Below are 70,095 nucleotides of genomic sequence, written 5' to 3'. Positions count from 1 at the left end.
AAGCCCGGGGTCACAATTTCATCAAAAATCTGTCTTTCGGCAATTGACTCAAAAATGGTGCCAAACGGTTGCAAATGCTCCCCTGAGATGTTTGGCGGTCGAAACAGAAGGCTTTTTATCACAGGACAGAAAATCCTTAACCGGCAGAAAAAGATTTTTTTGAAAAAATCCCTAAGGCCCGGTTTCACAATTTCATCAAAAATCTGACTTTCGGCAAATGACTCAAAAATGGTGCCAAACGCTTGCAAATGCTCCCCGCAAAGTTTGGCGTTCGAAACAGAAGGCTTTTTATCACAGGAAAAGAAACCAGCCCTCGACAACTTAACCGGCAGAAAAACATTTTTTTGAAAAAATCCCTAAGCCCCGGGGTCACAATTTCATCAAAAATCTGACATTCGGCAAATGACTCAAAAATGGTGCCAAACGGTTGCAAACGCTCCCCTGAGATATTTGGAAATCGAAAAAGAAGGCTTTTTATCACAGGAAAAGAAATCAGCCCTTGACAACTTAACTGGCAGAAAAACATTTTTTTGAAAAAATCCCTAAGCACGGGGTCACAATTTCATCAAAAATCTGTCTTTCGGCAATTGACTCAAAAATGGTGCCAAACGGTTGCAAATGCTCCCCTGAGATGTTTGGCGGTCGAAACAGAAGGCTTTTTATCACAGGACAGAAAATCCTTAACCGGCAGAAAAAGATTTTTTTGAAAAAATCCCTAAGGCCCGAGGTCACAATTTCATCAAAAATCTGACTTTCGGCAAATGACTCAAAAATGGTGCCAAACGGTTGCAAATGCTCCCCCGCAAAGTTTGGCGTTCGAAACAGAAGGCTTTTTATCACAGGAAAAGAAACCAGCCCTCGACAACTTAACCGGCAGAAAAACATTTTTTTGAAAAAATCCCTAAGCCCCGGGGTCACAATTTCATCAAAAATCTGACATTCGGCAAATGACTCAAAAATGGTGCCAAACGGTTGCAAACGCTCCCCTGAGATATTTGGCAGTCGAAAAAGAAGGCTTTTTATCACAGGAAAAGAAATCAGCCCTTGACAACTTAACCGGCAGAAAAACATTCTTTTGAAAAAATCCCTAAGCCCCGGGGTCACAATTTCTTCAAAAATCTGACTTTCGGCAAATGACTCAAAAATGGTGCCAAACGGTTGCAAATGCTCCCCCGCAAAGTTTGGCGTTCAAAACAGAAGGCTTTTTATCACAGGAAAAGAAACCAGCCCTCGACAACTTAACCGGCAGAAAAACATTTATTTGAAAAAATCCCTAAGCCCCGGGGTCACAATTTCATCAAAAATCTGACATTCGGCAAATGACTCAAAAATGGTGCGAAACGGTTGCAAATGCTCCCATGAGATGTTTGGTGGTCAAAACAGAAGGCTTTTTATCACAGCAAAAGAAATCCGCCCTCGACCACGTAACTGTCAGAAAAAGATTGTTTTGAATAAAATCCCTAAGCCCCGAGGTCACAATTTCATCAAAAATCTGACTTTCGGCAATTCACTCAAAAATGGTGCCAAACGGTTGCAAATGCTGCCCTGAAAAGTATGGCGGTCGAAACAGAAGGCTTTTTATCACAGGACAGAAAATCCTTAACCGGCAGAAAAAGATTTTTTTGAAAAAAATCCCTAAGCCCCGGGGTCACAATTTCATCAAAAATCTGACTTTCGGCAAATGACTCAAAAATGGTGCCAAACGGTTGCAAATGCTCCCCCGCAAAGTTTGGCGTTCGAAACAGAAGGCTTTTTATCACAGGAAAAGAAACCAGCCCTCGACAACTTAACCGGCAGAAAAACATTTTTTTGAAAAAATCCCTAAGCCCCGGGGTCACAATTTCATCAAAAATCTGACATTCGGCAAATGACTCAAAAATGGTGCCAAACGGTTGCAAACGCTCCCCTGAGATATTTGGCAGTCGAAAAAGAAGGCTTTTTATCACAGGAAAAGAAATCAGCCCTTGACAACTTAACCGGCAGAAAAACATTCTTTTGAAAAAATCCCTAAGCCCCGGGGTCACAATTTCATCAAAAATCGGACTTTCGGCAAATGACTCAAAAATGGTGCCAAACGGTTGCAAATGCTCCCCTGAGATGTTTGGCGGTCGAAACAGAAGGCTTTTTATCACAGGACAGAAAATCCTTAACCGGCAGAAAAAGATTTTTTTGAAAAAATCCCTAAGCCCCGGGATCACAATTTCATCAAAAATCTGACTTTCGGCAATGGACTCAAAAATGGTGCCAAACGGTTGCAAATGCTTCCCTGAGATGTTAGGCGCTCGAAAAAGAAGGCTTTTTAATCACAGGAAAAGAAATCAGCCCTCGACAACTTAACCGGCAGAAAAAATTTTTTTTGAAAAAATCCCTAAGCCCCGGGGTCACAATTTCATCAAAAATCTGACATTCGGCAAATGACTCAAAAATGGTGCCAAACGGTTGCAAACGCTCCCCTGAGATATTTGGCAGTCGAAAAAGAAGGCTTTTTATCACAGGAAAAGAAATCAGCCCTTGACAACCTAACCGGCAGAAAAACATTCTTTTGAAAAAATCCCTAAGCCCCAGGGTCACAATTTCATCAAAAATCTGACATTCGGCAAATGACTCAAAAATGGTGCCAAACGGTTGCAAACGCTCCCCTGAGATATTTGGCAGTCGAAAAAGAAGGCTTTTTATCACAGGAAAAGAAATCAGCCCTTGACAACCTAACCGGCAGAAAAACATTCTTTTGAAAAAATCCCTAAGCCCCGGGGTCACAATTTCATCAAAAATCTGACTTTCGGCAAATGACTCAAAAATGGTGCCAAACGGTTGCAAATGCTCCCCTGAGATGTTTGGCGGTCGAAACAGAAGGCTTTTTATCACAGGAAAGGAATTCAGCCCTCGACAACTTAACCGGTAGAAAAACATTTTTTTGAAAAAATCCCTAAGCCCCGGGGTCACAATTTCAGCAAAAATCTGACTTTCGTCAATTGACTGAAAAATGGTGCCAAACGGTTGCAATCGCTCCCCTGAGATGTTTGTCGGTCGAAACAGAAGGCTTTTTATCACAGGAAAGGAAATCAGCCCTCGACAACTTAACCGGCAGAAAAACATTTTTTTGAAAAAATCCCTAATCCCCGGGGTCACAATTTGTCCAAGATGGTTGGATTCAGTTCAGACCGGTTTGAACCGGTTTAGGCCAGTTTGAACCTGTCCAATCCGGCTGGATACGGTTCAGACTGGTTTGAACTGGTTTAGGCCAGTTTGAACCGGTGCAAGCCAGTTGGAACCGGTTCAGACCAGTTTGAACCTTTTTAGGCCAGTTTCAATCGGTCCATGCTGGTTTGAACCGGTCCAAGCCGGTTTGAACCGGTTCAGACCGGTTTGAAGCGGTTTAGGCCAGTTTGAAGCGGTCCAAGCCGGTTGGAACCAGTCCAAGCCGGTTGGAACCAGTACCAGGTGGAGCTAGTAGACAACCACCCTGGACACAGAATTGACTTGTGCCTCCATGGACAGCTGTGATCCGGTTCAGACCGGTTTGAAGCGGTTTAGGCCAGTTTGTAGTGGTTTAGGACAGTGTGAATCAGTCCTAGCTGGTTGAAACCAGTTCAGACCGGTTTGAACTAGTTTAGGCCAGTTGAAACTGGTCCAAGCCAGTTGAAACTGGTTCAGACCAGTTTTATCCGGTTTAGGCCAGTTTCAACCGGTCCAAGCGGTTCGATCCGGTTCAGACCAGTTTGAACCGGTTTAGGCCAGTTTGAACCAGTCCAAGCCAGTTGGAACCGGTTCAGACCGGTTTGAACCGGTTTAGGCCAGTTTGAACCGGTCCAAGCTTGTTTGAACCGGTCCAAGCTGGTTTGAACCGGTTCAAACCGGTTTGAACCGGTTTAGGCAAGTTTGAAGCAGTTTAGGAAAGTTTGAATCGGTCCTAGCTGGTTGAAACCAGTTCAGACCGGTTTGAACCTGTTTAGCCCAGTTTAAACTGGTCCAAGCCAGTTGGAACCGGTTCAGACCGGTTTGAATCGGTTTAGGCTAGTTTGAAGCGGTTTAATCCAGTTTCAACCTCTCAAAGCCGGTTGGAACCAGTTCAGACCGGTTTGAACCAGTTTAGGCCACCTTGAACCGGTTTAAGCCAGTTTGAACCCGTCCAAGCCGGTTTGAACCGGTCCAAGCCCGTTGGAACTGGTTCAGCCCGTTTTGAACCGGCTCAGGCCGGTTTGAACCAGTCAAAGCTGGTTGGAACAGGTCCAGACCACTTTGCACTTGTCCAAGCTGGTTGGAACTGGTCCAGAACTCTTGGAACTGGTCTAAGCCAGTTGGAACCAGTGAAATTCAGTTGGAACCGGTTCAGACTGGTTTGAACTGGGTTAGGCCAGTTTGATTGCGGTTTAGGACAGTTTGAATTGGTCCTAGCCAGTTGAAACCAGTTCTGACCGGTTCAAACCGTTTTGAACCGGTTTAGGCCAGTTTGAACCACTCAAAAATGGTTGGAACCTGTTCAGACCGGTTTGAACTGGTTTAGGCCACTTTGAAACCAGAGGCCTTCCTGCTGGGCATTGTCGACCAGAAGGTGCTAAGGAAGGATCGAACCCTCTTTATGTATGCAACAACAGCAGCAAGGATACTTGTAGCCAAGCATTGGAAAACTCAAGATCTACCCACACTGGAATAATGGCAGATGCAACTGATAGACTACATGGAACTGGCGGAGATGACTGGCAGAATCCGAGACCTGGGAGAGGAGACGATAGAAGAAGACTGGAAGAAATTCAAGATCTATTTACAAAAATATTGTAAACTGTATGAATGTTAAGAAGGATGCTAGAGTATAAACAACTGGGCACCTTTAAGCTAGAGGAAGTGAATTATGAAGATAAGCTAAACTTTAAGAAAATATTAATATTTGGAAGCTCTAAGTTATATTCAATGTGTTAAGATTTGAGCCAAACGATATTTAAAACTAGAGATATAACATTGGAAAATTAGATAATAAGAATAGAAACAAGGGGATAAATTTGCTGGACAAAGTTTCATAGACAAGAACGCAGGAGCGGGAGGTGTGAGGGAGTCCAAAGGAGTTAAGAAAATTAAGTTAAGAGATGTGATATTGTGATATTGTTCTGTTTTTTTTTTTGGCATTGTAATTAAAGAAAACCGCTAATAAATATATTTTTTTAAAAAAATGAACTGGTTTAGGCCACTTTGAACCGGTTTAAGCCAGTTTGAACCAGACCAAGCCAGTTTCAACCGGTTGGAACCGGTTCAGACCGGTTTGAACCAGTTAAGGCTAGTTTGAACTGGTTTAAGCCAGTTTAAGCCAGTTTGAACCGGCCCAAGCCGGTTGGATTTGGTTCAGACCAGTTTTATCTGGTTTAGGCCAGTTTGAACCAGTCCAAGCCGGTTCGATCCTGTTCAGACCGGTTTGAACCAGTTTAGGCTAGTTTGAATCGTCCCAGCTGGTTGAAACCAGTTCAGACCAGTTTGAACTGGTTTAGCCCAGTTGAAACCGGTGCAAGCCAGTTGAAACCGGTTCAGACTGGTTTGAACTGGTTTAGGCTAGTTTGAACTACTCAAAGCCGGTTGGAACCAGTACCAGGTGGAGCTGGTAGACAACCCCCCAGGACACAGAATTGACTTGTGCCTCCATGGACAGCTGTGAGTCCAAAATTACTCCCAGGCTGCACACCTTGTCCTTCAGGGGCACAGTTACCCCATTCAGGACCAGGGAATCCCCCATACCCGCCCGCCCCCTGTCCCCCCAAAACAGTACTTCTGTCTTGTCAGGATTCAACCTCAATCTGTTAGCCACCATCCATCCTCCAACCGCCTCCAGGCACTCACACAGGACCTTCACCGCCTTCACTGGTTCTGCTTTGAAAGAGAGGTAGAGGTGGGTGTCATCTGCATACTGATGGTGGGAAAGGCCCTCGAGGGTGATCACAACGGGCACGACAAATACAAAAAAATACTAATAATCAAACAATTTAGTAAAATAGAGCTTGCAAAATTTCAAAGCGGCAGTATTTCCACGACACCTTTAAAAGGAAGGACCTGAACCCCAAAGACATTCTTTCCCTTGCCTAAAATCAAACTCGAAGGCAGAAATGTAAAACAATCAAACAAACTAAAACACCAAAAAATATGCAAGAGGTCAACCCATCATTTTGGCTCCCGCTAAGTTTTATGGAGCAAAGTTAATAGGCTGCAATGTTAAATTTACTTAAGGGCTGACAAAGCTTGTTCCTTTCACACTGGGACTTGGTCAAGAAATGATCTTACTTTGTCCATCACTTGTTATGGGGCACCTACAAGATGTATATAAAACATGCTGCTCTTGTGTCTTCACTGTCCCACTTTAGGATCTCTCCCCCCCCCCCCGAGTTTAAAATATCTGGCTTTTATTTTCACCCTGTTGGAATAGCTGTGCAATTTCCCAGGTGAACTACTGTTGCTCTGCTCTTCTGGTTGTGCCAACCATGTCCTTTGCTATGGTCTGTCTTTCCATTCGGATCAAATTCAAACCATTTCCTTTACAAATAGCATTGCCTTTATTTCTGTAGTGTTTTTTTTTCTTCCCCTGTGAAATATACTCACACTCCTGTTTAAACCAGTTTGAACCAGTCCAAGCCGGTTTGAACCGGTCCAAGCTGGTTGGATTCGGTTCAGAGCAGTTTGAACCGGTATAGGCCAGTTTGAACCACTCAAAGCCGGTTGGAACCGGTTCAGACCAGTTTAAATCGGTTAAGGCCACTTTGAACCACTTTATGTCAGTTTGAACCGGTCCAAGCCAGTTGGATTAGGTTCAGACCCGTTTGAACCGGTTTAGGCCAGTTTGAACCACTCAAAGTTGGTTGGAACAGGTCCAGACCAGTTTGCACTTGTCCAAGCTGGTTGGAACCGGTCCAGAACTCTTGGAACTGGTCTAAGCCAGTTGGAACCGGTCAAATTCGGTTGGAACCGGTTCAGACCGGTTTGAACCGGTTTAGGCCAGTTTAACCCAGTCCAAGCCATTTGGAACCGGTTCAGACCAGTTGGTTTAAGCCAGTTTGAACCGTTCAAAGCTGGTTCGAAACGGTTCAGACCGGTTTTAACAGGTTTAGGCCAGTTAGAAACGGTTTAGGCCAGTTCGAACCGTTCCAAGACAGTTGGATAAGGTTCAGACCAATTTGAAGCCGGTTGGAACCAGTCAAAGCTGGTTGGAACAGGTCCAAGCAGGTTGGATCTGGTTCAGAGCACTTTGAACCGGTATAGGCCAGTTTGAACCACTCAAAGCTGGTTGGAACCAGTTCAGACTGGTTTGAACCGGTTTAGGCCAGTTTGAACCGGTTCCAATCCGGTTGCATCCGTTTCAGAACACTTTAAACCGGTTTAGGCCAGTTTGAACGGGTCCAAGCCGGATTGAACCGGTCCAAGCCAGTTGGAACCGGTTCAGACTGGTTTGAACCGGTTTAGGCTAGTTGAAGCAGTTTAGGACAGTTTGAATTGTTCCTAGCTGGTTGAAACCAGTTCAGACCGGTTCGAACCAGTTTAGGCCAGTTGAAACCGGTCCAAGCCAGTTGAAACTGATTTGAACCGGTTTGAACAGGTTTAGGCCAGTTTGGACCACTCAAATCTGGTTGGAACCAGTTCAGACCAGTTTGAACCGGTTAAGGCCACTGTGAACCGGTTTAAGCCAGTTTGAACCGGTCCAAAGAGGTTGGAACCGGTCCAAGCTGGTTGGAACCTGTTCAGACCGGTTGGAACCGGTCCAAGCTGGTTGGAACCGGTTCAGACCGGTTGGAACCGGTTTAGGGTGGTTTGAAGCGGTTTAGGACAGTTTGAATCGGTCCTAGTTGGTTGAAGCCAGTTCAAACCGGTTTGAACTCGTTTAGGCCAGTTTGGACCCGTCAAGGCTGGTTGGAACCGGTTTAAGCCAGTTTGATCTGGTTTAGGCCAGTTTGAACCGATCCAAGCCTGTTGGATCCGGTTCAGACCGATTTGAAGCCGGTTGGAACCAGTCAAAGCTGGTTGGAACAGGTCCAAGCTGGTTGGATCTGGTTCAGAGCATGTTTGAACCGGTATAGGCCAGTTTGAACCACTCAAAGCTGGTTGGAACCAGTTCAGACTGGTTTGAACCGGTTTAGGCCAGTTTGAACCGGTTCCAATCCGGTTGCATCTGGTTCAGAACGCTTTAAACCGGTTTAGGCCAGTTTGAACGGGTCCAAGCCGGATTGAACCGGTCCAAGCCAGTTGAAACCGGTTCGAACCGGTTTGAACCGGTTTAGGCCAGTTGTTCCACTCAAATCTGGTTGGAACCAGTTCAGACCGGTTGGAACCGGTTAAGGCCACCTTCAACCAGTTTAAGCCAGTTTAAACCAGTCCAAGCCGGTTTGAACCGGTCCAAGCTGGTTGGAACCGGTTCAGACCGGTTGGAACCGGTTTAGGCAAGTTTGAAGCAGTTTAGGACTGTTTGAATCGGTCCTAGTTGGTTGAAACCAGTTCAGACCGGTTTGAACAGGTTAAGGCCACTTTGAACTGGTTTAAGCCGGTTGGATCCGGTTCAGACCAGACTGAACCGGTTTAGGCCAGTTTGAACCACTCAAAGACAGTTGGAACCAGTTCAGACCGGTTTGAACTGGTTTCAGCCACTTTGAACCAGTTTAAGCCAGTTTGAAACTGTCAAGGCTGGTTGGAACCGGTCCAGAACTCTTGGAACAGGTTTAGGCCAGTTAGAAACGGTTTAGGCCAGTTTGAACCGTTCGAAGACAGTTGGATAAGGTTCAGACCGGATTGAACCGGTTTAGGCCAGTTTGAACCACTCAAAGACGAGTGGAACCAGTTCAGACCAGTTTGAACCGATTTAGGCAACTTTGAACCGGTTTAAGCCAGTTTGAACCAGTCGAAGCCAGTTTGAAGCGGTACAAGCCCGTTGGAACCGGTTCAGACTGGTTTGAACCGGTTTAGGCTAGTTTGAAGCGGTTTAGGCCAGTTTGAACCCGTCAAGGCTGGTTGGATCCGGTTCAGACCGATTTGAACCGGTTTGGGCAAGTTTGAACTGGTCCAAACCAGTTGGAACCGGTTCAGAGCGGTTTGAACTGGTTTAGGCCAGTTAGAACCTGCCAAGGTTTGAAACAGACCAGGCAGGTTTGAACCAGTCCAAACTGGTTGGAACCGGTTCAGACCGGTTTGAACCGGTTTTGGCTAGTTTGAACAGGTTTAAGCCAGTTTGAACCAGTCGAAGCCAGTTTGAAGCGGTACAAGCCCGTTGGAACCGGTTCAGACTGGTTTGAACCGGTTTAGGCTAGTTTGAAGCGGTTTGGGCCAGTTTGAACCCGTCAAGGCTGGTTGGATCCAGTTCAGACCGATTTGAACCGGTTTGGGCAAGTTTGAACTGGTCCAAACCAGTTGGAACCGGTTCAGAGCGGTTTGAACTGGTTTAGGCCAGTTAGAACCTGCCAAGGTTTGAAACAGACCAGGCAGGTTTGAACCAGTCCAAACTGGTTGGAACCGGTTCAGACCGGTTTGAACCGGTTTTGGCTAGTTTGAACAGGTTTAAGCCAGTTTGAACCAGTCGAAGCCAGTTTGAAGCGGTACAAGCCCGTTGGAACCGGTTCAGACTGGTTTGAACCGTTTAGGCTAGTTTGAAGCGGTTTGGGCCAGTTTGAACCCGTCAAGGCTGGTTGGATCCGGTTCAGACCGATTTGAACCGGTTTGGGCAAGTTTGAACTGGTCCAAACCAGTTGGAACCGGTTCAGAGCGGTTTGAACTGGTTTAGGCCAGTTAGAACCTGCCAAGGCTGGTTGGAACCGGTTCAGACCGGTTTGAACCGGTTTAGGCCACTTTGAACCACTCAAAGCTGGTTGGAACCAGTTCAGACCGGATTGAACCAGTTAAGGCCACTTTGAACTGGTTTAGGCCAGTTTGAACCACTCAAAGACGGTTGGAACCAGTTCAGACCGGATTGAACCGGTTAAGGCCACTTTGAACCGGTTTAGGCCAGTTTGAACTGGTCCAAACCAGTTGGAACCGGTTCAGACCGGTTTGAACTGGTTTAGGCCAGTTTCTGTTTTTTATAAGATATTTATTAAAGTTTTCAATATGAATACAATAAAAAGAAAAATATAACAAAAATACAAAACATAAAATACTTAAAAACACACAGAATTTTAATAACTTATTTTTCATTAACTTATTTCCCAGACCTCCTCGTACCTCCCTTTTTTGTATTCCAATTCAATTGTTATCAATCCTTATCAATATTTTCTTATCAATCCTTATCAATATTTTTTTACCTACTTCTAAACCTTTTGGACCACCTAATCCGGTCCAAGCTGGTTGGATCCGGTTCAGAGCAGTTTGAACCGGTATAGGTCAGTTTGAACCGGTCCAAGCTGGTGTGAACCGGTCCAAGCTGGTTTGAACCGGTTCAGACCGGTTTGAACCGGTTCAGACCGGTTTGAACCAGTTTAGGCTAGTTTGAAGCGGTTTAGGCCAGTTTGAACCACTCAAAGCCGGTTAGAACCAGTTCAGACTCGGTTTGAAGCGGTTTAGGTCACTTTGAACCTGTTTAAGCCAGTTTAAACCAGTCCAAGCCGGTTTGAACCGGTCCAAACGGGTTGGATCTGGTTCAGAGCAGTTTGAACCAGTATAGGCCAGTTCGAACCACTCAAAGCCGGTTGGAACCAGTTCAGACCGGTTTTAACCGGTTTAGGCCAGTTTGAAGCGGTGTAGGACAGTTTGAAACAGACCAGGCCGGTTTGAACCGGTCCAAGCTGGTTGGATCCAGTTCAGAGCAGTTTGAACCGGTATAGGCCAGTTTCAACCACTCAAAGGTGGTTGGAACCAGTTCAGACCGGTTTGAACCGGTTAAAGCCTCTTTGAACTGCTTTAGGCCAGTTTGAACTGGACCAAGCCGCTTTGGACCCGTCCAATCTGGTTGGAACCGGTTCAGACCGGCTGGAAGTGGTTCAGACCGGTTTGAACCGGTTTAGGCCAATTTGAACAGGTCAAAGCCGGTTCGATCTGGTTCAGACCGGTTTGAACCGGTTTAGGCCAATTTGAACCTGTCCAAGCCATTTGGAATCGGTTCAGACCGGTTGGAACCGGTTCAGACCGGTTTGAACCGGTTTAGGCCAGTTTGAACCGGTCCAAGCTGGTTTGAACCGGTCCAAGCCAGTTTGAATCGGTTCAGACCAGTTTGAACCGATTTAGGCTCGTTTGAACCAGTTTAAGCCAGTTTAAACCGCTCCAAGACGGTTGGATTCAGTTCAGACCGGTTTGAACTGGTCCAAGCTGGTTGGATCCGGTTCAGAGCAGTTTGAACCGGTATAGGCCAGTTTCAACCACTCAAAGCTGGTTGGAACCAGTTCAGACCGGTTTGAACCGGTTAAAGCCTCTTTGAACCGCTTTAGGCCAGTTTGAACTGGTCCAAGCCGCTTTGGACCCGTCCAATCTGGTTGGAACCGGTTCAGACCGGTTGGAACCGGTTTAGGCTAGTTTGAACCTGCCAAGGTTTGAAACAGACCAGGCAGGTTTGAACCAGTCCAAACTGGTTGGAACCGGTTCAGACCGGTTTGAACCGGTTTTGGCTAGTTTGAACAGGTTTAAGCCAGTTTGAACCAGTCGAAGCCAGTTTGAAGCGGTACAAGCCCGTTGGAACCGGTTCAGACTGGTTTGAACCGGTTTAGGCTAGTTTGAAGCGGTTTGGGCCAGTTTGAACCCGTCAAGGCTGGTTGGATCCGGTTCAGACCGATTTGAACCGGTTTGGGCAAGTTTGAACTGGTCCAAACCAGTTGGAACCGGTTCAGAGCGGTTTGAACTGGTTTAGGCCAGTTAGAACAGGTTTAAGCCAGTTTGAACCAGTCGAAGCCAGTTTGAAGCGGTACAAGCCCGTTGGAACCGGTTCAGACTGGTTTGAACCGGTTTAGGCTAGTTTGAAGCGGTTTGGGCCAGTTTGAACCCGTCAAGGCTGGTTGGATCCGGTTCAGACCGATTTGAACCGGTTTGGGCAAGTTTGAACTGGTCCAAACCAGTTGGATCCGGTTCAGAGCAGTTTGAACCGGTATAGGCCAGTTTCAACCACTCAAAGCTGGTTGGAACCAGTTCAGACCGGTTTGAACCGGTTAAAGCCTCTTTGAACCGCTTTAGGCCAGTTTGAACTGGTCCAAGCCGCTTTGGACCCGTCCAATCTGGTTGGAACCGGTTCAGACCGGTTGGAACCGGTTTAGGCTAGTTTGAACCGATTTAGGCCAGTTTGAACCGGTCCAAGCCGGTTGGAACCGGTTCAGACCGGTTTGAACCGGTTTAGGCTAGTTTTAAGTGGTTTAAGCCAGTTTAAACCGGTCCAAGACAGTTGGATTCAGTTCAGACCGGTTTGAACCGGTTTAGGGCAGTCTGAACCAGTCCAAGTCGGTTGGATCCGCTTCAGACCGGTTTGAACCGGTTTAGGCTAGTTTGAAGCGGCTTAGGAAAGTTTGAATCGGTCCTAGCTGGTTGAAACCAGTTCAGACCGGTTTGAACCAGTTTAGGCCACCTTGAACCGGTTTAAGCCGGTTTGAACCGGTCCAAGCTCGTTGGAACTGTTTCAGACCGTTTTGAACCGGTTTAGGCCGGTTTGAACCAGTGAAAGCTGGTTGGAACAGGTCTAAACCACTTTGCACTTGTCCAAGCTGGTTGGAACTGGTCCAGAACTCTTGGAACTGGTCTAAGCCAGTTGGAACCAGTGAAATTCAGTTGGAACCTGTTCAGACCGGTTTGAACTGGTTTAGGCCACTTTGAACTGGTTTAAGCTAGTTTGAACCGGTCCAAGCTGGTTGGATTCGGTTCAGACCAGTTTTATCTGGTTTAGGCCAGTTTGAACCAGTCCAAGCCGGTTCGATCCGGTTCAGACCGGTTTGAACTGGTTTAGGCCAGTTTAAACCGGTCCAAGCCGGTTCGATCCGGTTCAGGCCGGTTGGAACCAGTTCAGACCGGTTGGAACCGGTTAAGGCCACCTTCAACCAGTTTAAGCCAGTTTAAACCAGTCCAAGCCGGTTTGAACCGGTCCAAGCTGGTTGGAACCGGTTCAGACCGGTTGGAACCGGTTTAGGCAAGTTTGAAGCAGTTTAGGACTGTTTGAATCGGTCCTAGTTGGTTGAAACCAGTTCAGACCGGTTTGAACAGGTTAAGGCCACTTTGAACTGGTTTAAGCCGGTTGGATCCGGTTCAGACCAGACTGAACCGGTTTAGGCCAGTTTGAACCACTCAAAGACAGTTGGAACCAGTTCAGACCGGTTTGAACTGGTTTCAGCCACTTTGAACCAGTTTAAGCCAGTTTGAAACTGTCAAGGCTGGTTGGAACCGGTCCAGAACTCTTGGAACAGGTTTAGGCCAGTTAGAAACGGTTTAGGCCAGTTTGAACCGTTCGAAGACAGTTGGATAAGGTTCAGACCGGATTGAACCGGTTTAGGCCAGTTTGAACCACTCAAAGACGAGTGGAACCAGTTCAGACCAGTTTGAACCGATTTAGGCAACTTTGAACCGGTTTAAGCCAGTTTGAACCAGTCGAAGCAGGTTTGAAGCGGTACAAGCCCGTTGGAACCGGTTCAGACTGGTTTGAACCGGTTTAGGCTAGTTTGAAGCGGTTTAGGCCAGTTTGAACCCGTCAAGGCTGGTTGGATCCGGTTCAGACCGATTTAGACCGGTTTGGGCAAGTTTGAACTGGTCCAAACCAGTTGGAACCGGTTCAGAGCAGTTTGAACTGGTTTAGGCCAGTTAGAACCTGCCAAGGTTTGAAACAGACCAGGCAGGTTTGAACCAGTCCAAACTGGTTGGAACCGGTTCAGACCGGTTTGAACCGGTTTTGGCTAGTTTGAACAGGTTTAAGCCAGTTTGAACCAGTCGAAGCCAGTTTGAAGCGGTACAAGCCCGTTGGAACCGGTTCAGACTGGTTTGAACCGGTTTAGGCTAGTTTGAAGCGGTTTGGGCCAGTTTGAACCCGTCAAGGCTGGTTGGATCCGGTTCAGACCGATTTGAACCGGTTTGGGCAAGTTTGAACTGGTCCAAACCAGTTGGAACCGGTTCAGACCGGTTTGAACCGGTTTAGGCCACTTTGAACCACTCAAAGCTGGTTGGAACCAGTTCAGACCGGATTGAACCGGTTAAGGCCACTTTGAACTGGTTTAGGCCAGTTTGAACCACTCAAAGACGGTTGGAACCAGTTCAGACCGGATTGAACCGGTTAAGGCCACTTTGAACCGGTTTAGGCCAGTTTGAACTGGTCCAAACCAGTTGGAACCGGTTCAGACCGGTTTGAACTGGTTTAGGCCAGTTTCTGTTTTTTATAAGATATTTATTAAAGTTTTCAATATGAATACAATAAAAAGAAAAATATAACAAAAATACAAAACATAAAATACTTAAAAACACACAGAATTTTAATAACTTATTTTTCATTAACTTATTTCCCAGACCTCCTCGTACCTCCCTTTTTTGTATTCCAATTCAATTGTTATCAATCCTTATCAATATTTTCTTATCAACCCTTATCAATATTTTTTTACCTACTTCTAAACCTTTTGGACCACCTAATCCGGTCCAAGCTGGTTGGATCCGGTTCAGAGCAGTTTGAACCGGTATAGGTCAGTTTGAACCGGTCCAAGCTGGTGTGAACCGGTCCAAGCTGGTTTGAACCGGTTCAGACCAGTTTGAACCGGTTCAGACCGGTTTGAACCAGTTTAGGCTAGTTTGAAGCGGTTTAGGCCAGTTTGAACCACTCAAAGCCGGTTAGAACCAGTTCAGACTCGGTTTGAAGCGGTTTAGGTCACTTTGAACCTGTTTAAGCCAGTTTAAACCAGTCCAAGCCGGTTTGAACCGGTCCAAGCTGGTTTGAACCGGTTCAGAGCAGTTTGAACCAGTATAGGCCAGTTCGAACCACTCAAAGCCGGTTGGAACCAGTTCAGACCGGTTTTAACCGGTTTAGGCCAGTTTGAAGCGGTGTAGGACAGTTTGAAACAGACCAGGCCGGTTTGAACCGGTCCAAGCTGGTTGGATCCAGTTCAGAGCAGTTTGAACCGGTATAGGCCAGTTTCAACCACTCAAAGGTGGTTGGAACCAGTTCAGACCGGTTTGAACCGGTTAAAGCCTCTTTGAACTGCTTTAGGCCAGTTTGAACTGGACCAAGCCGCTTTGGACCCGTCCAATCTGGTTGGAACCGGTTCAGACCGGCTGGAACCGGTTTAGGCTAGTTTGAAGCGGTTCAGACCGGTTGGAACCGGTTCAGACCGGTTTGAACTGGTTTAGGCTAGTTTGAACCGGTCCAAGCCGGTTCGATCCGGTTCAGACCGGTTTGAACCGGTTCCAACCGGTCTGAACCGCTTCAAACTAGCCTAAACCGGTTCCAGCCGGTCTGAACCGGTTCCAACCAGATTGGAACCGGTTCAGACTGGTTTGAACCGGTTTAGGCTAGTTTGAAGCGGTTTGGGCCAGTTTGAACCCGTCAAGGCTGGTTGGATCCGGTTCAGACCGATTTGAACCGGTTTGGGCAAGTTTGAACTGGTCCAAACCAGTTGGAACCGGTTCAGAGCGGTTTGAACTGGTTTAGGCCAGTTAGGACCTGCCAAGGCTGGTTGGAACCGGTCCAGAACTCTTGGAACAGGTTTAGGCCAGTTAGAAACGGTTTAGGCCAGTTTGAACCGTTCGAAGACAGTTGGATAAGGTTCAGACCGGATTGAACCGGTTTAGGCCAGTTTGAACCACTCAAAGACGAGTGGAACCAGTTCAGACCAGTTTGAACCGATTTAGGCAACTTTGAACCGGTTTAAGCCAGTTTGAACCAGTCGAAGCAGGTTTGAAGCGGTACAAGCCCGTTGGAACCGGTTCAGACTGGTTTGAACCGGTTTAGGCTAGTTTGAAGCGGTTTAGGCCAGTTTGAACCCGTCAAGGCTGGTTGGATCCGGTTCAGACCGATTTAGACCGGTTTGGGCAAGTTTGAACTGGTCCAAACCAGTTGGAACCGGTTCAGAGCAGTTTGAACTGGTTTAGGCCAGTTAGAACCTGCCAAGGTTTGAAACAGACCAGGCAGGTTTGAACCAGTCCAAACTGGTTGGAACCGGTTCAGACCGGTTTGAACCGGTTTTGGCTAGTTTGAACAGGTTTAAGCCAGTTTGAACCAGTCGAAGCCAGTTTGAAGCGGTACAAGCCCGTTGGAACCGGTTCAGACTGGTTTGAACCGGTTTAGGCTAGTTTGAAGCGGTTTGGGCCAGTTTGAACCCGTCAAGGCTGGTTGGATCCGGTTCAGACCGATTTGAACCGGTTTGGGCAAGTTTGAACTGGTCCAAACCAGTTGGAACCGGTTCAGAGCGGTTTGAACTGGTTTAGGCCAGTTAGAACCTGCCAAGGTTTGAAACAGACCAGGCAGGTTTGAACCAGTCCAAACTGGTTGGAACCGGTTCAGACCGGTTTGAACCGGTTTTGGCTAGTTTGAACAGGTTTAAGCCAGTTTGAACCAGTCGAAGCCAGTTTGAAGCGGTACAAGCCCGTTGGAACCGGTTCAGACTGGTTTGAACCGGTTTAGGCTAGTTTGAAGCGGTTTGGGCCAGTTTGAACCCGTCAAGGCTGGTTGGATCCGGTTCAGACCGATTTGAACCGGTTTGGGCAAGTTTGAACTGGTCCAAACCAGTTGGAACCGGTTCAGAGCGGTTTGAACTGGTTTAGGCCAGTTAGAACCTGCCAAGGCTGGTTGGAACCGGTTCAGACCGGTTTGAACCGGTTTAGGCCAGTTTGAACCGGTCCAAGCTGGTTTGAACCGGTCCAAGCCAGTTTGAATCGGTTCAGACCAGTTTGAACCGATTTAGGCTCGTTTGAACCAGTTTAAGCCAGTTTAAACCGCTCCAAGACGGTTGGATTCAGTTCAGACCGGTTTGAACTGGTCCAAGCTGGTTGGATCCGGTTCAGAGCAGTTTGAACCGGTATAGGCCAGTTTCAACCACTCAAAGCTGGTTGGAACCAGTTCAGACCGGTTTGAACCGGTTAAAGCCTCTTTGAACCGCTTTAGGCCAGTTTGAACTGGTCCAAGCCGCTTTGGACCCGTCCAATCTGGTTGGAACCGGTTCAGACCGGTTGGAACCGGTTTAGGCTAGTTTGAACCGATTTAGGCCAGTTTGAACCGGTCCAAGCCGGTTGGAACCGGTTCAGACCGGTTTGAACCGGTTTAGGCTAGTTTTAAGTGGTTTAAGCCAGTTTAAACCGGTCCAAGACAGTTGGATTCAGTTCAGACCGGTTTGAACCGGTTTAGGGCAGTCTGAACCGGTCCAAGTCGGTTGGATCCGCTTCAGACCGGTTTGAACCGGTTTAGGCTAGTTTGAAGCGGCTTAGGAAAGTTTGAATCGGTCCTAGCTGGTTGAAACCAGTTCAGACCGGTTTGAACCAGTTTAGGCCACCTTGAACCGGTTTAAGCCGGTTTGAACCGGTCCAAGCCCGTTGGAACTGTTTCAGACCGTTTTGAACCGGTTTAGGCCGGTTTGAACCAGTGAAAGCTGGTTGGAACAGGTCTAAACCACTTTGCACTTGTCCAAGCTGGTTGGAACTGGTCCAGAACTCTTGGAACTGGTCTAAGCCAGTTGGAACCAGTGAAATTCAGTTGGAACCTGTTCAGACCGGTTTGAACTGGTTTAGGCCACTTTGAACTGGTTTAAGCTAGTTTGAACCGGTCCAAGCTGGTTGGATTCGGTTCAGACCAGTTTTATCTGGTTTAGGCCAGTTTGAACCAGTCCAAGCCGGTTCGATCCGGTTCAGACCGGTTTGAACTGGTTTAGGCCAGTTTAAACCGGTCCAAGCCGGTTCGATCCGGTTCAGGCCGGTTGGAACCAGTTCAGACCGGTTGGAACCGGTTAAGGCCACCTTCAACCAGTTTAAGCCAGTTTAAACCAGTCCAAGCCGGTTTGAACCGGTCCAAGCTGGTTGGAACCGGTTCAGACCGGTTGGAACCGGTTTAGGCAAGTTTGAAGCAGTTTAGGACTGTTTGAATCGGTCCTAGTTGGTTGAAACCAGTTCAGACCGGTTTGAACAGGTTAAGGCCACTTTGAACTGGTTTAAGCCGGTTGGATCCGGTTCAGACCAGACTGAACCGGTTTAGGCCAGTTTGAACCACTCAAAGACAGTTGGAACCAGTTCAGACCGGTTTGAACTGGTTTCAGCCACTTTGAACCAGTTTAAGCCAGTTTGAAACTGTCAAGGCTGGTTGGAACCGGTCCAGAACTCTTGGAACAGGTTTAGGCCAGTTAGAAACGGTTTAGGCCAGTTTGAACCGTTCGAAGACAGTTGGATAAGGTTCAGACCGGATTGAACCGGTTTAGGCCAGTTTGAACCACTCAAAGACGAGTGGAACCAGTTCAGACCAGTTTGAACCGATTTAGGCAACTTTGAACCGGTTTAAGCCAGTTTGAACCAGTCGAAGCCAGTTTGAAGCGGTACAAGCCCGTTGGAACCGGTTCAGACTGGTTTGAACCGGTTTAGGCTAGTTTGAAGCGGTTTAGGCCAGTTTGAACCCGTCAAGGCTGGTTGGATCCGGTTCAGACCGATTTAGACCGGTTTGGGCAAGTTTGAACTGGTCCAAACCAGTTGGAACCGGTTCAGAGCAGTTTGAACTGGTTTAGGCCAGTTAGAACCTGCCAAGGTTTGAAACAGACCAGGCAGGTTTGAACCAGTCCAAACTGGTTGGAACCGGTTCAGACCGGTTTGAACCGGTTTTGGCTAGTTTGAACAGGTTTAAGCCAGTTTGAACCAGTCGAAGCCAGTTTGAAGCGGTACAAGCCCGTTGGAACCGGTTCAGACTGGTTTGAACCGGTTTAGGCTAGTTTGAAGCGGTTTGGGCCAGTTTGAACCCGTCAAGGCTGGTTGGATCCGGTTCAGACCGATTTGAACCGGTTTGGGCAAGTTTGAACTGGTCCAAACCAGTTGGAACCGGTTCAGAGCGGTTTGAACTGGTTTAGGCCAGTTAGAACCTGCCAAGGTTTGAAACAGACCAGGCAGGTTTGAACCAGTCCAAACTGGTTGGAACCGGTTCAGACCGGTTTGAACCGGTTTTGGCTAGTTTGAACAGGTTTAAGCCAGTTTGAACCAGTCGAAGCCAGTTTGAAGCGGTACAAGCCCGTTGGAACCGGTTCAGACTGGTTTGAACCGGTTTAGGCTAGTTTGAAGCGGTTTGGGCCAGTTTGAACCCGTCAAGGCTGGTTGGATCCGGTTCAGACCGATTTGAACCGGTTTGGGCAAGTTTGAACTGGTCCAAACCAGTTGGAACCGGTTCAGAGCGGTTTGAACTGGTTTAGGCCAGTTAGAACCTGCCAAGGCTGGTTGGAACCGGTTCAGACCGGTTTGAACCGGTTTAGGCCACTTTGAACCACTCAAAGCTGGTTGGAACCAGTTCAGACCGGATTGAACCGGTTAAGGCCACTTTGAACTGGTTTAGGCCAGTTTGAACCACTCAAAGACGGTTGGAACCAGTTCAGACCGGATTGAACCGGTTAAGGCCACTTTGAACCGGTTTAGGCCAGTTTGAACTGGTCCAAACCAGTTGGAACCGGTTCAGACCGGTTTGAACTGGTTTAGGCCAGTTTCTGTTTTTTATAAGATATTTATTAAAGTTTTCAATATGAATACAATAAAAAGAAAAATATAACAAAAATACAAAACATAAAATACTTAAAAACACACAGAATTTTAATAACTTATTTTTCATTAACTTATTTCCCAGACCTCCTCGTACCTCCCTTTTTTGTATTCCAATTCAATTGTTATCAATCCTTATCAATATTTTCTTATCAACCCTTATCAATATTTTTTTACCTACTTCTAAACCTTTTGGACCACCTAATCCGGTCCAAGCTGGTTGGATCCGGTTCAGAGCAGTTTGAACCGGTATAGGTCAGTTTGAACCGGTCCAAGCTGGTGTGAACCGGTCCAAGCTGGTTTGAACCGGTTCAGACCAGTTTGAACCGGTTCAGACCGGTTTGAACCAGTTTAGGCTAGTTTGAAGCGGTTTAGGCCAGTTTGAACCACTCAAAGCCGGTTAGAACCAGTTCAGACTCAGTTTGAAGCGGTTTAGGTCACTTTGAACCTGTTTAAGCCAGTTTAAACCAGTCCAAGCTGGTTTGAACCGGTCCAAGCGGGTTGGATCTGGTTCAGAGCAGTTTGAACCAGTATAGGCCAGTTCGAACCACTCAAAGCCGGTTGGAACCAGTTCAGACCGGTTTTAACCGGTTTAGGCCAGTTTGAAGCGGTGTAGGACAGTTTGAAACAGACCAGGCCGGTTTGAACCGGTCCAAGCTGGTTGGATCCGGTTCAGAGCAGTTTGAACCGGTATAGGCCAGTTTGAACCACTCAAAGCAGGTTGGAACCAGTTCAGACCGGTTTGAACCGGTTTAGGCCACTTTGAAGTGGTTTAGGCCGGTTTGAAACAGACCAGGCAGGTTTGAACCAGTCCAAACTGGTTGGAACCGGTTCAGACCGGTTTGAACCGGTTTTGGCTAGTTTGAACAGGTTTAAGCCAGTTTAAACCAGTCCAAGATGGTTGGATTCAGTTCAGACCGGTTTGAACCGGTTTAGGCCACTTTCAACAGGTCCAAGCCGGTTGGATCCGGTTCAGACCGGTTTGAACCGGTTTAGGCCAGCTTGAGCCGGTCCAAGCCGGTTGGAACCGGTTTAGGCTAGTTTGAAGCGGTTTAGGACAGTTTGATTCAGTCCTAGCTGGTTGAAACCAGTTCAGACCGGTTTGAACCAGTTTGGGCCAGTTGAAACCGGTCTAAGCCAGTTGAAACCGGTTCAGACCGGTTAGAACCGGTTTAGGCCAGTTTGAAACACTCAAAGCCGGTTGGAACCAGTTCAGACCGGTTTGAACTGGTTAAGGCCACTCTGAACCACTTAAGGACACTTTGAACCGATCAAAGCCGGTTGGATCCGATTCAGACCAGATTGAACCGGTTTAGGCCAGTTTGAACCACTCAAAGACAGTTGGAACCAGTTCAGACCGGTTTGAACCTGTTTCGGCCACTTTGAACCAGTTTAAGCCAGTCTGAAACCGTCAAGCCTGGTTGGATCCGGTTCAAACCGGTTTAAATGAGCCTAAACCAGTTCAGACTGGTTTGAACCGGTTTAGGCCAGTTTGAACCCGTCTAGGCTGGTTAGAACCGGTTCAGACCGGTTTGAACCGGTTTAGGCCAGTTTGAAGCGCTTTAGCACAGTTTGAATAGGTCGTAGCTGGTTGAAACAAGTTCAGACCGGTTTGAACCAGTTTAGGCCAGTTTAAACCAGTCCAAGCCTGTTTGAACCGGTTCAGACCGGTTGGGACCGGTTTAGGCTAGTTTGAAGTGGTTTAGCACAGTTTGAACCAGTCCTACCTGGTTGAAACCAGTTCAGACCGGTTTGAACCAGTTTAGGCCAGTTTAAACCGGTCCAATTCGGTTGGAACCAGTTCTGACTAGTTTGAACCAGTTAAGGCCACTTTGAAACGGTCCAAGCCGGTTGGAACCGGTTCAGACCGGTTTGAAGCGGTTTAGGCTAGTTTGAAGCTGTTTAGGCCAGTTTGAACAACTCAAAGCCGGTTGGAACCAGTTCAGACCATTTTGAACCAGTTTAGGCCAGTTTAAACCGGTCCAAGCCTGTTGGAACCGGTTCAGACCGGTTGGAACCGGTTTAGGCTAGTTTGAAGCGGTTTAGCACAGTTTGAATCAGTCCTACCTGGTTGAAACCACTTCAGACCGGTTTGAACCAGTTTAGGCCAGTTTAAACCGGTCCAAGCCGGTTGGAACCAGTTCAGACCGGTTTGAACAGGTTAAGGCCACTTTGAACTGGTTTAAGCCAGTTTGAACCGGTCCAAGACGGTTGGATCCAGTTCAGACCAGATTGAACCGGTTTAGGCCAGTTTGAACCACTCATGGTGGGTTGGAACCAGTTCAGACTGGTTTGAACCGGTTTAGGCTAGTTTGAAGCAGTTTAGGACAGTTTGAATCAGTCCTAGCTGGTTGTAAATTTAAGGCACGTAATGCCTTAAGAGAGAATATTATGAAAATGATGTACAAAATGTATCATTTGCCCCATAATAAATGCTGGAAATGTAAAGAAAATGAAGGTACATTTTTTCACCTTTGGTGGACGTGCCCAAGGATCAAGGCTTTCTAGGAGATGGTTTATAATGAAATGAAAAAGGTATTTAAATATACCTTCCTGAAGAAACCAGAGGACTTTCTCCTGGGCATGGCCAGCCAATTGGTGTCAAAGAAGGATAGGACTTTCTATATTTATGCTACAGCAGAAGCAATAATACTTTTTGCAAAGCATTGGAAGACACAAGACCTACCCACCTTGGAAGAATGGCAGATGCAAGTAATGGACTACATGGGAATGGCAGAAATGACCGGCAGAATATGAGATCAAGGAGAAGAGCGAGTGGAGGAGGATTGGAAGAAGAAGACACACAAATATACAGTTTAAGCAAATGCTTTTATTCAAATAAAAGGACATACAAGACTATTCTGTCACACCTATGTGAAAGGCAGGAAAATACCCAAATCCTGTCTTAAATTCCCTTTATTGATCCACTCCAGGTAGTGCCGAAGTATTCCTGTAAATAAAGGAAATACATGGCCATTAACAAGATTGCTGGAAAAACAGGAACCAGCCCAAAACCTTTGTATACGCTGCCTGCCAAACAATGACACAAAATAAGTGTCGACAAACACAACGATTAACAGAGATTAGCCCCTTCCAACATACCAGTTACCTGTTTAATCCCTCATGCCGCGCCTTGTCTGACATCTCGTTTTTCATTGTTCTGTATGCAAATTAAAATGTATAAATGTAATAATCTTCTTTTGTTCTGGGTTCTCCTCCGTCGCCTGTTACGTGAGTGGGAACCCTGTTGCCAACAGTCTTTATTTTGTAATAAAGGTCAGGCTTATAGCCGCTTTGCTTTTCATAAATACTGGTCTGGTCTCTGTCTCTCAATCCCTACCAGCTAGAGCAGAGGTCGGCAACCTGCGGCCCATGGGCCACATGCTGCCCACGGGGGACGTTTAAATGTCCCACAAGCTGCCCCCGGACCGAGCCGCCCCCTCAGCGAGTTCCCGCGCGCTGCACTAAACCAGTGCAGCGTGGAGCGGGGACTTGTTTCTGTGGTACCGGAAATCACGTCTGCACAGATGTGATCCAGCCCACGGAGCGATCTCCATGGGAGTGAACCAGCCCAGGTGAGGTAAACCTTGCTGACCCTTGGGCTAGAGCTTTCAAATGCGCTCTCTCCGAAGGTCCAGTCTTCCTTAAGAAGCTGAACCCTTTTACCGGGACCCTCTTTTTCCATTTATTTCACTCTGCAAGGAGGAAGGAAATGGGGAAAGTTTTCCAATTGTCTTTGGATTGTAGGGGCTTTCACCTCCCTGCAAATACAGTTTGGCAAGTACAGTGGTACCTCGGTTTACAAACTTAACCATTCCAGAAGTCTGTTCTTAAACCAAAACCGTTCTTAAACTGAGGCGAGCTTTCCCTAATGAGGCCTGCCACTGCCGGTGCCCTTCCACCATTTGGATTCCATTCTTAGACCAAGGTAAAGTTTGCAAACCTACTTGGAACCCAAACACTGCAAACCCAGAAGTAAGTGTTCTGGTTTGCGAACTTTTTTTGGAAGTCAAACGTGCTCCGTTTTGGGTGACACACTTCCACTTTGAGTGCCACACTTCCATTTTGAGTGCCACACTTCCGATTTGAGTGCCACTCTTCTGTTTTGAGTGTTATGCTGATGTCTGTCTGTTATTGCTATTTATTTTGCGTTTTTGTTTTTGCGTTTTTTCCCCTGTTTTGTTTTTGTGACTGTGTGGAACCCAGTTCAGCTACTGATCGGTTGTGTGACCACAGTACATTGTTTATTGCTTTAATTTTATGCATCAATGGTCTAGTTAGATAGTAAGATTCATGTTAAATTGCTGTTTTAGGGGTTTTTAAAAGTCTGAAATGGATTCATCCATTTTGCATTACAGTGGTACCTCTAGATGTGAACAGGATCCGTTCCGGAGCCCCGTTCGCATCTAGAAGCAAACGTAACCAGCGACGGCACGTCTGCACACTCACGCGTCGCTTTTTGTCGCTTCTGTACATGCGCGTGACGTCATTTTGAGCATCTGCGCATGCGCAAGCAGCGAAACCCAGAAGTAACGTGCTACGTTACTTCCGGGTTGCCGCGGAGCACAACTCGAACGCGCTCATCCCGAAGCACATTCAACCCGAGATATGACTGTACTTTCTATTGAGGCATCTGATCAAGACTTGTATTTTAAAATGAGCTTTTTAAAAAAAACATATTTGCAGATGCTTGTGTGTTTTTATGCCAGGCAGAAGACCAGCTGGCTAAAAGACTTTGGCAGATGTTTATCCTCCTGGACAAAGGCCCCCCTGATTTATTTATAGCAGGAGCCAAAATTCTCAAAGTTGTAAAAGGGAATTACAGGCTGGGAGCAAAGGTTACTAGGTTACTGACCCTACAGAATACAATCAAGCTGCAAAAGCACTAATTAAGAGTTGGTAAATAGTAGGATTTATTGTTTAACAGAAAATAATACCATGTGCCTCCCATTAGAGACTTTAGCCACATTTTCCTAAGGTTAAAGGGCAAGAGCTAATAGAAACAGCAGCTGGCTTGAAAGGGGGGCTGCTTTTGGAAAGTGTTTTTACTAAGTTCCTTTTTACTTTGAAAAGGCCTTTGCTTCTAAAAATCTATATATGTTATGTATGAAATATATTGGCTTAAATGTAATTATGCAAAGGATTTAGAAAGTAAGAAATGTTAGATTCTTATGTTAGATACTTATTTTATTGATGGTGTGTGAGAATGTGAACCCAAGATCTCTGATCTCTGTTTAAGACAGAATGAACATCTGTTTTAACCATCTGTTTTGGAGTGAATAGGGCAAAAGGGCAATAGGGCAAGAAGGGCAAAAGGTGATCTGGTAATTAAGGTGCCTTGTTGAGGCAAATGTAAGATATATGGCTACTTGTTTGCCATTTATAGATAGAAGGAAATATAGCTCTTTGTCTCCCATAAAAGGTAATAGGTAATGGGTGTATCTTTTATGATTGGTTCTAGCAAACAGCCAATAGGAATTTCAACCAGGCTGATTGGATAGAGGCAGCCAAAGGAGGAGCAAGGGGGCTGGGCTGAGGAAATATAAGTGCTGACCATCAGGGCTGGAGTGGGCAGAGCTTTGGTAACCATATACCACTGTGTCTCTCATTTATTTGTCTGACAAATAAATTATTATTTTAACTTCTCTATTGCTGTGTTGAATATTTCATTCCAGCTAAGCGTTAACCACAAGCAGGGTGCTACACTATGGGAAAATGCACCTTGTTTTGGGAAGGCTTTGGTTTTGGAATGGACTTCTGGAATGGATTAAGTTTGAGAACCAAGTTACCAAGGTTACAACATAATGGCCAATTCTCTGGTAACAGCGGGAAATTAGGGGCACTTGGAGGGTCTGCAAAGGGGGTTATGAATGTCAATTGGCAATGCAGAAAGCTATCCTTCTGCTCTGCTCCAAAGAGTGGACAGGAAAATGTGTCCTTTTTGAAATCAAAAGGTGTTCTGGATACGAGGAAGTAGGCCAAACTCCATGTGGTGATGGCGGCAGGAGGCTGCACTGAGAGACCCGGAGCTGTGACTGACTGCTGCTTTGCACCCAAGCTTGCTGAGAGGCACAATGAGAGACACTCTTGGGGTACCATTGAAGGAAGGTGAGGACAGGTGACCTCACCTAGGCCCAAAGTCACCCCCCACCAAAGCAGGCTCAAAGCTTCTCAGAGCTTTTCAAAATCATTTTTCTCAGCAGCTAAAAGGCATTAATTAGCTAAGCATCAGAAACATTCCACTTGCTGTAACTAAAAGGATTGCAACAAAGGTAGGGAACACAGTCCATTGTTTCTCAGGCCTTTCTCATGCCTTCTGGCCCTGCTAAGGAACCACATTGCAACTTGTCCGAGAACCATGCCAGAACAAGAGATTGAAACATATCTGAACATTCTGAAACCCCTTTCCTGGGAAGGGTGCCAAGAGTTCAATAGTCCCAAGACAGCTTTCTGTTCATGCTCAGAGGAACTCATGGGGCAGGACTCTGGAAGGAGGAGAAAGGAGGAGGGAACTGGAATGGGTATATATGCTTGTGCACATGATTGTGAACTCGTGCATGCTTTTTGTGACTTATCACATTTGCTCCTTCTACCAGTTCATGGATGGTAGAAATAAAAGCCTTTTCTCCGAAACTATTCCTTGAGTGTCTGTTGACTCCCACTTCCCTTTCCCAGGCGCAACATATTTCCCACCCGAGGGCAAAGCCTCATAAGACTACAATACGTAATATGTTAAGTATAGAAATTACTGAGTAGCCAAAAGGTAATGCCCTATAAGGGATTAGTGTGGAGGTGACTCAGAATCACGAGGGAAAATGGAGAACAGTTAGAAAGCTATTGCACATGCTTAAAAAGGCTATGAATATTAGTCAAACTGCCCCGGGTGGAGCTAAAGCTAATCAGCATGAACATGGGATGTACAGTGGGGGTACATATGTAATAGGAGGATCTGTAAACTGCAATTTCCTACCCAATAGGAGATTGTAGGAAGGAAATTCGGACAGGCTTTATGGCATTTTTTGGTAAACATTTGATGTAAACAGGATGATGCCCTCCCTCTTTGCAGCTTGAGCTGGGGAGTTGCCCGTGTAGTGCTGTCTTGAGAATAAGCAACTTGTGGTTTTGCCTGATCTTGGTGTCAAGATTCCCTTCTTCTCACAGAGGAATTGGCTACCTCTGGGAAGATCCCTGGGGCAAATTTCTCCAACAGGGACACCGAATCCCTTGGTGGGTGTTTGAGATGCAAAAGCCAGCCCCAAATTTGCGTATAACAGTCATCGGCAGTGTGGGATGCAGTAAGGAATCAAGTGGTGCTAACTGGCCAATAGGTCCTGCAAATGAGAACAGGACCAAAATGGCTGCCATCATGGTGGTGGGTTGATTTAGGGAATGGTTCACTGTTTCCTTCAGGAATTTCCAGTATTCTCTTTTTTTCTTATTTTCCCATGTACAAGAGTGTGGTTTTTATTGTTATTTGGCTTTCTTCCTTTTAATCCCTTCAAAGGGAGCCAGGGTTTTCTGAGGAAACCGCAATGCATTGTGGGTATTAATAGGTCGTCCCGGTGAGAACGACGCGACTGCGCACGCGCGGAAAATCAACGGCCTTCGATCGTGTGTGTGTGTATTTTCCTTCGTTGTTGTTTTAAAAGCCGCTCCTCGTGCCTACGTCACTCCTTGTTACTACGAGGTGGGTTGGGGGGAAAGAAACCCCGCCTCGAAAAGTGGGCGGAGCCAAGAAAAGGAAGCGACGGGGAGGAGCAAGAGGGAGATCAATCAAAGAAAGAAAGTAACCCCGCCCCCGATCGGATTGGAAGTAGCCAATCCCCGCGAAGCTGCGCCGCTTCCCCCCCCACTCCACCCCTTCGTTGCGGCGCGGCGATGCCGTCGCGTCTGCGTCTGACGTCACAGCCAAGCGCCGAGGCGCGGATAACAGCTTCCCCGGCACCCCGCCCTGCTTAGGGCTTTTCGCGTCGCTCAGGGAGAGGCCGGTTCCACTTCCTGGGGCGTCCAGTCCGCTTCCGCTTCCTGGTCGCCCTCCCTCTTTCCCTCCCTCCCTCCCTCCCTCTTGCCTCTCCTTTTTCCGCCCCCCTCTCAGGGGTCGTGGAGCCGCGCCTGGGATGGCTCCTCGGCTGCAACTGGAGAAGGCGGCCTGGCGCTGGACGGAGACGGTGCCCCCCGAGGCCGTGACCCAGGAGCACATCGAGGCGGCCTACCGCGTCGGCCTGGAGCCCTGTCAGCGCGGAGCCTGCAGGTAAGCCTCAGGGGCCGGCAGGCTGGGGCCCCGGGGGAACCACAGGGCGGCGTCGGCGTCGCCCTGGAAATCAGCCTTTTGTACTGCAAGTCAATGGCAGGGCACCTGCACAGCATGCAGGAGCCCCCCGGTCCAATACCCGCTAAATAGGGCTAAAAAGAGGCTCCCTAACTGAAACCCTGGAGAGCCACTGCTGCCAGTCAGTGTAGGCAGTATTGAGGTAGGTGGACCAACGTGGCGACTCGAGAGAAGGCAGCTCCCTATGGCACACAAGCCCCACCTGTTCTCCCCCACCCACCGTTTTATTTGTTTTTATTAATTATATTAGTTGTTTTTTTGCCGTGGCTACTCAAAGCGACTCTCTGGGTATTCTAGAAGTTATTAGGAAGGGCCGTGCAGCTCAGTGGTGAAACACCTGCTTTGCACGTAGAAAGTTCTGGGTTCAGTTGCCACCCCAGTAGAACATGGGAAAAGACTGAAACCCTGGGGGTAGGCAATACTGAGCTGTATAGTTCTCATTTTCTGCTTCTTCATTGTCAGGCACCCTCACTGAGATTGTTGGTGTGTGAGGAACCCCAACACTGTACCTATTCTGAACTCTTTTCTCTCCTCTAATCCCTCCTTTCCCCTGTTTTCAATTGTGAACTCAAGGGTGGGGCTTTTGTCTTTTGTGTAAGTTCATGTGCACCATTAATTAAAAGCAGATGATCTATTAAGCATCGGGGTGACTAGATGGGAATGGAAGGAGGTACAGTTACACATGGTTTGTCTTTAACTTCCATGCTAATTTAAATCAAAAGCACAGGTCAGATGTTTATAGAAGGTTGTTATGGAAGGGGCTTGTTGTGCCCGTAAACCTCTCTTTTGCCTGATACAGGAGGCAAGTGGTTTCATCTGAAACTGATATGCTTGCAACCTCCGTGTCATTTAAACCTGTGTGGTATAGTACTATGTCAAACTAAGACCTGAGGGACCAGGGTTCAAATCCCCACTCATTCATGAAGCTCACCAGGTGGCCTTGGGGGCCAGTCCGTTCCTTTCAGCTTAACTTACCTCACAGGGTTGTTGTGGGGACCAAAGAGGATAGAGAGAACCATTTACACCACTTTGAGTTCTCTGGAGAAAAGACATGATAGAAATGCTAGAAATAATAACCCCTTTTAGCAATTCTGATTTACAAGCACCTTTCAGCAAAAGCAGCACAGAAACTGACAGCTAGACAATGCAGGGAATGTGCAGAAGTTGTCCTTTTTGTTGAAATTTGTAGGGGGAAGGAGGAAACATGTCAGGGAGCATCATCAACACTGGCACTCTATCTGCAGTTACCTCGGGACTCCTCTGTGGTTGGTGGGGTTTGTAAGCTGCACTTGCAACTAATTGCTGGAGAGATGTGCTGGAAGTCACACAGGTGTCATCAGGACATAAGTGGCCTTGGTTGATAGCAATGTGATGAGGTCAGAATATTGGGTTCAGATCCTGCTGCTTTTTGCTTTTGCAGGCGAAACTGCCGAGGAAACCCAAACTGCCTGGTAGGAATTGGTGAGCACATCTGGCTGGGGGAGATAGATGAAAACACCTTTCACAATATTGACGATCCAAATTTCGAGAGGAGAAAAAAGGTAACGCTACTATGGTCTTCTGGCACCCCAGGGTTCATGTGCTGGCCCTGAAGCTTGTGTGAAGGAGGATTATTTCCCCTAAGATGCATCCTCAACTTGATTCTGGTTTATAGAATTGGAAGGCTTGAAATTTTCTCTGTGGTCCTGGCTGTTGTGTCAGAACTGTTAGAGGCTTCTTAGTGGTAGCTGTAAAGTTCCTTTGCCAGTTCCGTGAAGTAGCTGTCAATAAGAGGGACTGAGTACTGCAAGCAGAGCTTTATCTGACTGTTTCATCTCTTGCAGAGAAAAATACCCTTGGATGAGCCCTCCCATGTACCGGGAAGCTTGTAAAAATATATTTTGGTATTTCTTCCTCAGTATTTTTTTAATAGCTACATTGTTTGGATTTTATTGACTTTTCTTTTATTCTGCTATGTTTGTTTAAATGTTAGACATATCGGGCATTTTATGGAAAGTCAGAGGAGAAACATGTTAAAAATGTAATTGTTAAATAAAGAGGAACAATGAACCTCCCTGTAAACCAAGGTTGGGGAGCCTGTAATTCAGGGGTCAGCAAACTTTTTCAGCAGGCGGCTCCTCCACGGTCCCTCAAACCTTGTGGAGGGCCGGACTATATTTTGAAAAAATAAATAAAATGAATGAATTCCTATTCCCCACAAATAACCCAGAGATGCATTTTAAATAAAAGGACACATTCTACTCATGTAAAAATCCACGGGCTGGGTTTAGAAGGCGATTGGGCTGCATCCGGCCCCCGGGCCTTAGTTTGCCTACCATACTGTAGTTGGACTCCCAACTCCAGTCATCTCTGACGACTGGCTATGCTTACTGCGGCTGTTGGGGGACCACAGATGTTCCCCATCCCTGCTGTGAAGTCCTACAAATTCAACCCCCAAAACAAAAAACTATTACACAGGTCAAGTGCACTAAAGGACCTTCCTGCTATCATCTTCTGGAGGCTCTTGGTTAACGTTGTGGAGGTAACCTCTTGGTGGTTTGCCTGCTGGGTGCCGTCCAGATGTTTTGGACCACAACTCCCATTGACTCCAGCCAGTGTTGGCTGTGTGATGCTGGGACTGATGGGAGTTGGCGTCCAAAACATCTGGAGAGCACCAGGTTGGCAAAGGGCTGCCCTTGTGACCTGCTTGGTGATACAGTGGTACCTCAGGTTAAGTACTTAATTCCTTCCAGAGGTCCGTACTTAACCTGAAACTGTTCTTAACCTGAAGCACCACTTTAGCTAATGGGGCCTCCTGCTGCTGCTGTGCCGCTGGAGCACGATATCTGTTCTCATCCTGAAGCAAAGTTCTTAACCTGAAACACTATTTCTGGGTTAGCAGAGTCTGTAACCTGAGGCGTATGTAACCTGAGGTACCACTGTACCTCTGTTGTGTGTTTCCCCTTCCCCTCACAGAATGCCTTTGTGGGCCTCACAAACCTGGGTGCCACCTGCTACGTCAACACTTTTCTGCAGATGTGGTTCTTGAATTTGGAGCTCCGCCAGGCGCTCTACTTGTGTCCAATTGCCCGCCCTGAGTACGTGACAGCAGAGGGCACCACATCAAACAAGGGTAAGTTGGTCAGACTTTTCCTACTGCTCACTAGCACATGGGCCAGTGGCTTTTGATTTGCTCTGACAAAGCTCCGTCTGCTTGGAGGCTGCTACTGTGTCCTGATGTTTTATCCCCCGTACATAGCTATTGGCTTTTGTGGTCCTCTCAATCTAGCAGTGCTGCTTGGGTACTTGTTTTACAGATAGAGTTTGAGAGAGGAGAGTTTTGCTGAAGGTAATGCTCTATATCCTGAGCAGAGGCAGTGAATCAGTCTCTAGAGACCACAGTCGATTCTCATGGGCAGCACAGTATCTAAGCAGCAGCAGAGTCGCAAACAAACCTTGACAGAAAGGAAATCTAAATGAAGAGGAAACCTTCCCTTTCTGAAAGGGTTTGGTTTTTTAAATTGTTATTCAGAATGGCACATCTTGTTAGTTTTTCAATTGCCAGCAGATGCTGTGTATATCTGTCCCAATGTGTAACAAAGTGGGGCAGGGGGAGGGGGAGGTCTTTTATAACAGAGTGTGTGCAGAGGGGGGTGACCATTGCCAGTTTGAGTATATGCGTCATGGTAGGTCAATCTCTGAAGGAATCCTCTTGCCTTTTGATAGATTATGAGCCTCAGACGATTTGTGAGCACCTCCAGTACTTGTTTGCTTTGCTGCAGAACAGCAAGAGGCGCTATATCGATCCATCAGGGTTTGTTAAAGCGCTGGGTTTGGACACAGGTCAGCAACAGGTAACGTTCGGGTGCGTGCGTGTGAGCGCGTGTTTTGCCTTGCTCTTTCTGCGGAAGCAGCTGCACATCAATCCACTTGCCCTCTGTAATGCTAAGCCGCAGTTCCCTGAGCTGAGGGATGTTTTGCCACTGAAGAGGATGGCCCTATTCCATTCTTAATTTCCTTGTACATTGCTGAGGTGCAGTGCCATCCCCGGATCGATGCAATGAAGGGTGGTGGCGGTTGCTTTGCCGCCTCTTTAAAAGAGCTATAATGTATAACAAAAGAGCTAAGCACCCTCTTCATTTATTTTGTTAGTTTGTTAATTTACCTGTGTTATCAATGCTGCCTTTGCAACTGTACTGTTACCCTAGGATGCTCAGGAGTTTTCCAAGCTGTTCATGTCCCTGTTGGAGGATACCCTAACCTCACAGAAAAACCCAGATGTGCGAGACATTGTCCAAAAGCAGTTTTGTGGAGAGTATGCATACGTCACGGTGTAAGTTTCTTCTCTTCTTAGTCTTTTGGTGCTTTAGCTTTGTGTATTCCCAATTCAAAGTGCTGATTTTGATCTATAAATCCTAAACGGCCTCGGTCCAGTATACGTGGAAGAGCGTCTCCACCTCCATCGTTCTGCCTGGACACTGAGGGAAGCTTTTAATGTTTAATAGGTGATTGTATTTTAGTGTTTTGTTGGAAGCCGCCCAGAGTGGCTGGGTATAAGTTGTTATTGTTGTTGTTATTATTATTATTATTATTATTATTATTATTATTATTTGGCTTAGGACCCCAGTACCTCAAGGACCATCTCCCCAACCAACCAAGACCCTACTATCATCTTCCTAGGCCCTTCTCCATGTGCCCCCTCCATGGGAGGTCCAGAGGGTGGCAACATGAGATCAGGCCCTTTTCCGTGGTGGCTCCCCATTTGTGGAATGCTTCCCCCAGGATAGCTTGCCTGGCACCACCGTTTTAGGCTCCGTGCAAAAAAATCCTTTTTAATCAGGCCTTTGGGTTTTAACGATATATATGGCCTTTTTGCGTGGATAGGATGTTTTTATAGTAGTTTTTGGAAAACAAAATTGTTTTGTTTTTACAAAAAAAATACTGGTTTTAATGTATATATTATATATATGTTTGGTTTTTGCTTAAAATACTGTCAGTTTCTTTGAGCTGCCATGAGAAAAAAAGTGACCAATGAATTTAATAAATAATGATATCCGTGATTTCTGAAGAAGTAATTCTTCTTGAGGTAGTCTTCAGTGGTGTTTTTTCCCTCTTCCCCAGCTGCAACCAGTGTGGCAGAGAGTCCAAACTTATATCAAAATTTTATGAGCTTGAGTTGAACATCCAGGGCCACAAGCAACTGTCGGACTGCATCACAGAGTTTCTGAAGGTATCAACTCTTCCTTGGGAGTTTTCTCCTTGTCACTTTCATCCTCCAGCCTATTATGGTTTGAGGCCAATTTCCTTTCGGCTGCTCTTTGCTTTATCTCAAGGGTGGGATCTGAATAGAGGGGATTGATCCTAGTTGGCCCTAATTTCTGCATATGTCGTTTAGTTTGTTGGTCCTTTGGGGATTTTTGTGCCTCAGAAGGATAATCTTAAGTGTGGTCTCTGTCAAATTAGCAACATTATAAATACTATTTTAATAGGTTCAAAATGTGATTATTAATAAATGGATGTTTATTTTTTGTTTGAGGGTTTTTTTAACATATAAAAAGTTTATTTCATGAAATTTCTGCACTGCTTGATTATTTTAAAAAGGCCTCAAAGTCATACGCAAAGAGAATAAATTGATTAGGATATTTTCTGAAAAAGGAGATTAAGAAGGGTCCTGCTTTGTTTACTGTCTCCAGATGTAGACAGTTTGGTTTCAGCTTCTGCGTATCAAGTGACAGCCCCCAAATTCTGGTCTCCTGCCATAGAAGCTGTTCCCAGAATACAGTGGTGCCTCGCAAGACGAAAAGAATCTGTTCCGCGAGTCTCTTCGTCTTGCGGTTTTTTCGTCTTGCGAAGCAAGCCCATTAGCGGCTTAGCGCTATTAGCGGGCTTAGCGGATCAGCTGATAAGCGGCTTAGCGGCTTGGGAAAAAGGGGGGGAAAGGAAAAAACCCCGCAGGAACTCGCAAGACATTTTCGTCTTGCGAAGCAAGCCCATAGGAAATTTGTTTTGCAAAGCACCTCCAAAACGGAAAACCCGTTCGTCTAGCGGGTTTTCCGTCTTGCGAGGCATTTGTCTTGCGGGGCACCACTGTACCACTGAAGGAAGACCCATAGGCATGCTTGACACTCTTTCCATGCATGGATTCAGGAGCTGAAGAGTGGATTTGATGTCTGTTTCCACCTAGGTGAAATTCTAGCCTGCCTCAGGGGGGCATCCAGGTGACTTTTGTTCCATTTGTCTCTTGCTTGGCTAGGAAGAAAAGTTGGAAGGGGACAACCGCTACTTCTGTGAGACCTGCCAGAGCAAGCAGAACGCCACCCGCAGGATCCGTCTCCTCAGCCTCCCATGCACCCTCAACCTGCAGCTCATGCGCTTCGTGTTTGACAGGCAAGCATCTCTTCTTGTCCCATCACGCCAGGGTGGGAGCCTTCAGAGCTTACACTTACACACACACCCCAATTTATTTTATTTCACAAAATACAACAAGCACTTCAGAGCAGTTTACAAAAGGAGATAAAACAAACGAAATTATCAATAAGAAAAAATAACAAGGGAAATAGCAAGGGATTAAAACTTGCATCAGCTTTGTAAACATTTGGGTAGGCTTGCCTAAACAAAAATGGTTTCAGCAGTTGCTAAGAAGAGGACAGAAAAGGCTCCTGCCTGCTGTCAGTATAGGTGCTGCAACACGAAAAGATCGATTTCTTACCAAGGCGGAATTGATATTATGCGACATGTATAACAGTGCCGCAGATCAAACTGAACGGAACAAGATAACTGTTTGGTGGATTTGTAGCTGGTTGATGGACTTAACCCGAAGCTCACTAGCGGTTCCTCATCATCCTGGAAAAAGGTGACAAGTGGGGTGCCGCAGGTGCGTTGTGAGTTGCCAAACTCGGCCTTACCGTTTGCTCTTTCTTCCCTTGCTTCCTTAGGCAAACAGGCCACAAGAAGAAGCTGAACGCCTACATCGAGTTCTCAGAATTGCTGGACATGGAGCCCTACATGGAAGACAAAGGTGAGGTCATGATCTTACGTAGCCAAGTAGCAGCTTGTGTTTGGGCATGAAGGGGTGGCAGTTGGTGCTGGTCTACTAGGCCAAACAGGGCACCGCCCTAGCGGTCTCACTGCCCTTCGCCAGACCCTGCCTTGCCTGCCTTCTTACTTACCACCTGTCCAGGTTTGTGGCACTTGCTGTCAGCATCCTCAAACTCAGTGTTTCCCCATCTAGAACTCAAAAGGGAGGAGGGCAGAGGCAAAGGTAGGTCACTCTGGCACCACCCTGCTGTTGAGCTCCCTGCTTTCTATCCTGCCAATCCCAGTGTACACCAACCATGGCCCAAGGGGTTGGGGACAAAAAGGCTGATCTCTGCCTCCCAGAAGATTACAAGGACAAAGCTATAAACGCTGTAGGGGCTATTCTCTCTGCCAACCCTATGCGTTGCAGGGGGTTGGACTAGATGACCCATGGGTCCCTTCCAATGCTACAGTTCTCTGATTCTGTGACCCTCCTTCCAGCCAGCATCTTTGTCTATGAGCTGAGTGCGGTCCTCATCCACCGTGGCGTGAGCGCCTACTCCGGCCACTACATTGCCCACGTGAAGGACCCTCAGACGGGAGAGTGGTACCGGTTCAACGATGAAGAGATAGAGAAGATGGAGGGCAAGAAGCTGCAGCTGGGGGCAGAAGAAGACCTAGGTAAGACCTCGCCGAAAACACGCAGAGGAGGCCCTGGCTCCTATAAGCAGTTAGGAGTCAAACCATTTGGAGCAGCCATGGTGGGGGAGACACCTTCTGTCCCTCCAAGTGTCTAAATCTGGTGCAGTTGCCCTGACTGCCTCTATGCTTTCAGGCTCAGTTCACCAAATTCCAGATTCAGTCCATAAAGCGCAGGGCCTTGATGTCTGTGTCCTGGCTTGCATTTGCCTGGGCCCTGGTTTCATTGCCTTAGGCACTTCCCCGAGAATGGTTTGCAGGGTGTCAGCAAGCGACAGGGCCTTTTTGGTTATGGGCCCCTCTTTTGGTCTTTTGAATTCTCTTCCTAGTAAAGCCTGCCTTTTGCCATTATTAATGTTGTTTCAGCATAACTGCTCTCTAAGGTACAGTGGTGCCCCGCAAGACGGAAAACCCGCTAGGTGCTTCGCAAAACGAATTTCCTATGGGCTTGCTTTGCAAGACGAAAATGTCTTGCGAGTTCCTACGGGGTTTTTTTCCTTCCCCCCCCCTTTTTCCCAAGCCGCTAAGCCGCTTATCAGCTGATCCGCTAAGCTGCTTATCAGCTGATCCGCTAAGCCGCTTAACAGCTGATCCGCTAAGCCGTTTAACAGCTGATCCACTAAGCCGCTTATCAGCTGATCCGCTAAGCCGCTTATCAGCTGATCCGCTAAGCCGCTTAACAGCTGATCCGCTAAGCTGTTTAACAGCTGATCCGCTAAGCCGCTTATCAGCTGATCCACTAATCCGCTAACAGCGCTAATCCGCTAATGGGCTTGCTTCGCAAGATGAAAAAACCGCAAGACGAAGAGACTCGCGGAATGGATTCTTTTCGTCTTGCAAGGCACCACTGTATTTGAGAGAACATGATTATGTTTCTGTGTTATATCTTCTTTGGATGTTATTGAATTAGACTCGATGGTCATTTTTAATGGTGTGTGTGTGTAAGGTGCCTAGAGGCATTTTGTATTAGATGACAAATTTAATGACTCCCCAAGGCCAGGGAATTGAGAGAATCATCGCTCAGCACCATCTAGAGGGCCACAGGATAGAGAAGACTGCCTGTCTCTGTCCTGTGAGCACTCCTGGATTGACGCACTGTGGGGTTCCTTTGGCCCTTTGGATATTGCTGAATTACAACTCCCATCATTCCTAGATGTGCCGACCCCGGCTGGTGGGAGTTGTAGTTTCAGCAACATCCAAAGGGCCAAAAGCTGGGTATGCCCTGGTGCCTTGGCATAATTATCCCCAGAAGAAACGGCTCCATTAACGTGTTTACGCAACCCACATTTGGTGAGGCTTGTGTGTGCTAAGGGGTGTGTATCTGATAGCTCCAAATTGCTGGCTCTCATGAGGCCCTTAGGAAGTAACCACCTTCAGTCTTGGCTCCTTGCTCTGTGCTGTCTTCCTTCCTCATGTGCTTGGCAGGTGATGTGAATGGGGCATCCGTTAAAAAGTAAACATGTTAATGGGGGGATACATGGGGATCCATCCAAATAAATTTGGCACTCTGGCAAAGCTGCAGAAGTGGGGTGGGAGGGTCTGGCCAAAGGTTAGCTGCATTGAACCTGGCAGATGAAGCACTCTGGATGGGGTGAGATGCAGGGCAATGCCTTGCTAGGACGGAACGCACAGCAACCCAGGAGCCACCAATGAAAAGGCCCCATCACAGATCAGCGAGTTGAGAAGGAAGAGCTAGGGGGAAGAGCGTTCCAGGTTCTTCTTCCCTGACAAGAGAGAGAGAGCAGATGTCTCAGGGCTTCTCTTGTGCTTGGCTTCTCTCTCCCCACTAGAGCCTTCTAAATCTCAGACTCGGAAGCTCAAATGCGGGAAGGGGGTTTACCGCTCTCGGAACGCCTACATGCTGGTGTACAGGCTGCAGACCCGGGAGAAATCGCTGAGTGTTGAAATTCCAGGTAAGGCTGGAGTTGGAGTTTTGTGTGCTTGTGTGTTGTCCATTCTTTCCCCCTCTGTGCACCCAGGGTGTGGCAATTGCCTGGAGCGTGTGTGTGTGTGTGTGTGCAGGCAAACCCGTTGTGGGGCACATGTTAAGCTAAGCAAGCCACCTTGTGTCCATTCAGCAAATGTTGGGCACAGGTGGTGATGTTTTCTTTCTTCCCCCAAATAGGTAGCTTGCTGAGTCAAAGGGGGAATGCCGGGTGTGTTTTATACAGTCATACCTCGGGTTACAGACACTTCAGGTTGCGTGTTTTTGGGTTGCGCAGTGCGCCGAACCTGGAAGTACCGAAACGGGTTACTTCCAGGTTTCGGTGCATGCGCAGAAGCACCAAATCGCAACCTGTGTGTGCACAGACGCAGTGCTGCAGGTTGCGAACACTGCAGGTTGCGAATGTGCCTCCTGCACGGATCATGTTCGCAACCCGAGCGTCCACTGTCCCCATTTCAGTTGATCACTTGCCCATCCAGTTCTTTCTTCCTAGCTGTTAGGGCATAGAGAGCCACCTTATAAGTAACCAAGTCATCAGTATCACTCTGCAGCCATTTCACACTGACCACCCTGGTTAGATTTGTTTCCTTTGTGTGAAAAGGACTGTTATGAATCAATTTCTTGGGTCTGTATATAGTGGATGTTGTCGTAAGTAATGGCAAATGTCCTCTACACATGGTTCCCACCAAGAGATGTTTTATATTGGTTGAGGAGGTGGCAAGTCAGCTTGGTGGTTGCATCAGAAACCTTACATGAGCTTAATCCTCCTTTGGTGGAAACCTGTAAATTACTCTCAAGAAAACATTGGCTCAGGGGGGGGCGTTATTATTGGGGGCAAATTGCCTCTGAATGCCATTTGCTGTGGCTCATAAGTGGAGAGCGTACTGTTGCACATGGGTCCCATAAGGGCATAGGGCATAGACCTCCAGGTATAGGGCGGTGTATAAAATGAATAAATAATAATAATTAATAATAATTTTGTGTTGGCCACTGTGCCACCAGGATAGTGGACTAGGTGGGTCCATTTTGGCTTGCTCCAGCTGCAGCCAGACTCTTCTGATATTTTTATTTTGGGGGTCTCCTCTCTAAGAGGGGGTCTCCAACCCCATATACACCCACTTGACTCCCTCGGTCAGCAGAACAGGCACTACTGCAGGTGCAACGTAATATCTGTTCTGCATTTATAAGAACTCAATATTTCAGTGTGGGAGCACCTGCACTCTGGAACTCCCTGCCTATTGATATCAGAGAGCTGCCTTCACTGTACTATATTTGGCACCTGCAAACAACATCACTGTTAAGAGAAAGCCTACCCAGATGTTTAGAGAGTTGGTGCAGGTTTTAATCTGTTTTTATTCTATAGTTCTATGAACGTTTGTTCAAAAGTCTGCAATTACTGTTGTTAATCCTTATTTATAGTTTGATTTTTTAAAAATCTGTTTTGGTTTCTTTTGGAATCAAGCAACATATGAATTTGATGAAACAAGATGTTTCCCCTGGGGTGAATGGATGTCTGTGGGAATGACTCTCAGTCAAGGCCTTTAGGGGTGTAGCAAAGGGATTCCTCTTTTGTGGGGGATGAGGGCCGGGCTCCGTTCTCAGTCCTAATTCTGTTGCTTGTCCCCCTCCCCCCCCCCAATTGGCCAGCTTTTTTGCAAGAGCTGGTAGAGAGGGACAACAGCAAGTTTGAGGAGTGGTGCACAGAGATGGCCGAGATGCGCAAGCAGAGCGTGGCCAGGGGCAAGATCAAGCACGAGGAGGTGAAGGAGCTCTACCAGAAGTTGCCTGCCAAAGCTGGTCTGTAAGATCTTCCATTTGTCTTTTAAAAAAAAATATTTGCAGTATTGCATGTTAAGGATAAGACTGTTGTAGGCGAGGTTTGGAGGGTGGGGTGACGAGTAAACCTCCTGAGGCTCCATCAAAGTGCCTTCCATCCCTGCCCCGCACCCACACAGTGCAAGCAGAGATCAGTGGAAGCTTTGCAAGAATTATCTTCCCAAATTCACATCAGCTGTGCTCTCTCTCTCTCTCTCTCGGGCATGTCTAAAAACATCTAAACATGTGAAAGCATTTAAAATTTGCCTTGCATTCCCCCCGCTCCCAATGTTTGGCTCTCTAATGAAGCCTTCCTAATTAGCAATATTTATATTACTTTTAGGGATGCAGGTGGCGCTGTGGGTAAAAACCTCAGCGCCTAGGACTTGCCGATCGCATGGTCAGCAGTTCGAATCCCTGCGGCAGGGTGCGCTCCCGTCGCTCGGTCCCAGCGCCTGCCAACCTAGCAGTTCGAAAGCACCCCCAGGTGCAAGTAGATAAATAGGGACCGTTTACTAGCGGGAAGGTAAACGGCGTTTCCGTGTGCGGCTCTGGCTCGCCAGATGCAGCTTGTCATGCTGGCCACGTGACCCGGAAGTGTCTGTGGACAGCGCTGGCTCCCGGCCTATAGAGTGAGATGAGCGCACAACCCTAGAGTCTGGCAAGACTGGCCCGTACGGGCAGGGGTACCTTTACCTTTATATTACTTTTATCAAATCCTGTGGCGTCTAGTTGCGGCCTGGAAAATTTCTGCATCTCTTGGTAAAGATAATCACTGCTGGCAACACTTGGAAGCAGTGGCCAGCCGCCTTAGTCTTAAATCCCAAGAGGAAATATTGGAACAACGTGTTGCATGGACATTGGGTGCCAGCCAAGTTTCCCTTTTGGTTTTTCCGGATAGTCTAATGTTCTGTACAGTACAACTAAACTGCTGCTAGGCCCCACGATATTTGTCTACCTGTTCTTCTGTCAACCTAGGGTGTTTTACGATCTGCAGTGACTTAAAATATTAAGAAACATGGCCACTGCTCTGTTTACTGAAGTGTTTGCTGCTCTGGGCTGCTTTATCAGGAAAGGCAGGATGTAAAATAAATAACAAAATAATTTGAGATTCAGGTGTTGGTCTGATGCAGTTGAAATAAATTAAAAAATTAAAAAAATTGTCCAGTAGCACCTTAGAGACCAACTAAGTTTGTTCTGGGTATAAGCTTTCATGCGCATGCCACAGGTCTTCAGATAATTTTACTTTACTTTATTGAGAGCCAGTGTGGTGTAGTGGTTAGAGTGTCAGAGTAGGACCTGGGAGAAACCAGGGTTCAAATCCCCGCCCCCTTCAGCCATGAAACTCACTGGGTGCCTCTCAGCCCAGCCCTGCCTTGTGGGGTTGTTGTGGGGAGAAAATGGAGAGGGGGAGAACCGTGCATTGCCACCTTGAGCTTCTGGGAGAGATAGGTAGGCTATAAATGAAATGAGATAAATGATGACATGTGGCAGAACGAACTGTTCCACTGTGGGCAAGGCTGGGGTGGTGTTGGTGTCCTTTAACGCTTCCCTTGTACAAATGACTCTTAAAAAAACACAAACCAGGACCAAGTATATTGGAAAGGGTGTGTCTAGCCCAACCTTCACTGTAATTGCACTAGTTTTCCACCTGCATGGAGTTCCCTTACATTAAGGGAGCAGTTGCACCCATGGCTTGCTCCTTCATGCATCCATGGGCTGAGGTTGTTCGTCCTCATTTTGGCTCAGTGCAGGGGAGAAAGTGAGGAGCTGGGATGTGGGTGGGCTGATGGAGCCTCTGTTTTGCTCTGGGAGTGTATGTGTGTGTGTGTGTGTGTGTGTGTGAGAGAGAGAGAGAGAGAGAGAGAGAGAGAGAGAGAGAGAACGAACGAACACACCACCATGCGGCTACATTTTCAGTGGCCTAAGCCCCTTTCTTGCTTTACCCCCCCCCCCAAATAGCTGGAGGGCCTTCTGAGGGTGGGGTGCTATAGTTAATTTTCTGAAGTCCAGGTTGTTGTCCTTTTTTACAAGTGTTATGCTTTCACAGTCTGAGTTAGCCCTAAGCAGAGTAGGCCCGTAGAAATTAACTGACAAGACTAACTTGGGTCCACTAATTTCCAGAGCTGCCTGGTTGGTGTTGACTCACAATGTGGCCTTTTTAGTGGTGTCTCCCCAGTTGTGCAGCTCCCTCCCTAGCAAAGTGTGCCTGCCTCCATCATTACTCCCTTCCAGGAGGAATTTTAAAATATTCCTGTTTACCCAGGTGTGTTCCGTGGCTGCATAATACTATCCCAGGCAACCCTAGAATCATTGGATGGAAGGATGTTCTTAACTCTTTCAAATTGCTTTTAGGGTTTTTTAAAAACTAACTCATTTTAGATGTTATCTGTAATAGTTTTTAATGTTGTTTCATTCTGTTTTCGAAGTGCTTGCTGCGCTTTTTTTTTTCAAATGCTACATCTGTTTTCCACCCTAGACTACTTAGGGAGAGAGGGAGGGATATAAATTAATGGACTCATAGAATTGTACTGTTGGAAAGGCACCCAAGGGTCATCTAGTCCAACCCCCTCCAATCCAGGAATCACAACTATAAATTATTTCAACGGGTCTACTCTGAGTAGGGCAGACTTGGATACAACCCAGTTTGTTTGTTTCTTGCCAAGTTGAAGATTAGATTGTTTAGATTTTGAGTTTTGCTGGCCAGGGGGTGGAATGTATGATCATGAAGCTTCACCGGTCAAGGCAGACACTCTTGGTGAGCCCAAGCAAACAGGGCTTGTGGCTCTGATGCCCCACCCCAGCCCTCCTGTCCTCCTCCTCCTTCCAGGCTGCCCCTATGACTTCGTGTCTCTTGAATGGCTGCAGCAGTGGCTGGATGAGTCAACGCCCCCCAAGCCCATCGATAACACGGCCTGCCTGTGCTCTCACGGAAAGTTGCACCCGGACAAAATACCCACCGTCAAAAGGGTCTCTGAATATGTCGCCGACTACTTCTACAAGAGATATGGAGGAGGACCCAGGCTGACAGGTAAGCCAAACCCCAGAAGGGAGCATGTCCCAGGAGAGCTTAGCTCAGGGGTCAGCAAACTTTTTTCAGCCGGGGGCTGGTCCACTGTCCCTCAGACCTTGTGGGGGGGCTGGACTATATTTTGAAAAAAAAAATATGAACGAATTCCTATGCCCCACAAATAACCCAGAGATGCATTTGAAATAAAAGCACACATTCGACTCATGTTAAAACACCAGGCAAGCCCCACAAATAAACCCAGAGATGCATTTTGAATAAAAGGACACATTCTACTCATGTAAAAACGTGCTGATTCCCAGACCCTCCATGGCCCGGATTTAAACGGTGATTGGGCCGGATCCGGCCCCGGGCCTTAGTTTGCCTACCCATAGCTTAGTTCCTTGCCACCTTTGCCTCCCGCATCATCTTGTGATGGTTGGACCACCCTGCCTTGTTAGAGGAGCGACCAGTCACGATGGCTCTGCTCTGTCTTCACGGTTGGAGGCAGTAAATCCATCTCAATGCCGGTTACTGGAAGCTGCAGGAGGGAAGAATTGTTCTGCTTGCAGGTCTCCAATAACGAGCACCTGGTTGAGAATAAGAGACTGGACTGGACGGGCCATTGGCTTCATCCAGCAAGGCTTTTATGCTCTTACTAGAGTTACATAACTTTTGATTGTTTGTTTATTGAATTTATATCCCACCAGTTTTCCCAGGGAGCTCAAGGTGGCATTTAATCCTCACCACAACCCTGTAAGGTAGGTTAGGCTGAGAGGTAGTGACTGGCCCCAGAGCTCACCCAGTAAGTTTCATGGCTGAGGGGCTGGGATTTGAACCCTCTCCTCTAAGGTCCTGCTATTCCCACATTCGAACCACTCCACCGGCTGTTGCAATTTCCTTAGCTTAGCAGGCATCTGCCAAGGAGCACAGTGTTTCCTGGAAAGGAGATGTGAGCAACGGGAGCCACTTGTTCCTTATGGAATCTATCCTGTGACTGGGGCCAAACAACAGTGTTTAAATAGGGCAAATTAAACCAAGTGATAAAAAGTGCATACTATTTGGAAAGAGAGGAGGTGAGTGGATGGGTTAACAACAACCACACACCCTTGAAACCTCCTCCTCTTGATACTGCCTTCCAAGTGGCAGAGTGCCAGCAAAATCTATTTTGCAGCACATGTGTTAACCTCCAAATGCCTATGCCACACTCTCTTCTGGTCCCATGCCTTTCTGCGGCTGGGAGAGCTCTTTGCTGCCCTGGCTGGTAAACTCACCTTCCTCTCAATTATGCCTCTCCCCCTCCCAAGTTCATTCCTGCCAGCTGCTGTTCTCAGGGCTGAATCTCGAGATGAAAGCTGTTAAACCCAAGAGAAGCTGATTCGCAAAGGCTGAGAGTGAAGCTGACACTCTCAGACTGAGGTTTCCCCTTTCCATAAAGCGCTTAGCCATCCCTCTCCTCCAGACAGGAACTGGCTGGTGTGCGTGTCTTTAATTGCCACTTAGTTATAATAGCATTTATAAGCTGCCTTTTTAAAAATTGCATGCAAGAGTGTTAAAGCATCTCAAAGAGTTCTGTCCAGTGTTAGTCCTATTTTACATAGAGCCACTGACATTAATGGCTACAGCTAAGTTAGGTCCATTCATTTCAATAGGTTTGCCTGGAGTAAAACTTAGTGGAGGTGCCCCAGAGATAACAGGAAATAATGACCCATGCAGATTCAGACTAACTCTCTAACCACACTTGGCAATGCAAGCTTTGCAGCAAACGTCAAAATACCAACACAGTAGAGGTGCTTGCCTACAATGTTCCCAAGTGCTGGTGCTGCTACGCTGAAAGCCTTAGTTTGGGTAGTCATAAACAGAGTTCTCCTCCATGGGATGTGGAAGGGGCACTGGTAGCTCAGTGGTGTAGCATCTGCCGGGCAAGAAGAAGTCCCATGTTCAATCCCCATCTCTAGGTAGGGCTGGGAGAGACACTCTGCTAAAAGCCCCAGAGAGCCACTGCTGCCAGTCAGTGTAGACAGTACTGAGCTAGATGGAGCAATGGTCTGGCTTGGTATAGGGCAGCTTCCTGTGTCCCTATGTCTCCCTTTCTACAGGCAGGAGAAAGGTTAACTGCTTGATACAATCAGGGAAGTTTATTTTTTTAAAATAAATTATATTTTATTAATTTTCCATAGACTCGTGCCACATCACAATTTCTATTAAATTTTCGGTTTTTGACTTCCTTCGGCTTCTCTGCCAATCATCCAAATTCTAATTTCTTTAAATACACATTTCCAAATTTTGATATTGCCTTTATACCTACCCCCCACTTCTATTTTGCCTTTTTACAATATTTCTTATACTGTTACAGAGCTTCTCTAAATGCCACTAACGTTATTCCATTATCACTTAAACATTCCCAGTATTCAACTAATTTCCCCCAGTCCTCGATGAACTTTTGATCTCGTAGATATCTGATCTTCCCAGTCAGTTTATCAAGTTCTGCATAGTCCATCAGCTTCATTCTTGCCACTGTTACTGCATATTGGAAAAGTTTGTGGTCCTTTCTATTTATTTCATTACCAACAATTCCTAAGAGAAAAGCCTCTGGTTTCTTAACAAATGTATATTTCAACATTTTTTTCAGCTCATTATATATCGACTCCCAGAAGCTTTTCACTTTCTTACATTCCCACCACATATGATAGAATGTACCATCTTTTTCTTTACGTTTCCAACACCTCTTACATGTTTTGTACATTTTTGCAAGTTTTACTGGTGTAATATACCATCTGTATATCATTTTCATGACATTTCCCTTTAATGCAGTACATGCACAATCAGGGAAGTTTAAAAGGTCTGATTAACATGCCCCGATGGCATCCTAAAGAGGGGAAAGGAAGCTGGATAAAGCAGGTCTTTGGGTGGAGGAAAGCTGCATCATTGTCTCAGCTGCTTTAGATCTAAGCCCTGCCCTATGGAAGGACACCTTGTCCAGAATGCACAGCAAGGGATATTGTAGTGAGGATGATGGTATTTTTGCTCGTGTCTTCCTCCTCAGTCAAAGCACTCTGCAGGGACTGTGTGGTGGAGAGGTGCCGAGTCCTGCGGCTGAAGAACCAGCTGAACGAGGACTACAAAACTGTCTCCAACTTGCTGAAGGTGACCGTCAAAGGGTAAGCAAGTCCCCTTTTCAAGTGTGCAGAGAGTGGCTGTCGGTGGGGGGGGGGTGTACTTTGCTGGAGACATTTTTGTAAAGAGAGCAAGTGGCTTTGAAATCAATAGCTTCATTCATTTTATTTAAAAGCATTTCTAGGCTGTTTAATATTTAAATGTAGCTGGGGGAAATTAAATGTCTTTGCAAGATCTCTGAAGCAACTACAGTCATACCTCATGTTACATCCGCTTCATGTTACAGTGGTACCTCGGGTTAAGTAAGTACTTAATTCGTTCCAGAGGTCCGTTCTTAACCTGAAACTGTTCTTAACCTGAAGCACCACTTTAGCTAATGGGGCCTCCTGCTGCCACGCCACCGAAGCACAATTTCTGTTCTCATCCTGAAGCAAAGTTCTAACCCTGAGGTACTATTTCTGGGTTAGCGGAGTCTGTAACCTGAAGCGTATGTAACCCGAGGTACCACTGGTACATCCTTTCAGGTTATGTCCTGCGGCAACCCGGAAGTACTGGAAAGGGTTACTTCCGGGTTTCGCCGCATGAGCAGAAGCAGTGAATCGCAACCTGTGTGTGTGCAGATGTGCCGCTGCAGGTTGCGCTCTTTTCATGTTGCGAACGGGCCTCCGGAACAGATCCCGTTCACAACCAGAGGTACCACTGTAATAGATAATTTCTTCATGCGCAAGATTTGAACTCCAGTCCTTCCCAGTGGTGGTTTGACAATCCAGCCATTGGTGCCATGCCAGACACACAGCCGCAGAACCAGAAAGTCCAGTTATGATAAGTGGAATAAAAATGAAATATGAGTTTGACTCGGTAAGGCTTTGATTTATAGTGGGGTTTTGTACAATAGTACAGTAAACTCCCTTCCATCTCGGTCACAATGGCCACTATGGAGAAATTATCCCAGTGGATGGGAGCTCAACCTGTAAAGGATTTCCCAAGTCTGTTTCGGTGTCACGCGGATGACTGCATACGTGCTTGAACACTTTGTGCTTGGTAATTGTTTTAAAAAAATTCAGTGAAGTTTGTATTAAAGAAAAAGATCTTCACAGTGTGTTGTCTCTTTGTCTCCTTTCAGGAATGATGGGTTTTGGGTTGGGAAATCGTCATTGCGGAGTTGGCGCCAGCTGGCCCTGGAGCAGCTGGATGACCCAGACGAGGATGCCGATCAGAGCAACGGCAGGATGAACGGTGATGCCAAAAGCAAAGGTAGCCTCCTGTCTCTGCCTCCCCACTCCCCTTTATACGGACACACAGGTCTTTGCAGCCTCCATGCCTAGCATTGCCTTCCCATCACAATGGGATGATGGCTGGACTCTGACACTGTTAACGGCCTCAGCGCACGAGGGGCTCCACAGTTGATCCTGTACTCTTGAGCTGGTGAAATCTGGAATGTGGAACCCCCTCAAGGACGAATCATTATTATTATTGGTAGAGCATGAAACCCTTAATCACAGGATCACGGGTTCAAGCCCCATTTTGGGTGGAAGATTCCTGTGCTGCAGAGAGTTGGACTTGGATGATCCTCGTGGTCCTTTCCAATTCTGTGATTCTATGAATTATTATTTACACTAGGCCCACAAGTTACACATATTCTTCTTATTTGATTGCAACTTTAGCCAGATTGCAAATAAATAAATAGGTAGGTAGATAGATAGATAGATAGATAGAGGAGACCCTTGCTTGCTTGGCTCTGGAGCCTCTTGCAAGATCTTGCGGAGCCACCCAAAGGATTTTCCTTTGCAGAAGCAGCTTTTGAAGCCCTTTGCCTTGCTTTACAGGGCTCTTGGACAATCGCACAAGGCCCTGCCATATGTTCCGGCAATATCTTGCAGAACAGTTAAGAAATCTCGCAAGATCTGAGACCGCAGAGGTGGTTCCAGGGGTCATTCTGGCTTTTCCTAATTTTGCCTTTGAGCACAGATCCCTGGAACGAAACCCCAGCGTAAGCTGTAGCCCCCCGGTATTTATTTTATTGCATTTATATCCCACCCTTTTCTGTGAGGAGCTTCCAGGTGCCATGCATTGTTCTCCCCACACCGCCCTCATTTCATCCTTCCAGCAGCCCTGGGTGGTAAGTTAGGCTGAGTGGCAGCAAATGGCTCAAAGTCCCGCCCAGTGAGTTCCATGGCCAAGTTAGGGATTTAAGTGTGGTCTCTCCCCAGGTCATAGTCCCAACACACTAAGCCCAGGGGTCAGCAACCTTTTTCAGCTGTGGGCCGGTCCACCGTCCCTCAGACCATGTGGTGGGCTGGACTATATTTTGAAGAGGGGAAAAAAGAACGAATTTCTCTACCCCACAGACAACCCAGAGATGCATTTTAAATAAAAGCACACATTCTACTCATGTAAAAACACCAGGCAGGCCCCACAAATAACCCAGAGGTGCATTTTAAATAAAAGGACACATTCTACTCATGTAAAAACACGCTGATTCCCGGACTGTCCATGGGCTGGATTAAGAAGGCGATTGGGCCACATCGAGCCCCTGGGCCTTAGGTTGCCTACCCCTTCTCTAAGCATTGTTGTCCAGCAATTATTTTTACTTCGCCCCCTTTCTGTGTGACACAAGAGTTAAGATCAACCTTTGAGAGAGGACTTTGCTTTATTTTATTTTTCTCTTTTTGTTTTCATTTAGATAAGCCTTAATAAAAAAAGAAAAACTAACTTTGAGAGAGGACTTTGTATATACTTTTTTCGTTCCTTCCTTCCTTTCCTCCATCCTCTTTTTAATTTTTATTCAGATTAGTTTGGGTTTTTTACAATGAAAAAGTTTCAATAAAATTTTATGGAAAGAAACAAAAACAAACTGCGGTTCTTATGCATGTCCTAAATAGGATTGTAAAGTCAGTTCCATGATCGGTCCCCTAATGTGTGACTCACTGTGGATATCACATCTCTTCACCTTTTTCACAAGACTGTTAACAAAGAAGTTGGCCCTCAGCATCACAAGTACATTCTAAAAGACACAGCACAAAAGGAGAAAGGGACAGAGAGGGAAAAGGGGAAATGCACGAACCGGAGGCACCAAAATGGTGGTTCTTACAATGACCAGCTGGAGTAGAGACAGTTCAGAGACAGGAGCAGTTGAGTGGCCGCCTATGTCTCAGGAGTTGTGTGGCAAAGGTCTCTAAACACCAGGAAGCAAACCCTGTTCACCTGAATCCATTCCTTTCAGCTGAGGAGGCCATTGGGAGCACACAGTAATGTAAACCTCAGCATCTGCTGTGGCGTGCTGCTGTTGTTAATTAAATTTATATATTGCCCTTCATCCAAAGATCACAGGGCAATTAGAACATAAAAACACAAAATGCATAAGAATAATAATAATATAATATCTTTATTGTCATTGCCCCCTCTCGGGGACAACAAAATTACTTGGCTGCTCCATCCACCCAGGTAGGGCACTCCACACAAAATCAGAACAACTATAAAAACACTAATTAAAACAATACAGTATAATACAGCAAGGAAGATTAGATGACTTTCAAAGTCCAGGTTTCCCATTCAGGGCCGAGATCGCTCTGGAGAAGAAGCTGTTCTTGAGACGGCTCGTTCTTGTCTTCATCGTCCTGTATCTCCGTCCCGACGGCAGGAGCTCGAAGAGACAGTGACCAGGATGTGATGGATCTTTTACTATGTCCAGTGCCTTCCTATGGCACGTTATTATTATAAGAATAAACAGTAACGCCCCCAATAAAAGGCCTTAGATTGCTTAACAGCCCATAGGCATGTTTGAAGAGGGATGTTTTCATCTGGAAACTAAAGATCTGTAATGAAGGCAGCAGACGAACCTCTCTAGGAAGAGTATTCCACAAACGGAATAGAGAATCATTGCAGAAGAGGCCTGGTTTTTTCCCTGTTCTCACTCTGTGGCGTCCTCTCCTTGCTTTCCAGATGAATCCATCGCCGAGAAGCGGGAGGAAGAGGACCTGAAGTTCAACGAGGACATCATCTGCCCCCATGGTGAGGGCTGGGGCTGCTTTTCAAATGTCTGTTTGAATGATTGATTCCGTTTCTGTATTGCCCTTACTCTGATGGGAGCGCAGAGCAGTGGACAGCATGAAAATGCAATTTAAAAAAACCCACTTCTAAAATAAAAAATACAAAGCAAGTGCCAGCTGCTGAAATTTCAGCAAACTCATCTTAACATATATGCCCCACTATGTACTGTATTTATTCCCTACCTTTCCTCAGATAAGCTTTGGGTGGCATGTATAGTTCTCCACCCACCTCTTTGCAATGTTCTCATCACCACAGCCCTGCAAGGCAGGTCTGGCTGAAAGAAAGAGACTGCCCCAAGGAAACACAATGAGCTTTACTACAGCTAAGTGAAAATTTGAATCTAGGCCCTTCCCTATTTCTAGCCCCACTGCTTGAACCGTTACACCCTACTTAGTCCAATACAACAACAGTTTCCAGTGGGGTAGGAAATCTCCAGGGCTTTCCTATAAGGGTAAAACCGGCCTCCCTAAAATACCCATGTGTTTCAGCAGGGTGGAGAGCGAGCCGATTCTTAGTGTTCAGAAAAGAGTGAGAGGACTTCCAGTTCGCCTCCTAGGCTGCCCTCTCCCCCTGACACCAGGAATGCAGTGCTCCTGTATCCCAGTTGCTGTAGACTGCAGGAGGGGAGAGTGCTATTGTGCTCCAGTCTTGTGTGCTAGTTTCCCCACAGGCATCTGATTGGCCACTGCAGGAACAGGATGCTGGACTAGCTGGGCCACTGGCTGGATCCAGAAGGCTCATGTTCTTTTGAGAGAAGGTGCTCCCCCAAGGATGCTAGCAGCCAGGGATGTTCGTGTAGGCCCAGGCCATTTTCTGTGGCTGTAAAATGAGAGAATCTCACATACAAATGCCTCCTACTCCCTTACCGCTTTTATAGCTGGGTTGCGTTGAACAAGACATAATCTCAGTGCGAGTGTTTGTTTTGGAGGATGCCCTTCAGAAAGGTAATTTGCTTAAGAAGTCAAGGCGCACGTGCTCGCCTCCGCATATGCCATTGCTTCTGGCAATTAGCAAAGCCTAAGGAAGCCCTTAGTGTGCTCCTCTCCCAGATCTCAAGCAATTGCAGGCTCAGCGACTACGTTGGCCCCTGCGTTTGGCGCACACCCATTTCCTGATGCTTGGGTCGCCCCTGGAGCAGGAGGTAAAACAAAAGCGTATTCTCCTCCTCCGCCTTAATTGCCAGCTACGTCTCCCTAATTGCCCTGTAACCTTAGAGACTGCACAGAAAGGAGCTGTGCTGGAAAGTGGAAGGCCTTCTTGAGATGATGCGGCTCCTTACCAAGCACATAGCAAATTATTAATGTGCAACGGGCCTTTTTTTTTTGGCAGGCTTTCTGCTCTGCAACGGAGGCAGGAATAGGTGCGCTCTGCAAGGAGCCCTCAGTCCTGGGGGGCAGGAAGAGGGGGAGGCTGGTCTTGGCTTGCATCCAGCGGCTTCATGTGGTGGTTCCTTCCTCTGTGAGCCTCGGATGCTGATGTGTTTTCTGGTTAGAATAAGAGCAGGGTGGGAAGGGATACCTAGGAATAGGCTGGATCAGGCCTAAAGGGGCCCATCTAGTCCAGCATCCTGTTCTCACGCAGTGGCCAACCAAATGCCCGTTCTGGGAAGCCCACAAGCAGGACCCCTGAGCCACAAGAGAACTCTCTTGTGTGGTTTCCAGGAGCTGGCATTCAGAAGCATTGATGCCTCTGGCTGTGGAGGGCAGAGCATAGCCATTGTGGCTGACAGCCATTGATAACTATCCTCCACGAATTTGCCTGATCCTCTGATTTATAAGCCATTCAAGTTGGTGGCCATCGCGGCATCTTGCGGCGGGGAGTTCCATAGTCAACTTACTTGGTGTGTGAGAAGGCCTTCCTTTCATCTGTCTTGGATTTCCTAAATACCAACTTTGTTAGATGGCCCCGGCTTTTTGCTTTGGCGCTACTTTCCCTTAAAAACCAAAAGGAGCAGCCTTATACTGAATCCGACCGTTGGCCCACCTTAGCCGAGTGTTGTGTACACAGACCGGCAGCAGCTTCTCATGGGTTTCAGGCAGGAAAGCTTTCCAAAGGAAGATTACAGTCCCTCGTGGTACTGAGAAAGGACTGGTTTTTAAAGGAGCAAAACCAAGCTGTCTGTTTTTGTCCAATGTTCCCCAAACTTGGGTCTCCAGCTGTTTTTGAACTGCAACTCCCTTTATCCCTAGCAGGGATGATGGGAATTGTAGTCCGGAAACAGCTGGAGACACGAGTTGGGAAACACTGGTCTACACTGATTGACAGCAGCTTCTCTGGGTTCCTCTCCTGCCCCACTGCTCTCCGCCAACTAATTCCTCCTCCTGGGGGGCTTGTCAAAAATCATGTGTGGGGAAGGGTTAATGCTTTGAAAACTGGTCTCCGGGGTGCTTGGTGTTTTAATGGACCAATTTGGACCTGAAGTGTTCTCACCCACCTGCCCCGGGATTCCTGCCAGCTCTGTGAACTAGGAAGCATGCACCCGAAAGCTGCTAAAAAGGGAACCTCACAATTGTTCCATATTAAAAAGCAGCGTCCATTGGGGACCATTTGGCTCCTTCGGACTCCTGTTTGGTGGCTAACCCAGGGGAGTTTTAAAGGGGGGGCCCTCGAACTGAGATGTGCCTCTTTTTGCTCGAGTCAACTGCATTTCTCTGGCGGTTTTCTCCCCTCCCGCAGGCAACCTGTGCATATCAGAGAACGAGAGGAGGGTGGTCTCCGGAGAAGCCTGGGAAAAGCTGCAGCGCTACTTCCGGAATGCCCCTGAGTTCCCAAACAGCAAAGACTCCTGTTCTCAGTGCAAGGTGGCGGACTCCTCTTCATTGGGGGTTTTTAAAGAGAGGCTGGATGTCCACCTGTCATGGATGCTCTAGTTGAGATTCCTGCATTGCAGGGGGTTGAACTAGCTGACCCCGGAGGGTCCCTGCCAAATCTTCAATTCTGTGATTCTATAAGGGTTGCATTTTCCCTGCCTCAGGCGGAGTGTGCTCTGTGTCTGAGAATGCCCCAGAAACCCAAACACTAGGAAATTTTGCAGGCAAATGAGCCGTAGAGGGGCCAGGGGAGGTTTGCCCAATGCCTGCAGGACAGTTCTGGGTTTGCTTGTGCTATGTAGGAAGCAACCCTAAGCATACTCATTGGTTCATCTACCTCAGTATTGTCAACAAATGACTGGCAATATCCAGGGCTTTTGTCCCAGGGACTGAAGCTCAGGCCTTCTGCAGGTCCTCTGCCACTCAGCTATAGTGCTTAGAAATAAAGCAAGAGCTGATTTAGATGTGAGCATAAGAAACTACAGTGGTGCCTCGCAAGACAAAAAGAATCCGTTCCGCGAGTCTCTTCGTCTTGCGGTTTTTTCGTCTTGCGAAGCAAGCCCATTAGCGGCTTAGCGGATCAGCTGATAAGCGGCTTAGCGGATCAGCAGTTCAGCTGATTAGCGGCTTAGCGGCTCAGCTGTTAAGCGGCTTAGCGGATCAGCTGATAAGCGGCTTAGCGGATCAGCTGATAAGCGGCTTAGCGGATCAGCTGATAAGCGGCTTAGCGGATCAGCTGATAAGCGGCTTAGCGGATCAGCTGATAAGCGGCTTAGCGGATCAGCTGATAAGCGGCTTAGCGGATCAGCTGATAAGCGGCTTAGCGGATCAGCTGATAAGCGGCTTAGCGGATCAGCTGATAAGCGGCTTAGCGGATCAGCTGATAAGCGGCTTAGCGGATCAGCTGATAAGCGGCTTAGCGGATCAGCTGATAAGCGGCTTAGCGGATCAGCTGATAAGCGGCTTAGCGGATCAGCTGATAAGCGGCTTAGCGGATCAGCTGATAAGCGGCTTAGCGGATCAGCTGATAAGCGGCTTAGCGGATCAGCTGATAAGCGGCTTAGCGGATCAGCTGATAAGCGGCTTAGCGGATCAGCTGATAAGCGGCTTAGCGGATCAGCTGATAAGCGGCTTAGCGGATCAGCTGATAAGCGGCTTAGCGGATCAGCTGATAAGCGGCTTGGGGAAAAGGGGGGAGGGGGAAAAACCCGCAGGAAGTCGCAAGACATTTTCGTCTTGCGAAGCAAGCCCATAGGAAATTAGTTTTGCGAAGCACCTCCAAAACGGAAAACCCTTTCGTCTAGCGGGTTTTCCGTCTTGCGAGGCATTCGTCTTGCGGGGCACCACTGTACGGAGTTGATTCAACCTAGCTCAATATTTCCTAAGACTGTTCCCCACGGCACAGTCCCTGCAGCCAAAGAATCGCAGGCACCGTTGCCACAACCCTTGACTTCAAGCCGCGCTTCCCAAAGTGGTTGGTACCACCTCTTTGGGGGTGCTGATATTTTCTAGGGGGACGGCAAGAGGCAAGGGCGCAGCAGGGATACGTTGGCTATGGATATGACTGTCGGACTGGTATCTCTGGAGCAAGTCCATCAGTTTTGTTGATTTCCTTAAACGAAATAGTTTTAGCTGGATTTTGAATGGACGTGCAATTAATGGTTCCTTCGCCAGTTGTGCCAACCGCTGTTCTGAGTAATGAGGCAGCACTGGGGATAGGTTTATGGAACCAGGGACACCCCGCCCCCCCCAATAAAAAGTTTGGGAATCAATGCTGTAAAGCAAAAACATAGCTCCCCCACCCCCAGTTTCTTTCGATCAGGATGGGGAGTGACTCCCATGTGTGTTTTTCTGCAGATTCTGGAACGGGAAGGGGAAGAGAATGAGGCCCTCCACAAAATGATGGCTGGCGAGCAGAAGGCATCTCTGCCAAACCTCTTCCAGGACAAAAACCGGCCTTGCCTCAGCAGCTGGCCAGAGGTGGGAAGTCCAGGAGTTCATGGTAGCAGGGTGGGGTGCTTGTGTGCGTGTCTCAGAATGAGTGCATATAGTTGCAGCGGCAGAGGTTACTTATGGTCGCCTTCTTGTCAATATATACATGTACACACATATATATGTTGTATGTAGACTGCTTACTGTATTTTTCGCACCAGACCCCAAGACGCACCTAGTTTTTGGAGGAGGAAAACAAGAAAAAAAATATTCTGAATCCCAGAAGCCAGAACAGCAAGAGGGATCGCTGCGCAGTGAAAGCAGCAATCCCTCTTGCTGTTCTAGCTTCTGGGGTAGCTGCGCAGCCTGCATTCACTTCACAAGACGCACACACATTTCCCCTTACTTTTTAGGATAGAAAAAGTGAGTCTTATAGAGCAAAAAATATGGTAATCATCAAAAGCCTCTTAAGTCCTTTCACAATGGCGACTGGTAGATGATAGATTGTTTCCGTTGCTAGCTGTACTCAGACCAACCCAGTCCTGTGGAACTCTCTGCCTCCAGAGATCCAGCGGGTGCCTTCCGCCTTCTGTGTCCACTTTTAAACGCCTGCTGAAACCACTTCTATCCTGCCAGGCCAATGCAGGCAATTAAGAATGGTTAACTGAGTTCTGTTTCTTAACATGGCTTTTTATTGTATGGTTTTATGCTTTTTAGTGCTGTAAACCACCACCCCCACACAGTTAGACGCAGTGGTTTGCAAATATTTTTACAAATATATCTGGTTTAATGGACATGGCTCATGTTCATTAACTTCAGGGGGTCTACTGTGAGTAGGGCTTAGTTGAATACAACCCATAACAATACGGCATTATTTAGGTTTATAATTTGCCGTTCACTCAAAAGTTCCTAGGGTGGCTTGCTGATGACGCGAAACAATGCAGTTTGGAACCAAATAAAAAACACCTAAATCGACTTAAAAAACTACATACAGCGGTATCTCAGGTTAAGTACTTAATTCCTTCTGGAGGTCCGTTCTTAACCTGAAGCACCACTTTAGCTAATGGGGCCTCCTGCTGCTGCCGTGCCGCTGGAGCACGATTTCTGTTCTTAACCTGAAGCACTGGGTTAGCAGAGTCTGTAACCTGAAGCGTATGTAACCTGAGGTACCACTGTATAATATACAGGCATGCCCCAGTTATGTGCATCCACTCGTGCGCAACTGCATTTACGTGCGCCACCATGAAATAAATTCTGTGTGCAGAGTCCAGGAACGTACCCCCCCCGCTTAAGTGGGGGAATGCGTGTATATCAGTCAGGGGTGCCACCTCTGTCTCTGGCACTGAAGGGTTTTTTCCTGAGAGCTGCTTCTCAGCCGCATTGTAGAGATCCAATCAGCAGCCCCCAAACCAGTTCTCTATTTCTGCGTCTGGGCAGTAGTGCCTGTGGTGAAGATCATTAATCGACAGTTTGTGACTGTCCTTGAATACGCTGTCCTCTGGGCAAAGGAAGGCCCTAGGTTAAGTAGCTTGTCCCTAATATATTTTGGTCTGCAACCCCCATCAGCCCTGGGTGGGTTGATGGAAGCTGTAGTTGAGAACTCTTGGAGGGCTCCAGGGCAGGTAAGACTAGTCTAATTGAATGCCCAGAGGCGACATCACTGCCTGCATGCATTCAGCCCCTCCTAAGTAAACCCACAAAACCAAACTACAGGCCGTGGTTACGAGTGATTGTTTACAGCCTTCTCAGGAAGCCTGATGAATGCTGCTTGGCTTTTTCTGAAAACAATCCTCTGGGCAGCAACTTTTAACCAATGGTTTCGGGGGTAGAACTTTAAATCGGCAGGGGAAAGGCTATTGGAAGCAGCCGTTGAAGTCTTCCTCTTTTCATGCCCTCCACATAACGTTCTGCAGGGGGACAAGGAACTCCCTGAAAGTCTGAAATTCACAAAAGTTGGCAAACTGTCTTTCAGGAGGTGGACGAACTGTACGTCGTCTCAAAGTTCTTCGTGGAAGAATGGAGGAAATTCGTGAGGTGAGAAGACAAAGGGAGAGCGAGTCTGGCTGCTGGGCCAAACCAAAGGCCCACATGCCCAGCCAGGTGCCATTATGACTAGTGGGTGAAACAGCTTCTGTTTCATAGCCCCAGATCTCTCTTGCTAGTCCTTGAAAACAGGGGCCTTCTGCATGGAAACAGGAGCCTAGAGACCCTTCCCCCTTTTATTGGAGCTGGAAGGCTCCTCTGCTTCCACCTGACACGTTCTCCCTCTTTCTAGTCTGGTTAAAATAAATTGAAAGTAGCAACCCTACTTTCCTGCTTGTCAGAAGGGCTTTTGCTATGCAATGCCTGCCATCTCTGCCTCTTCTTCTGACCTTCAACCAGGCGGCCTACACGTTGCAGCCCCGTCTCCTCGGTCGGGAACCGGGATCTTCTCTGTCCACATGGCGGCCTGATGTTCACGTTTGCCTCCATGACCAAAGACGATTCTAAACTGTGAGTTGCTTCCGTTCAGTAGTTGCATCTCTTTTTCAGGTATTTTTGGGGGGGGGTGGGGAGTGGGGGTGGTAAGCAGCAGTGAGGTGGATTTGCATGGGTTGCAGTTCAGTGCGCGGCTGCCCAGCTTAGGAACTCGGGGAGCTGCCATCTCAGATCCCTTGACCTGTCTAGCTCAGTATTGTCTGCACTGGCAGGCAGGGTTATCCAGGGTCTGAGGCAGGGCCTTTCCTCCCTCAGCCCCTACATTCAGATGCTGCATGGAATAGAACCTGGGACCTGTGAGGCAGGTGCTCTGCTGCTGATCTTAAAAAAGCAAGTTTCTAGTCCTCAAGATTCTGAATAAATAGCAGGCAGCCACCTCCAGAATGAAGGCTCACATGGGCAAGCAGCCTGCATTCATTCAATTCATTCATTCAACCAACCAACCAACCAACCAACCAACCAGGGTGGTGTTTGCTGAGGCTTTTCGAAAGCACTTATTTAACTGGGATCCCCTTCCCTGCTGCTTTCAATGCATGTGGTCTGGAGTGTTGTGGAAAGAGGGAGGCCGCCCTCCCCTTTCCAAGTAAGGCAGCATGTTCTGCTTCTTTGCACAGTATAGCTCTGATATGGCCCAGCGAGTGGGAGAAGATCCAAAAGCTGTTCGTGGTGGACTATGCCATTCGAGTCATCCGGAGGCAGCCCGCGGACGCCAGCCCCGAAGCACCGCTCTTCATCACCGAACCTGGTGAGTAAGCAAGCAAGTTTCCTCTGTCCCCCCCACCTCAAAAAATAAACATTAAAAAAAATCACTGGCTTGTGCGAACTCCACACTATGTTCTTCTCTTCCCACTCGGTTCTGGCATTTGCTTTTTCTGCAGGTGGCTGCAAGCTCAGGTATTCCACTTTTATTTTTAGATGACCTGCAGACATGCCCGACTGCCTGGGCTGTGTTCCATGCTGAGGTTGTGCACAAGACCATTAACTTGCATTATGTGAGCGTTGGGCCAAAAATTATTTCAGGCAGCTGCTGTGCTTCAGAGATGACAGCTTCTCCCGCCCAACCCCTGCGCTTTGGAGATGGAACAAAGACGTTTTCGTAGAGCCAGAGTATATATATTTGCGGCTGGTTCCTATTTCACATATAAGCTGCAAGCAGCGTTCTTTGTAAAATTTCTAGCGGCTTTAGAATTTTATGTTTTATAGTGATTTTTCATTGATCTTTTGGTGCGACTAACAATACAGAAGACACCTTAAAATGCAAAAAAGTATAACTAAAAGCAAATTCAGAACCAATGAAATATAGGATGATAAGACGTCATAAAGGGATTTCTGCATGTACCCCAAACCCACTTCAGATTTGAACCAGCTATATTATAATATGCTGGTTTCCTGTTATTGCAGCTGTTTTGTTATTAGTTGTTTTTCTACTTCCTTTATTACAGGAATCAAATGGGTAATGGATAATAATAACATGGATATGAATTTATACAATACAGAACATACTGTATGCTGTAGGATTTTGGTACTGGTCTGGGTTGTAAGCCATATTGAGGTAGCATTATTATCATTCACAATGGAGTGGAAGGTTCGCAGGTTATGAAGGACTTGCTCACAAATTTATTGACAGCTACAAAAATTATGATAACTAGGAAGTGGAAGGGGCAAGTAGAATATAAAATGGAATAATGGTATAAAGAGGTGTGGGATGTAGCTATTAATGATAAATTAGCATGTGCCACTAAGGTAAGATGGGGAATACGCAGGAGAAATTATGGAAGGTGTTTGTAGAATTGGTACTGTTAAAACGGGAAGGGGTCAAACCATCACAAGAGGCGTTGAAATTTTGGGAGGTTGGATAGTTACAATGAAATGGATTGGGGTGGAGTGCACATTTTTTTTCCTATTTATTTATGATTCTTACTTTTATCAAAAGAAAAAAGAAATAAATACAGTCATACCTCGGGATGAATACGCTTCAGGAAAAACATTTTTGGGTTGCGCTCCGTGGCAACCCGGAAGTAACAGAGCGTGTTACTTCCAGGTTTCAGCGCTCGCACATGCGCAGACGCTCAAAATGACGTCATGCGCGTGTTACGTTCGCTTCAGGATGCGAACGGGGCTCCAGAACGGATCCTGTTCGCATCCAGAGGTACCACTGTAAAAATAATTACAGTGGTACCTCAGGTTAAGTACTTAATTCGTTCCGGAGGTCCGTTCTTAACCTGAAACTGTTCTTAACCTGAAGCACCACTTTAACTAATGGGGCCTCCCACTGCCGCCACGCCGCCAGAGCACAATTTCTATTCTCATCCTGAAGCAAAGTTCTTAACCCGAGGTACTATTTCTGGGTTAGCAGAGTCTGTAACCTGAAGCGTTTGTAACCTGAAGCGTATGTAACCCAAGGTACCACTGTACATGAAGAAGAAATGAAGATTACCTCTGAAAGATCTGTACTTTTGTGTGTGTGTGTGTGTGTGTGTGTGTGTATAAGTAAATAAAGGCTTGTGGTTGTTCTTGGTTTAGTGACATTGCCCAAAGTGCTTGGTCTTTGTAGAACCAGACCCCGCTGGTAGTTCATCGGCCTTTTCCCTTTCTTTGCTCCCCAACCTTTCAGAGCTGTGCTCAGAATGCAGAGAAGGGCTCTTGTGCCAGCAGCAGAGGGACCTGAGGGAATATGCCCAGGCCACCATCTATGTGCGGAAAGTGGTGGACAACAAAAAGGTAGAGAGACTCTGTCCACCCCACCCCTGCGTATTCTCCTTTGTGCACTCTCTCTCTGTCTCTCTCTGCTTCATAAGGTAAAGGTAAAGGGACCCCTGACCATTAGGTCCAGTCGTGACCGACTCTGGGGTTGCGGCACTCATTTCGCTTTATTGGCTGAGGGAGCCAGCGTACAGCTTCTGGGTCATGTGGCCAGCATGACAAAGCCGCTTCTGGCGAACCAGAGCAGTGCACGGAAACGCCGTTTACCTTCCCGCTGGAACGGTACCTATTTATCTACTTGCACTTTGATGTGCTTTCGAACTGCTAGGTTGGCAGGAGCAGGGACCAAGCAACGGGAGCTCACCCCGTCACGGGGATTCGAACTGCTGACCTTCTGATCAGCAAGTCCTAGGCTCTGTGGTTTAACCCACAGCGCCATCTGCTTCATAGTTCTGGCCTAATCCCTCCTTCCTTCTCTGGCCTTCATAGAATCATAGTTGGAAGGGACCACGATAATCCTCTAGTCCAACCCCCTGCAATGCAGGAATCTTTTGCCCAATGTGGGGCTTGAACCAGTTAACCTGAGATTAAGAGTCTCATGCTCTACCAACTGGGATATCCCAGCCTTCATTGAGTTCTCTGTTACAGCACAATCCTGTCGGGGCCACTGGCATATGGACTTCAGGAACTTCTTAGGTGAAACGTTGGGGAGGGACTGTTGAGCTGCAATGGAACCTCCATGGCCAATGGCAGTATATCTCTGAACAGCTGAGCAGGGGGAAGCAAACGAAAGGTGTTTGTCAAGCTTGTGTGCTTCCTTGGTTGGAGATGGAGTCTCAAGCTATAAGAACGTGGGGAGAGTTTTCTCTGGGGCCTTCTGCATGCAAAGCACTCCTCTTGTAAACAAAGCCAGATTTCTAGTCCTCATGGTTCTGAGTAAAGGGCTGGTTTGAATAGGAAATTTCCTTATACCTTATGCTGATCCAGATCGTTGGGGTCATCTAGGTCAGCATTATCTACACTGACTGGCAGCAATGACTCTCCAGGGTCTTTCCCAGCCTCAATGGGTTTGAACCCAGGACACTGAGGCTCAGCCCTTCCCCAGCTTTATATGGTCCTGGGGGAACTTCAGGGAGCTGCCGAAAGATGCCCACCCACCTCAGGAATACATGATGACTCTCCCCTCTTCTGACATATGTCCTGGTGTTTCCGCCAAAGTGCTGGGAACCAGCTGATCCCAGCAGAATATTAAGTCCTAGTGTGGGAAGGTCACAAGATCCTGTTGAGCAGGTTTCTGGAGAGGCTGCATGCAGGATCTTCTTCCTCTGCAGCTGCTGCTGTTGCAAAAGGGCAGAGGGGTTTGTTTGTGTCGGGGAACAGAGCATGTTGAAGGGCAAACAGCATCACCTTGGCCAGCATAACAGAACGGCTGCAATCGGGCTGGTTCTTGCCAAGGGTCGCTCTTGGCAGGGAAGATCTGATCTAGGCTTCCATGCCGTTTGTGTCCTGTATTTTTAACACCTAGGGAGCGGGGAGAGAATTGAAAGACAGCGACAGTGGAAGCAATGGAGGGAATAGCGAAGCAGTCAATTTGGGTGAACAGGCCATTGCTAGAAGATCAGGTGTGCTTGTGGGCCTTTGGTGTTGCAAGATCTTATCTCAAAGCAAGTCCCCAAAGCTGATTAGGCTTCATATTTTGTAGTCAAATACATAAAAGGTAAGGGTACCCCTGATCATTAGACCCAGGCGCGGATGACTCTGGGGTTGCATGCTCATCTCGCTCTATAGGCCAAGGGAGCCGGTGTACAGCTTCTGTATCAAGTAGCCAGCATGACTAAGCCGCTTCTGGTGAACCAGAGCATCGCACAGAAACTCCGTTTACCTTCCCGCTCAAGCGGTGCCTATTTATCTACTTGCACTTTGACATGCTTTCAAACTGCTAGGTTGGCAGGAGCAGGGACCGAGCAATGGGAGCTCACCCCGTCGTGGGGATTCAAACCACCGATCTTCTGATCAGCAAGCCCCAGGCTCTCTGGTTTAGACCACAGCACAACCACTTAGTCAAATCCTCTCTATTTCACTCAGACACACACACACACAAACACACACACACACACACAGAGAGAGAGAGAGAGAGAGAGAGAGAGAGAGAGAGAGAGAGAGAGAGAGAGAGACTCAGACATATACACAGATACACACACAGATTTCTCCTTGCCCAATCTTGAGCTAGAGACCAGCATCTACCAGCAGCCTTATGACGCAACTCTCATGTTTTTGAGCCTTCTGTGGCTGCGGTGAACTCCTGACAACCTCTGACTTCGGGTGCCTTTTCCTTTTTTCTAAAGGCGACTTACAGGTGTGCTGTTTTCCCCTTTCCTTTGTTTTCCCCTTGCGTCTGATGCCATGTCCAGGTCATGAAGGATGCCGCCCCAGAGCTGAACATGAGCAGCTCTGAGGCAGAGGAGGAGCGAGAGGAGGCCCGCCTGGAAGGGGAGCAGGATCCAGATTTTAATCAGGTATGTCCTTGGTCACCATTTTTTTGTTTTAAGATCATTTGTTCCTCCTCCTGGGCCTCTGTAGATTGTGACCTCGCTCCTCATCTCTGCACCCTGGAGCCGCTGAAAGCAAGTGGTCGAAGCACACGATTTGAGGCCAGACTTAAAAGCATGTGCTTAAACTGCGGAACTCTCTCCCACAGGAGGCAGGGATGACCACCAACTTGGGTGGCCTCCGCAGTCAGAAGCAGCAATGCTTCTGAAGACTAGATGCTGGAAACCTGGGGAAGGGAGAGGGCTCTTGTTCTTGGGTCCTGCTTCCCGGCTTCCCATAATGGGCACCTGGTTGGCCACACTGAGAACAGGAGGCTGGACTAGCTGGGTCCGCTTTGGCGGGATCCAGCTGCAGGGCTCTTCAGTTCTTAAAAATGTGTGGCCAGTTCCAGTTGGCTGAAGGTTCATGGGACTTGGAAGTTGGACAGAATCTCGAGGGCTACACACAGGTTCCCCAAGTCTGGTATTGCAATTCATTAGAGCCTCTTAGATAAGAACATGGGGTGGGGATGGGAGTAGGGATTTTGTTTGCTAAGTCAGGAAACAAACCTGCCGCTCTGGCAGTCGAGTCCAATGAGCCGCCTTCCTGCTTCCAGGCCAACAGCAACACAAAACGGCAGAAAATGTCGCACCCAAACTACATCGTTTACCAAAAGCAGGGGATCCGCCGGAGCACGCGGCACAGGAAGGTCCGCGGGGAGAAAGCCCTCCTGGTGTCGGCGAACCAGACGTTGAAAGACCTGAAAATTCAGGTGAGGCGGACTTCGCCCTGAGCCCTGGAGGTGGCTTCCCTGAGTCCTGGCGGTTGGCGTGGGGAGGCCTCCTTCCTCCCCTAAAGCTATACTTGGGAATCCGTAGAATCATAGAATTGTAGAGATGGACATGATCTCCAAGGGATTGCAGCTAAAGCATCCCTGACAGATGGCCATCCAGTGGGAAAAGAGAAAGGGTGATGCTCACCTTGATGGTTCTGATCACTCTTTTAAGATCTGTGATCTTATTTTAAGATATTGTATCCTCCTCCTCCCCCCCAACCACCTGAAGTGAGAGTGGGGGGGAGCAGAGGAGTGCCCCATTGGCTGTGGGTTGGGGCTGAAAGGGACAAAGCGGAGGTGACAGATCGGGGCAAGAGAGGGAGAGAAACGGAGGAAGCAGCATGCCTCAACTTTTTGCTGTGTGGAGAAGCACTTGGGTGTCGTATTTCTTAAAAGCCACCTGTGTTTGTTTTGCTGCCTGCAACTGTTGCGCTTTCTGCCCCTCATTTTGGCACACAGATCATGCACGCCTTCTCCGTTGCTCCTTTCGACCAGAACCTGTCGATTGATGGGGCAGTACTCACCGACGACTCGGCGACGCTTGGCAGCCTCGGAGTCACTCCGGAGTCCGTTGTTTTATTAAAGGTAAGCCGGGAGAGTTGCTTGCCGCTAGGTGTGGCTCTCCTTCCGCCAAGATAGCAAGGCCAGTGGTTGTGTGCCGCAATGCAATCTGGCTCTCTCTGTACCAAAAACTTCCAGCCTACCTACTTTTCACTAGGAAATTCAGGGGCAGGGACCATATCAATGGCTACTATCCACAATAGCAATGCTCTGTCTCAACTGCTGGAGGCAACAGGGCTTCAGAATATTAGTTACTGGGAATCACAGGAAGAGAGTGTTTCTGTTGCACTCTGGTTCTGCTTGTGTGTTTCCCATTGCGCCATCTGGTCAGCCATTGTGAGAACAGGAGACTGGGCAAAATGGGCTATTGGCTTGATCTAGCAGGGCTGTTTGTATGCTTTCATGTTGGCTGAGCAGGGGCTGATGGGATTTGTAGACCAACACTTTGGGGATCACCAGTTACCCCTTCCTGCATTCATTCATCCATTCATCCATCCATCCATCCATCCCTGACTGGTCATAGTGCCCACCTGAGGCCTTATTTTGGCCTGGGCTCAGATCCCCCCTTCCCCCGCAAAAAGGAAGGCAAGAACACACTACCTTAACTTGTCATCTCCCCCGCCCGCCCCGGTCTGTAACTCTATTTGGATCTTTGGGCTGCCTTGATCTCCTTTAACTTCAAAACAGTGGTTGAAGAAGAGCCACTGGAAGTAAGTGCTGGTTTTGACTTCTGGGAGGAAAAGGTGGCTGGCTAGTGGTCAACTCCTGTTGACAGAGATAATTAAGTGGACCAGCCCCTTTCTTGTCTGAAGCTATTGCAGACACCTTTATAAAAAGTCAGTAGGGATAAGCCACCCTACAGCCCTCCTTGCCACAGCTGTGAACAGTTCAAGCCAGGTTCCCAAAAGGGGACGAACCGCCTTGTTTCTTTGCTTTTATTCTGGAGTGTTTGGCCTGGAAATGTCGTCTGGTGACATGGAGCAGGAGGCCTTGTCTCTCTTTTGGAAGCACATGAGCCAAATTGGCTTAATAGGGCTCCTCTTCTCATGTCTCCCTTTCCCCCTTCTTCCGACAGGCAGATGAACCAATTGTGGACTATGCAGCAATAGATGATGTAATGCAAGGTAAGGAGAAGTTTGCACACAAACGCTCCTCTGGAATAATCCCTGCTTCTTCCCGCCTGGTCATTTTTACCTATTGGAGTGGGGAGGCAGGAGGTGGTAACTGGAGCAAAGGGTCCAGTCTGAGACTGACTCACATGGTTGTCAAGGGGTGGGAACGAGACCCTGGTCACCCCCCCCCTCCCAAGTGTCAGGGAAAGCTGCCAAGAAGACGTTATTGAAGCTTGTGGGGAGCTGTAGCTCGGTAGAGCATCTGCTTGGCATGTCGAAGTACCCAGCATTCAGTCGTCATCTCCACTTGGGACTGGGAGAGTCTCTCTGCCTGAAAACCAGGAGAGCCACTGTGGGCAATATTGAACTAGAAGGGCCAATGGTCTAACTCTGTACAAGGCAGCTTCCTCTGACCCTAACCTCCACACCTCAGAATGTACCTTGACCTGTTTGCTTTCCTTTGCAGTCTGCATGCCTGAAGAGGGATTTAAAGGTAGGCTTTGTTTTCTCTTCCCTCCAGCCTTATTTTTACCTGCCACCGTGTTTTGCTCTCTTCTAAGCTTTCTCCCCCCCCCCCCGCCTTTCCAAATTTCCCCCTCCCCCTTCCATTTACTCTCCAGGTACCGGTCTCCTTGGACACTAATGTTTTTCGACAACCGCGCCAGCAGCAGAAGTAACTGGGGTGTAGGGAGATGAGTTTGGGCTCTGGCTGGGCATTCCAGGAAAAGTGGACTTCAAAAAGACCAGCCAGCCGCCCAGCCCCCTTCCTGGAGGTGGGACTCCATTCTGAAGGGCCTTGGCCCCCTAACACACTTGCGCTGCAGGAGAGAGAGAGAGAAAGAGCTGTTCTTCGGAGGAGAGCTTCTGGCCTAGTACAACAGAGGTGGAGCGTTGAGCGGTTTCATGGCTGCACCTCTCCGTTTCCCCCCTGCAGAGGAAGAAGGGTCGGCTTGCTGCAGCATCAGATCTCCCCCACCTCCCCTCCTGCGACCTTCATTTCTGGATCTGCTCTTTCAGCGAGGCAGGTGTTCGGCTCCCTGGCAGAGGTCTTTTGTGAACTTGCAGGGTTTTCTGTTTCCAGTAGCCCTTGGCTTCCTCTGGCACTTCATAGATATGCCCCCCAGGATTGAACAGCCTGCAAAATCCCTTTCTAAAAGCCTGAGGTTTGGGATGGGTATGGGGAGAGAGGCACTTATTCAGCCTGTTATCAAAAAACAATGCCCTCCTGTTTTGTTTTGTTTTGCTTTTGTTTAAGACTTCACTTCCAACATATTAAGATGGGCCCCTGATAATTAATCATAGTGAATTATTCTCGGGAATAACTTGATTTATTTTGGACCACTTTCTCTGGTGGAGGGAAGCCCTAGTTTTCAGCCCTGCCAGATTGACCCAGTTGCCCAGGAGCTCAAGTGAGACTTTGGTGCGAGTGGAGGCAGAGTCTCCCCGCCCCCGCCCCCGCCCCCCACACTTGCCTGCCTTTTTCTTTGGAGTGGGGAGCAATGCACAAACGCTTCCTTAGACCTTCTGACACATATCCAAAAGAGCTTTGAAAAATGATAATGGTCCTGCACAACCGTCGGGCGGGGGGGGGGGAGCTTTTGCATTTTGGAAGGGTGTGAGAAGTTCATTTTCCCTTTTGTAACAGAGAGCTGTAAAATTGGTGGTCCTACTATACTATCTCAATTTGCTGTTCCGGGGAAGGCAGGAGAGGGAGCCTGCGAAATTGGCAAGGTTTTCCAGCTGGGGCTATGGGAGTGGGGGGCGTTGAGGTTCGTTCTGGGTCTACCTTCGTGCTGGCTTTGGATCCAGTGAACAGCCCTGGGTCTTTCTTTTTAAAGAGGCGAAACGTGGCGCTGAACAATCTTATTCTTTCCCAAGGTAAAGAGTTAACAGTAATAATTCAGTCTGCCGTTGTGAGTGCTTTATAGAGCAGCCTGCCTTTCTCTCCATCTCCATTTCCTCCTCCTTCCTTTCAGAAGTCAGGCCCAGAAGTGGTCTTAATTGTTCTAGATGGAAAGCAGCGATGCATGGACATCTAGCCCCTGGGAGTTCTGATATTTTTATTTTCCATTTACTTCCCCCACCACCTACCCACCCCCCTTTCCGGGTTTCGTAATATTTCCTTGATGGGGGGTGGGGCAGAGTGTGTCTTAATTCACAAGGAAGACCGATCGACCATGCTGTGCTTGTATATATGTGTGCATACTGAGTGAGAGAGAGAGAGAGAGATGGAGACTGACACACGAGTGATGCCTAAATTGTACCAAACCACCATTTCTGCCGGTCGCAGCTCAGCAGGGGAAATGGGCTCAAGCCTCACTCCTCATGCTTGGGACCCTCTTCTTCGTCCACACTTGCAAAATGTTTTTGGACTAGTTTTCAGAGCCTTATTAAAAGTGTGTCCACATGGTCAGTCTTACCTTATTTGTACTGTATTGCATATAAAACGTGTGTCTTTTTTTCACTTGCCTGCTCAGGTATTTTCTTTCCCCCCTGCACTTTTATAGATTCCTTATCAACCAGTCATGACAACTTCTTTCTGTTTTTCTTCTAAAATTGAGGTTTAAGAGCTACACACACACACACACACACACACACACACACACACACACACACACACTGTTGATTGTCATCAACCCTTATGCTGGCTTGACTCGTATCTCACTTGAAGACACACCGGTGAAGCTTAAGGCATTGAAGCTACAACTTCCCTGCTTGTTTTCTCCCCGTTGTCATGAAATGCATTTATTCCCCCTCACACACACACAAATTTATGAGGTAGCCTCAGGCATTGCTCACTGACAGAATTTAGCACACTGAAGTTGTGGTTTTGTTAACATTGGAATAAAAATCGCAAAGCCTAGTAGTGAGTTAAGTATGAGCTGCCTTCTCTAAGAAACTGCAGGCTAGCTTTTCGAAATAGTATATTGTTCAGAAAAGCGCACCCGAAATGGTCAAGGGAAGGGGGTGACACCCCTGTGAGGAAAGGTTGGAACATTTTGGACCTTTTAATTTAGAGAAAAGACGAGTAAGAGGCAACATGATAGAAGTTTATAAAATTATGCATGGCCTAGAAAGAGATAGAGAAAATAAAGTGAATAGATAAGAGTTTTTCTCCCTCTCTCATAACACTAGAATTCATGGACATCCAACAGAGCTGAATATTGTAACTGTTCACGCAGTGTAAACTATGGAACTCCCTGCCACAGGAAGCAGTGATGGCCACCAACCTAGATGACTTTAATGGCAATGCTCTGCCTCTGTGGTTGGAGACAGTGATGCTTCTGAATACCGCTTGCTGGAAACCACAGAAGAGGAGCAGGCTCTTGTGCTCAGGTCCTGCATACGGAGTTCTCCCCATTGGGGTATCTGGTCAGCCGCTGTGATAAGATGATGCTGGACTAGATGAGCCACTTGCCTGATCCAGCTGCCTCTATTATATGTCCCTGGTATATCTGTGATGCAACCAAGACTGCATTGCAAATATGTCTGCAAACATGACAATGAAGTCTTGGCAACATTAACACTCCTGTATGAGAATCCCTTGCAGACGACTGCAGTGCCTGGAGACAGGCAGTCCGGTTGTGTATCCACAACTGAGTAGAGGAAGAATGACTCCTAGGAGGGGCGTAGAGAGAAGAAATGGCATGGTGTACCTGTAGCAGCAAAATTCTCCCCACCTGCAATAAAACGGGCCTCTCCTGCATCGGTTTCTACAGCCACAGTAGCCGCTGTAACTCTCCCAATGGTTTGACTTCACCCTCAAAGGACCACTCCATTGTCTCTTGAGACGGATGGAGGCCAACAATGTCTGGGCCTGGTGGGAGTTGTATTCAAACATTGAGGGAAAGGCTGATTTCGTTTCTGCTTGTTGGTTGTAGGTGACAAGGTGACTTGCCTCCAGACAAGTCTCTTAATCACTCCATCCTAGTAGCGGATTGCATGCATGAAGAGTGGCTCATGTGCTGCCGAGATGCTTGAGCAAAAATCAAAATGACACGACTTATTCTGGTGGCTGTTTTGTGCTGCTGCTGGGAGTGCAAGCTTGCCTTCTGCCAGGATCTGTTGTACCTTGCCGATTGGAGTTACCGTAACTGTTTTGTGTTTCCTGCACTTTCCAGGAAAATGTTTTGGGTGGTGTAAGCAACATGCATATACATACCCAAGGCAAAGATCACGCCTGAAAGGCGGAAGGAAGCAGCTTCTCTCATCCCTGTTGTCCTGCGTCAATGGTTTGTCAGCCTGAGTTACAAACTGCTGTGTGTGGATGAAGCAAAAAAGCTGCCTCTTATACTATGAAAGCCTTTCCAAGCATGAAGGTCACTTGCCCCACTCTCTCTTACCCATGGTAGCCACAAGTCAACAGAAAAGCCCCATCGAGGGGTGGGGTGTTGTGTGGCCAGGATTTGGCACAGATGGGTAGGAGTAAATGCAAAAAAAAAAGGTCACGCTGTCCCTTTTTAATAAACAGAATAACCTCCAGCACCATTTTGTGGTCCGTGATGCTGAAACATTCCAGCCTCTGGCGCCATTATTTTCTCTTGACATTTGCCCTTTCTAGATGGTACCTTCTCAGAGCCTGCTCTCTGCATCTTCCTCTCTCCTTTCCTGCAGTAAAATCCCACTGCGATAGGTCTTCCACAGATGACCTGCATGATGTCTTTTGTTGTTGTTGCAGGGGCTGGTTTTTTATTTTGGAGATTAAAAGGGGGATATTTGAATCATTGTGTTTGCCTGTACGAAAGTCCCCAGCACCAAGCTGAAAAAATGACAGTACTATTGACTGGCAGCAAGTAGTTCTCCGGGGTTTCAGACGGAAGGGGATCTTTCCTTAGCCCCACCTGCACAAAAAACCAGGGACATTCTAGATGCAGAGCAGGTGTTCTGAGCTGCAGCTTGCCCTTTAAGACAGGAAATCCCCGTATACTGAATCAAGCCCACTGTACTGTCTACACTGGCTGGCAGCAGCTCCGCTGGGTTTCTGGCAAGGGCCATTTCCAGCCCTCCTTGGCGATCTCAATAGGCCAGAAGTCTCTGCTTTTGCTGAAACGGTGCAGTGCTTAGCATGTTAGACTCGGCCCTGGGAGAGCAGGGTTCAAATTCCCACGCCGTGAAGCTCGCTGGGTGACCTTGGACCAGTTGTTGCCTTCTCTCAGCCTCGCCTACCTTGCAGGGTGGTTGTGGGGAGAGAGGAGGGGGCGAGCCATGTACACCACCTTGGAGGAAATGTTAAGATCAAAATGCAGTGGAATCAATAATTTGCATGCAGAAGGTCCCAGGTGAAATCCCTACGAGCACAACCAGGTAGAGCTGGGAATGCCCCCTGCAGGAAACCCTGGTGCGCAGTTGCTGCCAGCCAGCGAAGACAGCACTGGTCTAGATGGGCCACAGGTTTGCCTTGGTATAAGCAGCTTCCTGGGTTCATTCCCAAGTTGGCCGGCAGATGGTTCAGACGGGGAGCAGCTGGCTGTGTGCCGCAGGGGTGACATGTTCACCCATCGAGGGAGATGAAACGGGAACAGGTCCTTCATCCTGTTGATTTGGCCCGGCAGCCTTTTTCTGCTTGTGGGTG

General features: G+C 47.5%; 1 protein-coding gene and 1 long non-coding RNA gene across 6 annotated transcripts; one reads left to right on the top strand and one right to left on the bottom strand.

Annotated features, from left to right (window-relative positions):
* The first annotated feature begins 27,307 nt into the window (after window positions 1-27,307).
* USP48 (ubiquitin specific peptidase 48) lies at window positions 27,308-66,942 on the top strand. 5 transcript variants are annotated; one of them, XM_081923119.1, is made up of 27 exons: window positions 27,324-27,856; window positions 29,355-29,475; window positions 30,890-31,046; window positions 31,640-31,767; window positions 32,122-32,246; window positions 33,035-33,143; window positions 34,167-34,300; window positions 34,849-34,931; window positions 35,432-35,611; window positions 37,420-37,542; window positions 39,222-39,371; window positions 42,220-42,420; window positions 45,443-45,557; window positions 46,637-46,767; window positions 49,456-49,524; window positions 52,240-52,388; window positions 54,231-54,353; window positions 56,278-56,339; window positions 56,688-56,798; window positions 57,398-57,528; window positions 59,398-59,504; window positions 61,898-62,002; window positions 62,632-62,787; window positions 63,310-63,435; window positions 64,487-64,535; window positions 64,990-65,016; window positions 65,144-66,942. In XM_081923119.1, exons 1-27 carry the CDS (start codon window positions 27,723-27,725, stop codon window positions 65,164-65,166), a joined length of 3,129 nt encoding a protein of 1,042 aa, XP_081779245.1. In that variant the 5' UTR covers window positions 27,324-27,722; the 3' UTR covers window positions 65,167-66,942. The 5 variants fall into 5 exon arrangements, 4 of the variants coding, with proteins under 4 accessions (XP_081779245.1, XP_081779246.1, XP_081779247.1 ...); XM_081923120.1 differs by having other exon boundaries at window positions 27,328-27,856; window positions 52,240-52,364; XM_081923121.1 differs by lacking the exons at window positions 27,324-27,856; window positions 29,355-29,475 and having other exon boundaries at window positions 30,908-31,046; window positions 31,640-31,756.
* On the bottom strand, window positions 65,750-67,598 carry LOC309376645. Its single transcript, XR_014171260.1, has 2 exons — window positions 67,128-67,598; window positions 65,750-67,093 (listed from the first exon to the last, which is right to left on the bottom strand). It is a non-coding gene; the product is annotated as an uncharacterized lncRNA (long non-coding RNA).
* Between the last annotated feature and the right edge of the window lie 2,497 nt (window positions 67,599-70,095).

The sequence above is a fragment of the Podarcis melisellensis genome (assembly GCF_964234715.1).
Source record: "Podarcis melisellensis genome assembly, chromosome: 8".
NCBI lineage: Eukaryota > Metazoa > Chordata > Lepidosauria > Squamata > Lacertidae > Podarcis > Podarcis melisellensis.
Note: the sequence above shows the minus strand (reverse complement) of the source record. Positions and strands in the feature narration are given on the sequence as shown.

Bases quoted from the DNA above. Each gene is read 5' to 3' on its own strand.
- USP48 (XM_081923119.1), top strand. From the start codon at position 27,723: ATGGCTCCTCGGCTGCAACTGGAGAAGGCGGCCTGGCGCTGGACGGAG. The intron at 31,768-32,121 runs GTAACGTTCGGG...CTGTTACCCTAG, and splicing joins TGGACACAGGTCAGCAACAG to GATGCTCAGGAGTTTTCCAA. The intron at 52,389-54,230 runs GTTTTTAAAGAG...GTTTTTCTGCAG, and splicing joins CGGACTCCTCTTCATTGGGG to ATTCTGGAACGGGAAGGGGA.